Genomic DNA, 72,089 nt, shown 5'->3' with positions numbered 1-72,089 from the left:
GAGATGAAAATCATAAATGAAGAATAAGGGGAAAAAAGAACATGACTTTCAGAAGATAGGATTAGTGTCTAAAGTAGGCTATTAACTAAATAACTTGGGAAAATTTAAGGAGGAAGTGTATATCTGCTCTACTTACCAGAATAAGGTTTAGTTAATAGAAGTGCCTTTAATGAGACATTTCATCCCCGCCATCTAAACAAAATGCTCGGTCTCCACAACTTGGAATATTTAGTGAAACAGCCAAATAGACCTACTCAAGCAGCATGTATTATTTCCACGATTGATGTCATTATCACTAATTACTGCTAACCTGCAGCATAGATGCCTTAAATATAACCATCCTTCCAAATAATCTAAGTGGACATTGCTCAGTAACCTCAACATGGTCCTTCAAGGTCCCCACCTCCTCCCACACATCCTCACATATAGACCTGTTCAGGAATCCAAAAAAGCCATGCTTATTAGCCACTTAAACACTAAAGAGTGGTCCTCCATATACAACCTCACTTTAAACTACTTTCTCCTTTTACAAGACACACCTTTGAGTATTGTTACCAGTGTCCTGTGTTGTATCAGCTCCCATCAGGATCTGCTGCAGTTGATTCTGGCAAACTTGTTTCAGACTTTAATCTTCCCTGGATTACTTTATTTTCCTGTAATCACCATGTCCTATAGCAAAAGAACAATGGTTTACTTACATACTCCATACAGTCAAGAGGAATATTTGAAGCCTTGAGCACAAATGAAGATGCTCCAGCTCTCTCAAGAAACAGCTTAGATTATACAGTTGCTATGTCATTTATCAGTCGTAGATCTCTTTACTGAAGGCAGAGTTTCTGTCAAGTGGTCAGCTAATACTTGATAATTTTTTTAGCAGTAGTCAGTCTATGAAGCCCAGCCTGTCTTGTCACCTGAAAGACCATTTGTTCAGTAAGGTGAACTTGCCACTCAGTCATACACAGCTAAGCTGTCTTCCATTAGGCTGGTGATGCACCCTGTATGGTGCTGCTGTCTTTTAGCTTTAAAATATCTTTCATGTACTTGGTTATTCAAAATGAATTTCCTTCGTTTGGTATCATATTTGACTCACACTATATGCAGACTGGACATCTCTTGCTTCTAAAGGTTCATGACATGTCAGTTTTACAAGTCATGTCATGACGGTGGCAATTGACTGTATAACTACATCTCGTTTGTTTTCTGAGTAGTATTTTTCATTGTACTAATATCGAAATTATTTTTACTTAAGTTTAACTTTATAGGTTATTGACTGCTTTAATTGCATTACTTGTTTCTGTATTAGTTCTTATCTTAACCATGCCTGTCTAACGTGTTCGTGGCAGCAGAAACAGCAGAAGAAGTAGCTTGCAGGTGCAATACAACATTTACCCATGATCTTTACCTCCATGTTTTGTATCAGCAATAGCAGCAGTAGCAGTTGAAATTTCTTGTGGATCTCCTTATTAGCTTTATTTTTGTCAGCATTTCCCTGACTGCTTAAATGGTAGCAGGCCGGAAGTTGAACAGTTCACCAGCCCTAGACATATAGCAGCCTGGGTTAATAATTTACCTGGCTTTTCTCTTCTGCCCATAGACTGTGTTTTTTTTTTTTTTTTTAATTAAACTTGCTCATGACTTTTAGCACCTCTAATACTATTAACAGTAGCTGCTTGGATAAATTATTGCCGTTTCTTATTTTGATATTTCTATTGATATTGACAGTGTTAGTGTGAATTGAAATTGCAGCTTCCCTGTTTGCACAGCATTACTTGCTCCTGATTCACACACAATGCTGTTCTTGTTGGATTTCATCACTTTATCAGGGTGAACCTGAGATCTTCTCCATAGGGTTTTTTAAGTCTTTTCTCTCATCACAATCAGAATTAAAGGTTGAAGAAAAATGGGAAAAGGGTTTGTGGATGGATGGATGAATCTGAGTTAATGGATTCTTTGGGGGAATTAGCTCATGTTATGTTTCAGGTGATAAGAATCTTTTTATTCTGTCCTCAATGCAATTAATAGTATGTGTCAACCCTCCCTTTTCAAAAGCAACAAATTAACTAGACAGGCAGTGACAATCAGATTCCATACTGTAAACTCATTAACATGACTAGGGAACAGTTAATGTTGTTGTTTGTCTTTTTCTCTTTTCCCGGTTAGGGGTCACCACAGCAGAACTCCGGTCCGCTAGTAACTGGAAGTAGATTATTAAGGTGCCAAGTTGCCTCACCTCAAAAATAAGTCAATGTGAAAAATACAAAAAAAAAATATATATAGAAATACTGTGAAATTCATTTAATCAATTAGACACCAGCAGATATACAGGCCAAAGATCTGATAGAGAACATTCCAGACAAACTAACTCTGTGCCTGGGGCAGCATTCATCTTAGCAAAGAAGGCAGAGCATGTTAAGTGTTGAGCTGGCAAGTTAAAGGTACAGCTTAACTGCCACAATTTTACAGTATGATAAAGGAGAAGAGACAGTGTCTAATACACTGATGATTTTTTTTTAAGTAGCAGATAATGACACAGAACATAGGGTAACAAACAAGGGTGACTTGGAGCATAGCTGGTTAATATTAGCAATGTAGAAGGTGAGTGTGTACTAATCTGAAATACAGATACATGGGTCAGTGAAAGAAGGGGTTAGGCATGGAATGGTCAGGGTGAAGGTTATTTAGGAAGGGCAAATAAAAGAGAGGATATGGGTACTAGCAATCTACATAAAAGAGGGGTCAAATGTGAAGTAATAAAGGAAGAGAAATGCGGCCCCATGGAGGGAGTAGGCAGCATGCAGGAGGTGACATTGGGGGTTATGGTACAAGAAATATAGATCTGGTGGAATAATATAATGCATAATCTCCCAGATGCATTAAGGGATGAGAATGACAGACTGGAGGAGAGAATTAATGAGTGAAGTATGAAAAAAAATTTAATATTCATGTGGGATCTGATTTTGCCAGGAACCAATTGGAAGAGTCTGAGCACTAGGAAAGAGAAGGAGCTTCTGTTTATTTAGGTCTTGGGCCATGATGAGTTCAGCCAACTGATGCAGATTGTGCCAGAAATGAGAAAGTCTGGATGTGGTACTAACTAAGGCAGCAGTGGTGGTGCATATCCAGGTGAAGGTTTTGTTAATTAATAGTGATCATGCCACTCTGTGGTTTAGAATGGGGAAAGGTAAGACTACATAGACGGTTAAGGCAAAGATGATGAAGCTGGAGTCTTGAGGGTTGGATTATACTGAGCTATGGCAAGGGGTCAAAGATGAGTTAGCAGACTTAAAAAAAAACTGAAAGAGGAAACAAGCAATGCAAATAGGTCAGGGATGGAGGACTCAGGTTGTAGACAACAATAAAAGTGAAAGGCACAGAAAGGAGAAAGGGTGTAATACTAACAATTAGGATAAAAGATGGGGCTTCCAAGAGATGCGAACTGAGAACATGGCGAGGTGGAGGTGCCACAGTGCAATGAGGCTAATGTGTAAGGTGTAAGTTGACAGTGACACCGCAGGAGGTATTTGTAAGGGAATGTATTTTTAGTTATATATAGCAGAAAGAAGGGAGGGAAGGGCAGGTCTGGTCTGGCTGAGTAAAGATGGGACGAAGCTCATGAAGGAATTGAAAAAAATGGACATACTGAATAAATCCTTTGCTTCGATGTTTACAAACCCCATCATGGGAATGATAACAAGCCTGGAAGGCGGTATAACAGCATAATGAGTAGGCAGATTGTAGGACTTAGAAGGATGTAAAACACTGAGAAAATCTTTATGGAGTATAAAGCACAAGATGTGCTACCTCCTACAGATCTCAAGAATCAAAACATTACACTGGTAGTTTCCTTGATAAAGACCTTTAACAGATCAGTGACCATGGCAGAAATGACTGAGAGACAAGATGGCAACAATGACTGGATATGGTGGGTGCAGGAAATAAGTCTGCAAACCTTTTAGCTTAACAGCAATCTAATAAAATTCATATAACGAGTTTCAAGGAAAAGATGGTTGCTTCCTTAGAAGATAGCAAACTCCAGGTTAATAACTTTTATAGGTTTATTGGCAAGTTTTATGAGTGGACTTTGAGTGAACTTGAATTGCGGGGACTTGCAGATGTGGTATAATGGACTTCAGCAGGACCCTTGACTCAGTCCCACCCAGATGGCTTGGCAGAAAAAAAAATTAAGAGATTGGATAAGACCAGAATAGAGGAACTGTCTTGCTTCATCTTTAGAGAGAAGGACACGGAGGGTTATGGTGAGAGGTACAGGAGCAGGGTTAAGGAGCTGAACAAGTGTTGGACTACAAGTGTCATTTTGAGATCTAATAGTATGCAGCTTGTTGATTTTAGAATTGCATAGTGGAAGAGAGAACTGGATTGCTAATGACAACAGAGCAGAAAAGGATCCAGGGATGTTAGTCACACCTAGAATGGATTATTAACAGCAGAGTGAAAAGACAGTGTCCATGCCGACAGAATATTGAGGTGCATCCTCAGTGAAATTGACTCCAGAAGAAAAATGTAATGCTAATACCTTACTGGGTCCTTATCAGTTCTCATCTTAAAACTATGTATAGTTTAAGAAGTCATATAAATATCAGACCAATGGAAGAAATCCCGAAGAAAAGTACCAGGAAGGTGTATGGAATGGAGCAGAAGGATAGGACCAGAGGTTTGGTTTTGTAGCATTGAAGGATGAATACCTAACTACAACTTAGATGACCTTAGCTTGAGCTAAATGCTTAGGTACTACAAGAGATGGACAGGGGAAGGAGGGTGATAGTGAAAGGCTTGTGTAAGCTGAGGTTTAAGTGGAGGTTTTCATGGCAACAATGGCTACAGGAATGGGGGATGTAGGTTTGGCACTCCAAGCCCGTGATGGTAATCCTCAAAGGTGTGTGTGTATATGTGTGTGTGCGTGTGTGTGTGTGTGTGTGTGTGTGTGTGTGTGTGTGTGTGTGTGTGTGTGTGTGTGTGTGTGTGTGTGTGTGTGTGTGTGTGTGTGTGTGTGTGTGTGTGTGTGTGTCTGTGTGTGTTTGTGTGTATGTGCGTGCGTGCATGTCAGCATGAAGCATATCTGTGCATATTGACTGTGTTGTCCATGTGCTTGTGTACGTGTGTGTGCATGTGTGTGGACACATGTCAGTGAAATACATAAAATATTCTTATGGGATTGCAAGTGTTTATGTCAACCATGAGAGGCAACGGCTTCCTGTATGATGGCACCTGAAGAAGGGAGAGAGGGCTGGTGGCCATCAGGCAATGGGGAAAAATAGGATAAGTAAAGAAAAAGATATGTTACACTGGTAGTTTCCTCGAAAAAGATCTTTAACAGATCAGTGACCATGGCAGAAATGACTGAGAGACAAGATGGCAACAATGATTGGATATGGTGGGTGCAGGAAATAAGTCTGCAAACCTTTTAGCTTAACAGCAATGTATTAAGACAGACAGAGGTGGGTCTTTTCTCATAAGAGGCAAGAAGAAGTGAGCAGTATAATATGCATTCACAAGATCATGTCAGGGAGATGTGTGTGTGAGAGCTCAGGAGTGAGAGTGATCTTTAGTGACTGAATACATTATATGAAAGCAGGCGAGACTCTGTGGGAGACTCTGTGGGAGACTGAGAAAGAGAGTGAAACCAATCTTGTGTAAGTATTCGTGTATATAAAAGCAGAAGGGATTGTGCATTTGTGTACTGGAGAATATGTAAAATTGTTGCATTTTACTTACTTCTTATTTTTTAAGCACTATATTATTTTTATATATGTTTGATGTAAAATGCTTACTCCAACACCATTAACGTATACAACAGCAGGTTTGAAACATTAGGCAGAGGAACTATTTTACATTAAAAATATATAAAAAAAATATAGTACTTAAAAAAATAAATAAGGAAGTAAAGCACAACAATTTTACAGAGAGCCCATTCTCTGAGCGCAATAATGCCCTCCATGGTATGTGTTAATATGTAATTAACTCCCTTCCAAGGGTGTAGAGTCCCTCCACCTGCAGCACTAAGCATCATAACACCTCTGGGTGGGCAATAATTACAGGGTCTATATCAGATTATCGACATTTGAAAATGTCAAAGCACATTTATTCGACACGAAAATATCAGTTGGCTGTTCTGTCATATGTGCCCTTTCCCCAACTGTAGTGCAGTCTCAGAGTTAGAATATTTAGTTAGGGGGTGTGGAGGGCAAAGCCCCCCCAGTTAAATACATTAGTTTTTATGTTGTGTTGTTTTTTTTGGCCTGCATACAAGCAATAATGCCCTCCAGTGTTTTGGCCGTTTGACAAAGTCAGCGTTTGACATTTTCGTGTTGAATAAATGTGCTTCGAAATTTTGAAATGTCAGTATTCTCATATAGACCCTTAAATACACATTAACACACACCCTGGAGGGCATTATTGCTTGTATATAATATTTTAAAAGTAGGACTGTGCCTAGTTTCTTCATCATCATCATCCCTTTGTGCTTTAAAACTACTGTATTCTTCTTCTGAGTTGCTAAAGCTATTTGAGAATAGTCAGAAATTATTTAATGTAACATATCACTGCTATTAATGCCTAACTTCAGATTTGATAATGTCTTCAATTATCTTCTTTCATTTAAATGCAGTACATTAACTGGTCATACCTTCAATTACACTTACTTGTGAAGAGCCAATGTCTTTGTTAGTAGATATTAAAATATTTATTTATTCAGTGTAGCTGTTACTTAAGTGTTTTCTTCAGAATATTATTCGTAATTTTTAAATGTGAATAATGTCACGCATCCTTTCTTCTGCTACTTTTTTTGGAATGTCATGTAGTATTTTCTCAATTTATGTCACTGATTACATTGTTTTTTTTTTTTCACCTTCTGACTGTCTTTTTCTAATTGCTGTGTTTTTCTTCAGAGGTAGCAGTTTTGTATCAACTTTTCACTTTCAGCTTCATTAACAAATCAATTCATGCTATGTTTGGCTTACATGTTAATTGGAAATATTCCTATATATTCATGTATGTGCACTAACATTTGACCACTTTTCCTATTATAAAGGTATTCTTTTTTTGATCTATGAGATATTCATCTGTCTTTCTGAAACAAAGCTGATTGACAACCAAATGTTGTCAAATGTCTGGTTGCTTCTGCAACTGTTATTGTCATTAAATGCTTTCAAAATATTAGAGTTGCCAAATGGATTGGGAAGCAGTCTACAAAAGCCTACATTTCTAAAAATAAATTACAGAAGTTTTACCCAATGATTTGGATTCTATAATATCCTCAAATGCCTTCTCATGAAAATTTGGCATTTATTTGTTCTGAACAGTGCTAAGGGCATATTAAGATTAATCTGTATATCAGATCTGTTACTTTCCAGATAGCTTTCACTTACATTCATCTTTCCTGTTGTTGTCCAGAACAAGAGTTCAAGTATTCTTTAAAAATGACATAAATAACATGTCTATACTTTTCTGTGTATAGAGACAATTGCAGTTTTCATTTCAGAGAACTACATACAAAATTAAGTCTTAATCATGGCAAAAGTATGCTGCCCCAGAACGATAAGCAAAATATTTAACTGAACTGGAATTACAGTGAATTAAGCTTTGTCTGTTTTCAATAGTGAGATGAGGCAACTCTAATAACACAGCTGTCATAATAATGATGTGGTTTGACAAGGAGACAAGTAAAGATATTTAGTATTTTCCTGTATTCGCTGCATGCATATTAGTTCTGCTAATTTATGTGAATGACAACTGTCATAATCAGATACATTTCGGGAGGATGAAGAAATGGAGAAAGAAAGAAAAGAAATCAGTAGAGTATGAGGGAAACTTTAATCATTCTTGGTCCTCTATTCAATTTTGGCACATATATGATCTTTGAAAATATAGTAAAATGTATTAGATTGTGGACTGAAGTTTTAAATTAAATTTTGTGTTTTCCCCTAGCATTTGTGTTAAAGGTGATCTGCTCTGTTCTGATACAAACCCTACTGCAGGTAAGTTGACATACAGGATGTTAAAATTGAAACATATTACAATAAATGGCAAATTCATGAAAATAAACTGTTTGTTTTAATTACAGAACAATGTCCCAATGGTACTCACTATGTGAATTGCATTTCTTCTGAGTTAATTGTTGACAGAACATGCACAAACTGGAATTCAGCAGCACTGAAGGTATTTAAAATAATAGTACAATGTCTGTTTTGATTATGAAGACCTGATCATTATTGTAATATATCAAACAATATTGTCAAAAGTGCTGATTTTTATAGAAATTATGAAATGTAGAATATTGCATGATAAAGAATTCTAAATTTAAGTAAGGTTGATGAAAACTTAGTAAACACATGGGTAGCATAGAATTTGCTGAAAGTTTGTGCACACTTTGCACACTCATGGCTAAACTTTTCTTTAAAATAATTTCTTTGGTTTCTCTCTCCCATTACTATCATGCCCCATCCCCTATTAATCCATTTTTACTATGTTAATATGGATCCTTAGACACCAGGAGAGGCAGCTCCAATCTTAACTTTAACTTCTTGCTCAACTATGATGACTTGCGATCATTGGTATGATCATCATAAAATCGATCAACAGCTGACATAGTTCTTGCAATTTGAGGATGAAGGCTCCTTAAATTGTCCAGTGTTTTCTCATTCACACTAAACATTCAAGCTCTATTAGTGATATAGCCATCAGGGACTTGGCTTTGAATTCCACCTCTTGTCGATCCCTCACGGTTTGGCCCTGTCAGTCACAGTTTTATCAAAAAACCTTAACTCCTCCGGCAAGCTCAACCAGGAATCAGCACCTGCAGTGTTAAATACTGAAGATATACAAGCAGAGCAAAAAGCTGAATGAACTGTACAACACAGCTTTTACCATAAATTGAGCAAAGTTTATTCACAAGGTACAAAATCTTAGCACTTCCACCTTGCTAAAGAAGGCATCCTCAGAGATGAACTCCTCTGAGAGCATTTATGAGATTTTCCTGAATGCTGGTGAGAAAGTTTGATGTAACACTACATTCAATGGGACTTCTTCAGAGTGCATTTCTGAACTTCCATGCCCCAGCTAGAATGTATACATTTTTTGGTAGGCTGATACCCCTTCTTGTCTTCCCCCAAGTGGAGTTCTTACAGTGAAGCTTTGTTCACACCCTTTTTCAAATACGTGAGCAAGCATTAGCTACTCATTGCCAGCATTCTCCAACTAGCTTCTCTAGAATTCAGGCCTCTAATCAAAACCAGGTCATCTAGGACACTGATACAGCTAAAGCCTCAATACCAATGAAACAGCCTTTCATGGATATACTTGTAGCTTTTCTGCACATTCCCCATGTTGCACAGTACTGACAAACCCTATAAAGTACAAATCATCAAATATTGTTCCAGACCTTTTTTGTGTGAAAAATAAGACAAACAAAGCAGTGTCTCCAAACTATAGTACAGTGATTCATTTTCAATGGCATGCAATTCACAGGACATAAGATGTCTTTTGTAAGGATTACATCAAGATGTGCAGATTCTCTGTTTCTAAAATCATTGTGCAGCACTCCAAGTACAATTCATGCTACACCACTATAACAGAGTCAAAGTGCTGTCCCTTTGCTTTGTGAGCCATTCATATGCATAGATATCAGCAGCAACTCCGATCATATAGAGTCCATAAACCTCGTCTCCATCATACTAAACAGTCTTCCATTCTGTCATTGTGCAGCATGCAAACACATGACTGTGTCAGTAAAAGGCAAACGTTTAACATGCATTCATGCTCCATGCTTCCCATTTCTATTTTGTCAGGTTCTTACCTATTCCATTCATTTCCAATTGCTTCCATAATCTTCTAGTTCAATATATCTTATTGTAGCCTCCATCTTTTATCAGCTGCTCGATTTGTGAAGCAGAGCTTCCACAGTTACAGTATAAATCTGTCATAGCCAATCCTCCTCCCTGCCTTTTCCTGTACAATGTCTTATGTTCTGTACCATGTCTGTGTCTGCTCAGTATATGAACCTGTAAAACATCTCAACTTATTCAGTGTATGTTTATATCAATAGCTATACCTATACCTATGTCTATATATTTATATATATATATATATATATATATATATAGAGAGAGAGAGAGAGCTAGTTATGTGCCTGTGTGTGTGTGTGTGTGTGTGTGTGTGTGTGTGTGTGTGTGTGTGTGTGTGTGTGTGTGTGTGTGTGTGTGTGTGTGTGTGTGTCTATGTGTGTGTGTGTGTGTGTGTGTGTGTGTGTGTGTGTGTGTGTGTGTATATATATATATCTATCTATCTATATATATATATATATATATATATATATATATATATATATATGTATATAGATCTATATATATATGTATATACTTAGTGGGAATGTCGGAGTTTACAATGCCAAACATAACAACAGCGATGATCAACATTCAAACTTCCAAAATTCCAGTATTGAAAGTTTTTGTTTCTGTTTTGATATTTGCGGGGGGCAACCTCGGCTGCACCCCAACAGCCACGGCAAATCAAATATACTGACTCCAAGATCATACTATAGTGAGGAAAAGGGTACATTTCTGATCCACACTCTACAACAATCTCCATTCATAACGTCAACCTTATATCAGAAAATGGATATTCACGTTCACTGATGTAACATCAATCACTTTCAATTCGGCATTACAACAGTTTTTGCTAATATGCATTCGACCAACCAAGTTTCAGGTAAGTGTCATTCCACATTATGACAGTAAACCTGTATAAACATTACTACATATGAGAGAGATCCTGTATCATTTTGTGAAAGGTAGGTTGGACTAAAATAAATAGAGGAGGTGCAAATGATTGAAAATACATTGACTGAAAAGCCATTTTGTTAAAAACATTCACAACATATATACCACAAAAAAGTGTTTTTCTATTGGGGGAAGGTCCCTCCACCCTCACATTCTCCTTAATTATATATTCTAACTCCATGGTCACACACTCATAGAGAAAAAAGAAAAACATTGCACACGGTGAGCCAGTGCTGGTGAACAAACATAAACATAAACTCTATGATGTCTGTATTGCAGGCTGAATTTTCTCAAACTTCTGCATACCACGAGTCACTAAATCATTGTAGGTCACATATTAGCATTTAAATACATATGTCTCACATGCAAAATCCATTTTTAAAGTTTAAAATAATACAGACATACAATATATATATATATATATATATATATATATATATATATATATATATATATAGATAGATAGATAGCTATATATACTGTATATATATATATATATATATATATATATATATATATATATATATATATATATATATATATATATATATATATGTATATATAAAACACATACATACATATCTACATACCTTATGTTAACACTGATCACTCTTTGTGTTAAAACTGTACAGCATATATCATGGGCTATTTACATTGTCATCAAATCATGGGTGGCTTTCATTTCTGAGAAAACCATCAGCCTCCATGATTTTTGTTTTTCTTGAGCCTCTATTGTTAAGTATCTATCCTTACGAGCCTGCAGAGCAGCAGGACCTATGGAAATAAGGATGGTTAATGAGCTTGATCCAGTATGATGAAGTAAACACATTAACAGAAATCAGTAAAAAACTAATAATGAATAATTACGGTTGCCATTTATCCCATGGGCAGACAAAACCAGTGTCCTGTCAATAATTAAAAATTTTGAAGCAACAAACAAAAAAGCAAAACTCAACAAAGATTAAATCTTGGATCTTCCTAATTCAAACTTTAATGCAAACCACTAATGCCAATTCAAGGCGGTCTAAAATGTGAAAGTAGTTTATTTTATATATGTATGTATGTATGTATATATATATATATATATATATATATATATATATATATATATATATATATTCATTTTTTATAGTTAGAATAGCTAATATATCCTTATTTGAATGGGCACTTGGTATAATGAAAACTCCTTAGCCTCCATGTGGTTGTGAAAAGCTGACCACCGAAGTGAAGCAGAAAATTTCAGGCTGGTTTATTTAAAATCACTTCAGCACCACCCCCAGGGATTCACTTGCAAGACAAATAAGCTTGCCGGCAAGCCCCTGTTATAAACTAATTTGTTCTACTCTAAATATATGTATCATATTGTTATAGCCTTCTATTATGTGTATACAAAAATTCATACACTAGTCAAATACCCACTTAATTCAGTACAACAAACAGTTTCAACAGCTTACTGCATGTATATTGTTTTACCAATCACTATATGCCGGCTGAAAATGTATCCTTCCTCATATTATAGGTCAGTAAGCACCCTTATACTTTTTAATTATGGTTACCACCCTACACAAAAACTCCTCATCTTGTTTGTTACTATACTGACTTAACTGAGCTATACACCAATAAAAGTTGTTCACCACGTGCATAAAAGTAATACCTTAACCATTATGCCAGCCTCCATTTCACATCATATCTGCTCTGAGTTACAGCACAATGGCACTAAATATACAGAACCAACTGATATTGCCAACATCCTGGTAGATAGGTTCAGTGCTAACTTTACCCCCCTCTCATCCCCTAAAGAGCCCATCTCTATACCAGAAGAATGCAAAGTTCCTGTAATCATGGCTGCACAGTCAAAATACACACTCTCCAAAGCCAAGAACACAGCATCCATGGGACCTGACAACATCCCAGGCTGCATTCTACATGAACTACAGAACGAACTGGCACCCCACCTAAGTACCATGTTCAATCATTGCCTCACCTCAGGCTATGTGCCCGCTGAATGGCACACATGCCCGCTGAATGGCACACAGCAACGGTTATCCCACTCCACAAAGGGGGAGCCACCACAGACCCAAGAAACTGCCCCCCCCATTAGCCTGATGAGCCTGGTCTGCAAGGCTATGGAATGTACCATCATGGAACTTATAAACGATGACATTGGTAATCTCCAAACTCTGGAGCCCACCCAGTTCGGGTTTGTAAAAGGCAGATCATGTCTCCTAAACCTGCTACTTCTTTGAAGCGGTTGCCAAAGTGTGGATGGGGGTAAGGTGGTTCACACAGCCTATCTAGATCTCGCCAAGGCTTTCAACACCATCCCCTACTCTGGAATTATAGATAAACTCTCTAAACTAGGTATAAATCCCTATGTCACGAGATGGGTTGCCAACTGGCTCACTGACAGAATCCACATTGAGAAAGTAGCAGACTCCAAATCCAACTTCAGACCAGTGACAAGTGGGAGTACCACAGGTTTCAGTCCTGGGTCCTATCCTGTTTGGTATCTAATTCTCTGAAGTACAGGCTAACACAGAAGTTCTTTGCCTAATGAAGTTCACAGATGACTGCAAACTAGGAGCCTTAATCAAAACAACAAAAGATGTGGACATCCTACAAAAGGGCCTCGATGAGACAGATGCCTGGTGTCAAAGCCGTGGCTTCAAGCTCAATGCCAAAAAGTGCATTGTCATCCTTTTTGCTAAAAACTCTGTACCCATGAACTATCACATAGGTGGTAGTCTACTTAACACCAAAAGTGTGATAAGAGACCTTGGGACACAGGTGGACATAGTCTCTCCTTTGATAATCACATCACCACAGTAGTCAGGAAGTCTTTCTACATGGCGCACCTCATCACAAAAGGTTTCTCATCCAAGAAAAAAGAGGTAATTGTTCCCCTCTACTCGTCACTCATTAGATCCATTATAGAGAACATCCCCCCTTTTTGTATGTACCTCACAAGACATCTACAACAACTAGAAAGGCTGCAGAAATACCTCACAAAGCGGATTACTGGCATCAAACAGAAGCCCTACACAGACTATCTAAAAAAACTGCAGCTTTACCCCATCGCATATCACCTACTCAGAGGCGATCTCTGCCTAACATCAAAGCTATGTTAAATCCAGAGCTTTTGAATATGCTCCTCTTAAAGAAATTCCAATCCCTCCGAGCTGCATGTTCTAGGGACCTAAACCTTATCACCACAATAAACAGAACATGCTGGAGGGATAGATTCCTATCTCAGAGACTTCCCATACTCTGGAACAAACTACTTATCTATATCAAACAAAGCTCCTCATTAGCTCTCTTCAAGAAAAATCTTGATGATTGGATGGGAGATAGGAAATTCACCCCGGGTATCACTTCTGTGGCTCTGCTAGACAGTGGCACAGGAAAATAATTTTCTTGGGTGGCGAAAGCCAGGGTACCTTTTGGCTATGCTTATATAGGCCCTAGGTCCAATAGCCTAGTACCGACCTATGAAACTATGAACCTATTTAAAAACTCAAAACCACAGCTACAGACATGCACTTACTCTAATAATATGTAGAATAATGAGTGATGAAATTCATCTAAACCCATATCCTACACAGCCTAGCATGCAAAAAGTAAGCTACCATAATGATCTAACTCATACCTGTATGAACATCTGCAGTAATAACAAGAAATGGGTTCACGTTGAAGCCAGGTTTACTCAGTACAACCCAACAATTTTGAGTATGAATGAATCTTGGTTAAGACATTTCTCATATATGTTACTTTAGCTTAACAGCTCATACGTTACATGTATAGACAACAGACCTGATAACCTTATTTTTGAAGGTATTCTTACATTCTTAAACAAAGCAGCTCAAAATACCCTTCCTTATACTAGTGGCCAAAAACAAATCCTACCCCTAATACTGCTCCAAACTGATTAATTATTCAAATTAACTTAGGAGGGCATGCAACAATAAACCTTGCCATAGCACATATCCCCCTCCCTTCAGTATGGCTTGTACAAGAAAGCATTCTGTGCATCCTAAACTGATTATTTTAACAGATATAAATCTAGATTGGAGAGATCTCTACAAAAATTAGTTTACAAGATCTCATTAATAATATTAATGATACAAAAGAGTACCCAACATAATCCAGTCACATGTAAAAGCACAGCGTTAGATGTACTCATAACAAACATACCCAATCAGCTGAAAAGCTTATGATAACACTCATTTTATTCCTTTCTGGTCTCCAGTGTCAGTAATAACACCAGGGAAGATGTTAGTAACAAGATCCGTATCTGAAACCTCAGAATACACTTCTAAATGAGCTGCAGTATTTTGATTGGTCTGCTATTTGCCTGCGCTGACCATTTTTATTCACTTTTCACCTTTAATAACATTATGGCCTCCATACATGACAAGCTTTTTCCACTTAAGAAAAGAAAACTTTTGGTGAACAGGACCCAGTGGCTGACAACCAAGCTCAGAATATAATTTAACAAAAGAGATCAAACATGATCAAGATCGAAAAACACTCTAAAAACAAACAAGAGAGATGTATTCTTAACCCTTAAACAAGAAGGTAGGATAAAGACATCTATTATAGAAATTTGCAGGCTCAATTACTGGCGATATTAAATCCAACACGCTAGACATTCATACACTAAATAACAAAAATGTTACTTCCTACCCACCTATAATTGCAACAACGCTGTTTAGGAAAATAAAAACTATCCCTACATACTTCAGTAAAAGTTACGTCTTTCCATTTAAAAGCCATCAACAGTAAATTAGTAGTGTAACTGCTATACAAAATAGACTTCAACTACAATACTTTAGACATTTGCTATATCAAAACTTCTTGCAAATAAGATTAGTAGTCACCAAGCCACAAACACATAGTGCTGATTTAGCACTTACTACTAAAGCAATCCTTCTTTGCTTTAACCATGCCAGCACCATACCTCTTTTGAAGGTTCATACAAGCTTATGTTCAACAGAATACAAGCCATTAACAAATATGTACTCAGTTGTCAAGGTACTATAAAAATTTTATATGACCAGACTCCTGAATATATACAAAAATATGACATACTAATAGGCAAACATCATGGTTTGTGTTCCAGATATAAACCAATTACTGCCATATACTACCATATCAATGAGATCCTAAAAAATATGGACAAAGATGTTTACAGATACAGTACTCCTGGACCTCAAATGTGCCTTTGAAACAATAGTTCAGTCTATTTTTTCTGCAAAAACTAGCCAGTTAGCTTTTCAGAAGATGAAGTTTCATGGTTCATCAACAGATGCTTCATTGCGTTAAAGATCAGGTTCAAAGGGCCAAAATGGAATCACACGGAGAACTTCCATTAAAACTTTTTTTTGATGCAAATGCAAGTCACATAGCATACATCATTGCACATAATATTGTTTTCTTTAGAATACATTTTGAAGAACTTCTTAGTTCACCTGTGATGCATTCACATTGCCTTGAGCATGTCTCTGCAGCTCACATTCATGTGTAGAACTGGCAGTGCTTATTAAGTAGTCGATCAGTGTCTTAGGAGCACTAATAGACTATGGTTTTCTGTGAGCAATAATGTGTGGGAAAAACTTTTTTGTTTTTATTCAAATACTGAATCACTCGAAATATGACGAAAATATGAAAATTCACTATATGCATGGTCAACATATACAGAATTTCTGTGATACAACTGGTTTACCACTGCTACATTTTTACTTGAATTTACTGTATGGTTTACTATGATGGTGGTCACTCCATTAAAAGCAAATCATCAGAAGAGTCTAACTTTATTAATATTGTTCCATTTCTTGGTTATTTGGTGGTTTCTCCCTGCCTCACTTCCTGTACCCAAATCAGAATTATCAAACTGCAATATATATCTCTAATTTGTGCGTTAAGAGAAAAATAAAAATTATTTCAGTAGAAAAAACTTTGATATACGCAGGCACTCATCTGGAGAATTCTAATAATATGCATGTGCCTGACATGTTTATTGCACTATTTTAATTTTTTTTAAATGACAATTTGTCCTGTGAATTTATTACTGTATATCAAAAAATATTTGTTATAGTGGACAAGCACACATGTACTTTAATATCTGGATGAGATAAAATGATCCATTTAACTCAATTTTTAATTGCTACTTCACACACAGATGTGCACCATTACAATTAGTGTGCTACACTAAGGCCTGTGTTATACCCATTCCTCTGTTTACTTTTCATTAATAGACTCAGTTTGGATTTTCTACACATTTCCTTTATGTGCGAATTATGTTGGTATTACAAGAACCTATAAAAGAAATACAACATTAATTAATGAATTACAAGAAGGTTTTGTACCTCTTTGGAAATGGCATGTCAAAAATCAAGTAGACTAATTAACCCATAAAAAATCTAATATCATCTTATTTGGTGCAAACAAAAAAAAGGAAGAAATAACAGTAATAATTAACATTTGCTATTATTGGACCCTTTTGATAATTTTCACATCATCATCATGTGTCATACACAAAAAGTAATTGACATAAAATTAGACCAACATCTTTTCTTCAAGCTACACATTGAACTCCAATGAAAGTGTTAAACTAAACCAAAATCTCCTATAAAGCAGTACTTATCTCACAGCTGAAGAAAGAAATGCTATTGCAATAAACATTCCATTACCCAGACTACAGTATGCACTGGCTATTATAACTCCTGTTTCTCCATAGAATACTAATTTACTACAAACCATGAAACTAGAATAATCAGATGTATTACTTTATCTGACCTCACTGAACGTCACTCTTAAGATTAAATAAAAAATAAGGGGTTACCTATCACATGCAGAACTATCATTTTGCTCAACATGTTAACCTTTAAATTATGTAGTAAACAGGACAACTCCCTGGTTAAAAAAAATCCTCTTGTTTTATAACACAAACTATTACCTAAGAAGTCATGATGTCACATAATTAGAAAGCCCTAACTTTTCCTTGGCCTATACTGAAAGAGCCTTCAGTAAAATACAACCTGCTTCATGAAAAAAATACATAACAATCTTAGAACTCTCAGTAACTTCATACTATTCAAAAATAAATCTTTTTTAACACACCCTTATTGAATTGTCACTTGTGACATAGGCAATTTTATATTTATACAAAAATAATCAAACTGTATTAACAAATGAACATTAACAAACATTATATTTCACATATATTGCTATGTATCATATAACCTAAGCAACATTGCATAAATTATTCAATTCCTGCCCATTTTTTTTAACAAGAAACATCTTTATTAAGTCATCACTTATGACATAAGCAATCATACATTTATATAAATGAAAACAAACCACAGCGACACAATCTTAGTTGCAAGTATTTTACATCACAAACCATACTGACATACTCCCAGTTGCAGAAATTATACATCACTTATAATCTACACAATCATTTACATTCAAACATTACATAGCTCATTTAAGTCCTGCCTTTTCTTAAACATCATTCCTCCCCTGTATGTAGTACAAGACTTCAGTCTTAATAAACCCTGCAAATAATATTCTCACGAGTTATGTTAATCATCTAAATCAATAGTCCTATTATTTATATCAATACAATCCAAAACTAAAACAATAAAGCTCTTTCTAAAAACAAATTCCTATTAGTATGTCCCATTTAAAAAAACATTGCATGACAAACAAGCTACATCAATCAGTCTTTTTGACTGACAATTAAACTGATGTTTCATAAGATCTTTCTGTATTCGCACAAAAAAAGGATGACAAACTAGAAATCATCCTACATCAACTATATTTGTTACAAGAAAAGGGCTCCCCTGAAATTTTTTTCTGGATATTTCATATGGTTGCCTTTCTAAAATATTAAAATGTTTCTTATTAATAAAAATGGGTTTTGTCGTAATATATATATATATATATATATATATATATATATATATATATATATATATATATATATATTTATATATATTTATATATATATATATATATATATATATATTTTTTTTTTTTTGTTTTGGTCTACTTGATATGGCTGACATTGCAGAATGTCGAAAACCATATGGCTGAGACCATATGACTGACATTGGAAATGTTTACCATGCAAAAAATAAATAAATAAATAAAACACAACAAAATATTACCTTCACACTGCAAGCAGGGGGGATCCCCGTGGAGGGCTCTGCCACCACACCCCCCAGAACTTAAATATGCCACGTCTGAGATCACACTACAGTGCAGAAGATGGAAATCTTTCCATTCTGCACTGTTTGCAGGTGGCAGTTCTGCATGGTCGACATTTCGAATGTCGATCATATGGTCTCGGCCATATAGTCTTCGACATTCTGAAATGTCGACCATGTGATGGGGACCCATATTTTTTCATTAGCCAGTAACATTTTCAGTTATCCTTACAATATTATGTATTTCTGGTGTATTTCTGGTGTATCTAAACTGTGGCTGCCTACAAAGCCTAGATCTTAATATATGGGACTAATAACCATCTGTTCTAAACTGTTGCCTTATCTTCCAACAAGGAAGTGCCAAATGTTGCATCTACCAGTTATCACTTCATTCACATATTGATCAATAATTTGGACTGAGCAACTATCTCTCTGTGTTTTTGCTTTTAATAAATTCAGTTCACTCTCATTGTCATCTACTGTCAATCTACTAACAAGGCTCATTTGTTTGGAAACCAGGAGTGAACTGCAAATTTAGAAAGGAACAGGTCATCATTTTAAATGTCTACTGTACACCAACTATGCAAAAAAAAAAAAAAAAAAAAAAAAGAGATATAACCATTCCAGTTATAAAATTGAAGTGATGGTAACATATACAATTTTGATTAATTTATCTAGCCCTTTTAAAGTGTTTGATACTGGGTGTATGAAAACCTTCCTATACCCACAGGACACAGCTCAGTTTCTCAAGAAAGGAACTTCCTAGTCCCCCCTGACATTAAGCACTAAGACTATGTCACAAGATGTAAGGAATATTTGTGGTATGCAAAATCTTCCCTTCAGGGAAAGACCAGAGGTAAATAAAAGGATATTTATGATATTTTCTAGATTACTTGGCACCTCAAACAAAGACTAATCAACAGCTAAGGCCAGTATGGCTATTTGTTTAATCTGTATGCTTATGTATTAGAATAGATAGTTTTGACACCAAGAAAATGTCAGTTGTATAGTCTAAACTATGTATGCAATCCAGTGATTTGTCACATAAAGCGGGAAGAAAAGTATAAGCAATTATTTCTACTTTTTCTTATTTTAGCTTTTCAACTAGTTACAGAAGTCAATGAAACAGAAATTCTGTAGTCACAGCATACAGTGTCTGAACCCATCAGTAAGTGCAAGAATTTAACAGAATAAGTACAGCCACAAGGACTGGACTGGGTAGTAGTGCAATATGTTTGAAATCTATTTTGAGGCATTCTATCAGGGTAACATTACTATTCCTACCCAGAAAATAAAATGGAAGATAAATGGCAGGGAATATCCATCTATTTGTATACTTACTTGCGCATATGGAGTTGTCTTTGGCTGGTGAATCTGGTTATTTCGGCTGTTATTGATGTGTGATAGGCTAATAGGTTCATAGGTGTATAATAGGCTAATGACCACTAGAGGCCTAATAAGAATAGTCATGCAACCCCAATGTGAACCACAAATTTGATTTGTATAGGTGGTGATTTACTGACTGCCTCTGTCCATCAGGGACATATGAGCCAGACCAGGGTGAATTTCCTATTACCCATCCATTAGTCAAACTTGCACTTAAATAGCAATAGGGAGAAAGTCTGCTTCACATGGATGGGAAGCCTGTTCCAGAGAATAAGAATTCTCTGAGAAACATATCTGTCTCTTCAACATGTCCTATTTATGTCACAAGCAAAATTTATGTCTTTTAATCAAGTAGTTCAAATGCTGTTTGTTTTGAAGATGTACAAAAGGTTTATCAAAACAGGGTCCAGGGATGTTTTGTACACCAGGCAAAGATCACTTCTCAGAAGACTGTATGGAACTGAATAAAGAGAGGGCTTTGAGCCAATCAGTGTACAACACTGTGTTTTGTTTTTACTCCCTGCATTTTTGTAAGAGCCTTTTTGGATATTCCAGTTCCTGCATGTGTCTGGTGAGGTACATACCAAAGTGGGCATTATGCTCTATGATGGGTCTGATGAGGGCCAAGTACAGTGGTATGATGACCTCTTTGAACCTAGATGTCATGCTCTTGCTTATAAGTTCAGCAACATAGAAGGACTTTCTTACTACCTTGGATACGTTGGTCGAAGGCTAGGTTACTATCTACATGACTTCCCAGAACACTGACTAGTGATTCAACTTTTAAGGTTGCTATATTAATGACGTAGTTACCCAGTGTGGTAGACTTCCAAAAAGGTACTATAATACATTCCTTGGTATTGTGTTTTAAGCCATGGCTTTTGCACCAAACATTTGTCTGTATTAGACCTTCACGAAGAATGTTCTCATCTTGGGGGGATTCCATGACTGCTCCCAGTTTGCCAATCATCTGAGAACTTGGTCAGACAAAGGCCTTTGACATTGGCATTGACATCTGAGAAGTGGGCCTAGCACAGAGCCCTGGGGGGCTCTACTGGTGACCAGTCTCTTTGTAGAGGTGGCCTCAAAGATTCTAACCACTTGGATCCTATCAGTGATCCAGCTCACTATCCAGAGTGTTATAACGGGATTTATACCTAGTATCATACGTTTCTTGACAATGCCCAAGTGTGGTATTGTATCAGATGCTTTAGCCAGATCTAGGTAGGCATTATGCACACTTTCCCCTCATACAGTGCCGTACTGACTTTTACAAGGAAGTCCACCAGATTGAGTAAGCATAACCTTCTGTTGACAAAACCAAACTGGGATGAATCCAGTGTCTAGAGGATCTCCTATGTCCTTGTTGATAATTTCCATGTTAATTCTTTCCAAAGCTTTGCAAATGAAACTAGTCAGATTAATGGGTCAGTAGATTCCATGATAGGATGAATGTTGCAGTCCTCCATTCACATGGCCAAAGCCTGTTTGAAGAATATAGTTAAATAATGACTCCAGAGGCCCTGATAAGTCATATTTTAGACTATTCAGGGGACATCCTGGGAAGTTATCGGGCCCCATTGAGGTTGTGCTCTTGCCTTTAATGAGTGCAGCCAGTACAGGCTCCCTAGTTACAGCTGGAGGGGTTATATTTGAAGGTATTTTTACGGGGATGGCTAGAGGTGTGGGGGGGGGTAATGTTGAAACTGAATTTGTCCACTAACAGGTTCACTGTATTGCCAGGGTCAGTGAAATGTGGCAGCACTAACCACCAGGTCAGCACATTGTAGTGTGCTGTCTTTTACCTGGGAGTCTATATTAACATCAGATCTGGATTTGCTTGACCTAATTAGCCCTCCTTGCCTATTTACTTTGATGAGAGAGATTCTGTTTTTATAAGAGTTATCCATCCTGATTTTTGCCATATTTTTTTTTCTTTTGTTGTAAATCCTGCATAATTTGGGATGTCACCAGGGTAGTTTGTTTCTAGGGCTAGTCCTGGGCTTACTTCTGGTAGGTACAGCAACCTCTATGCAACCATTGACATAGTTGTACACAGTTTCTTAGAGCAATTTAGCACAGGCTGCTGTGTTCTCTGGGTTTCGAGAGGCATGACATTTTGACAATCCATCACTTTGTAAAAGGTAATTTTCCTTTGAATAGTTCTTAACTGTTAGTGGTTTTCATGGGACTATGACGTTGATTTGGATTTTGATTTTGAAATGTAAGCAGATCTTGCATGGTTCCTGAAAAATAAACATTCTTCAGTGCAAGTACACTTAGCATATAGGTGATTTCCTTTCCTGAATAAAGTTAATAAATATGTAAAATATGTGTTTTTTTTTCAAGTTAATTGTGCAAGCTCTACTAAAGTTGACTTAGGTGATTATGCAGAAAGAGAGGGAGATACAGCTTAGTAAACAAACTTGAAAAAGAGGTGAAACTCAGGAAAAATATCCTGGGCAACATTGAATAAACCGCTGATTGAACAGCCATATGGATTTTTTTATTAGACATGGAGAGTATAAGAATTATATGTTGGAATGTGAATGAGTTACCAAATATGGACAAAAAGGTTATTCCAATATATAAATACAGCTATCACAGAGCCAATTGGAGGCCACAGAACATGAAGCTCTGCTAAAAGAGAGATGGATGTCCTTTTAAAGTTCAGGATGACCTGTTAGATATGGAAACGCAGCATGTACCTGTCAAAGGCAGTCACTTAGGGCTAAAACTAACCATTTACTCAATTTGTTTTTCCACAGGTTTAAAACTACTGAATTTAAATAATTGTCCAATTGCTACAGTCTCATTAGAGTGCATTGATTTGTCTAGAAAACTGGAATGAGACAATGGCAACTAATGATGTTATCAAAGGTCCTAAGAAAATGTTATTACAAGAGTTGGCAAATATATGAATAGTTATCTATGAGATCGGAACGACAAGCTGCAACGAGTATAAAAAAAATATTTCCAAAATGTACTTTCATTTCAGACAATATTGACACAACAGCAAAATTAGATAAAGGGTGTATTTTGCTGGAATATGCATGTCTGGTAGAAAAGACCGTCTCAAGGCCCTATCCCTGTATTCTGTCTTCTACAGGTTGTTGAGGGGAGATCTATGCCCAGCATACAAGGCATTATCACACCCCACTCTGATGGTTCTCCTGCATATCTACAAAACAAAAAGCACTAGAATTACCCATTCTAAAGACTTAAATCTTGCCTGAGATATAAATAGGCCCTGCTGGAGAGACAGGTATGCATCCCAGAGGCTACCCTTTCTATGGAACAGGCTCCCCATCCATGTGATGCAGAATTCCTCCCTAACTCAATTCAAGTGCAGCTTGGGCAATTGAATGGGGAAACAGGAAATATATCCCTGCTTTGGCACATATGTCTCTAATGGACAGAGGCATCCTATAAATGGTTCATCTCTCAGGCCCCTACTTCTTAATGTTTCACCTCCTAAGCCCCTGCTTACACTTATTAAGGGTAACAGAACTTGTCAGAGATTTGGAATGCACAGCTGGGCTTAAAAAGCACTCGTGATCTTTAGCCTAATAAAAACCCATGAAGCTACGTCTGAAAGTATAGCGACAGTGTTGTCTGATCATGCTCTAATATTACTAATTATTTATTTATTTATTGGCAATTGATTACCAAGAAAATCAGACTGGATAGGTGTCCATATTCAGGGCAGGACCAGGGAGAAAAGCTTCAGAGTATTACAAAAACATTTTAAGAATGATAATTTTACAAGCTTCAAAAATAATACAAAAACATGTACAGTTTAAACAATTATACCAACTTAGACAGAATGTAAAAAACTTTAAATTTAGATACAACTTATATGAAGATGATTTAACATTTAAAGAATGTTTAGCCAGTTTATAGAGAAATTAAAGGTAACAGTAAAATACAAACAGGAATTGCAATACAAAGTGAGAAAAAAAGGTTATGGCTTATCAGAAAGAGAGCCGGGGAGAGAAATTGATTGAAGTAAGGAAGTGAATGATGAAGGGAGAATAAGGATGTATAAGGTATGAATGCATACTTGTTCATAGGTTCATAGGTCTATATTAGGCTAACAACCACCAGGGCCTTTATAAGTCAAGCCATGCAATCCAGCCTAATTGTGTCCTGATGTATCATGGCCATTTATTAGGAGGGGTATGTTAGTTAGGAAGTTTCTAGAGGTTATGTGGTGGGTATGCTAGTTTGGGCATTACTGTCTGCCTCCATCTATCAGAGACATGGGCCAAACCCAGGGTGAATTTCCAATTTCCCATCCATTGGTCAAGATTATGCTTAAATAGGGCTATGGATGGGCTCTGCTTCACATGGATGGAGAGCCTGTTTTAAAGCATGGGAATCCTCTGAGATACATATCTGTCTTACCAACATGTTTTACTTATGTCACAAGCAAAATTTAAATCCTTGGATCCAGTGATTCTGATGCAGTTCGTTATGTGGATGGGCCAAAGGTCCATCAGAGCTGGAATCAAGGATGCCTTGTATGCCAGGCATAGATCACCTCTCAGTAACCCATAGCAGACGACAGTATAGACATAGGGCTTTACAATGACACATGTAGGACATTGTGTTTATACCCTGGAGTCTCCTGGTAAGGGGCCTTTGTGGGTATTTCAACTATTGCATATGGCCCACCAGATACATGCCAAAGGGGGCATTATACTCAATAAGATTCAGATTTGTAAAGTAATACTTACTTTTTTCTCTTGTCTTGGTTGGCTCTGCCCTGCTCCGTTCACCCTTGCTAATGCTCAGACTCTCTCCACTCTCCTGCCCTGCCCCCTATTCCCTCCTGCCCCCACTACCTTTACATTTATAGTAATTAAAGCCACACCCACAGCTCACCCTCACATCACCTCCATCAATCACAGCTCCTCAAGTCATATCACATTATACCACACCAACTTGCTCCACACAAAATACTCCCAATCACTCTCATTCCCACTAGGCATTTTTTACATCAGCCACACTACTTCCCCATCCACATATAGTGCAACCCTATAATTCTTATTCAGACCCTCCACCTAGAAACAACTTAAACTTTATAACCATGACTATCACACAACTAAGTCTAGTCTGTCTTCTCATAATTCTTTACAACACCACAAGTTATCACTCTAGCAATATCCCTAAACTTAGTAGCACAACACTACATTATGCACTCTTGTATGCAGACACCACGCATTATAATAATATCTGGCCACAGTTATTCAAGAACTACATAACAGACCAATTCAGAACTAAACACATATGCTCTCATTCCTACTTCAAAAAAACACAATACTTTCTCACAATCCTCACCAAACTCCAACATCTGTATAACCATTTTAACTCCAGGCTCACCATAAGTGGGGATATCCACCCCAACCCAGGCCCAAACCATCCTGTCCAACACAAACTGCTCCAACACAAATGTCAGAGCATAACACCCCCACTGTCTTCATCCCTGGGCAAATCAACAACAGCAACAAAACCAACCATCTTTTAATGCTAAATATTAATATTAGAAGTATCAAAAATAAAATACCTGAACTCCAAGCTACAATAGCACACAATTCCCCAGACATAGTTGCTTTAACAGAAACCTGGCTAAATAAAAACATAGCTAACTCAGAAGTTCTCCCTACCGGCTACAATATCATTAGACAAGACAGACCACTTCGTAAAGGGGGTGGAACTGCCTTACTGTACAAGTCCAACTTAACTGTCTGTCAATTACCAAACTCCTACCCCTCCCCCAATAATTGGGACATACGTATCTCACAACTTCAACTTCACCCTAAAAAGGTCATCACCACAATTGTGATCTATATTCCACCTGGTAATCCACCTGTTATCCTTGAAGACTTCTTATCCTGGTGTTCTTCCACATACTCACAAGAAACCCTTATTCTGGGGGACTTCAACCTAGATTGGTTCACTTATATATCAGAACCACCAAGTAATCGAATAAATCTCCATGGCTACCAGCAGCTAGTCCAAATTCCAACTAGATGTGATAAAAAATCTAAAAGGGAATCCATCCTTGAATGGGTCAACCCCACATTGTACCCTCACACAGGCAGTCTCCCAGACACCTTAAGTGACCACAACATAATATACTTTATACATAGTAGAACGAGCATATGCAAAACCACTAACTATATATCCACTAGAAACACAAAAAAAATATCTGTCCCTCCATTGTGCAAAATCAAGGTTAGAACCTCTACAAACCCCTGGCTCAGTAAAGAAACCAAACAAATCCTCAAGTTCAGAGACATTGCCTGGCTTTACTATCAAAAAAACAAAGAAACACAAAGCCTAACTAAGTACTAAGAACTGTGCAACCTTGCAAAAAAATGCATTAGGCTGGACAAAAAATCCTACTACACAACATTACAAACTAAATACCAACACAACCCGGAAAAATTTTGAAAAAATGTAAACCAGCTACTAAAATCCACCCAAAAGGCTACCCCCAAACCAACTACCCCTGACACTAAAGTTCCCATCGAAACACAATTCTACTCCCACTTTGTGAACTCAGTTCTATCCTTAGTATCACAGGACAGTTCCTTCCTCACCACCCCCCCAACACAAGTAACACTAATACAAGCTTTACCCTCAAAACAGTTTCCACCACTTCAATCAAAAGCATGCTCTCCAAACTAAAAATCTCATCAACAGCAGCCGACCTACTCCCCAGCTATTTCTTGAAACTTACAGCAGATGCTATTGCTATTCCAGTCTCCACTCTCATAAACAGATCAATTGCTGAAAACTATGTGCCCAAACTCTGGAAAATATCCTATGTTGCACCCATACATAAAGGCGGGACCTCCACTGAACTTAATAACTACAGACCCATTGCTTTACAATTGCTTTACAAAGTCTACATTGCCAGACCCTGGCCAAAATCCTAGAAAAATGCATCCATACCCAGATGCTAAACTATATCATAGACAGCAACATCCCATCACCTACTCAGCATGGTTTCAGACCTGCCCATTGTACCACTACAGCCCTCCTCAGCTTCACAGATACAGTAAACAGTCACAAAAATGAAGGCTTACAAGTGTCAACTCTTTTTTTGGATATGTCCAAAGCATTTGACACAGTCTCACACCAAATCCTCCTAAACAAACTAAACCAATATCATCTATCAAATTCCACTCTTACCTGGTTCCAAAGTTACTTAACTGACAGGCACCAAGCTGTGAAATGGGAAAATTCTCTCTCTCCTCAGCTGCCCATAACTATAGGAGTCCCACAGGGTTCTAACTTAGGACCACTACTATTCACAGTCTTCACAAATGACCTCCATACCTCCACACAGCATGCATCTATAATTCAGAATGCAGATTACACTACCTTAATCTGTGCTGCACAAAACATTCATACCCTCCTGCAAACAACTCAACTAGCATTCTCTGATGTTGAAAACTACCTTACCAAAGCCCAACGTATCCTCAATCCAAAGAAAACTCAGCTTATGATTATAACTAGTTCTAACAAAAACACTAACAGTCAATTCACTATCTACTCCACAAATGCTACTCCAATTGCTCCAGTGCACAGGCTAAGCTATTGGGAATAACCATAGACTCCCACCTAAAAGTTGATAGTAATCTCAACTTAACTATTAAAAAAGTACATGCCAAATTGGGGTCACTCTACCGTATCAAACCATTTCTTACCAACAACACAAGAGCATCCATTGCTCGCTCCCAACTTCTATCTACCCTACTCTATGCATCTCCCATTCTGACTAATCTCAACAAAACTGAACTAAGCAAAATGGAAGCCTGCTATAACAGAATCGCCTGCTTTGCTGCAAATTGCTTTTATAGAACACATCACTGTACTGCTTTGACACAGCTCCACTGGCTTGAACTGCCCAACCTCCTAACCTACAATCAGCTCTGCCTCTGTCATTCTATCTATTACCTCCCCAATAAGTGTCCTGCCCTCAAAAACCTAGTACAACATCACTCAGCCAAAAGGCCTCTTAGATCATCAAGCAAACTACTACTAGAAGTCACCAACAGCTACAGTAGCTTTGGAGATGCACTATATAGTAGTTCAGTGGCTAAAAAATTGAACTCTGTCCCTATTAGCATTCAAAACACATCATCCAAAGCCTCCTTTAAAGACCTCATCAGGCAACATCTCAAGCAAAGTTGGCAGTGCCATGATTGCTACCCAGGCTAGTGAAAGCAGATAACATATACATACTAAATCTAGAGCACTTGATAATAGTTTTCAAACTTACTCACAAACACTATCTAATCTACAGTTTATGTACTGTACCTGTGTACTATGTACGTATTCTGTCTATGTTCCAAATTTCAGCTGTATACCACAAATCTATTATCTTTATTTTTAAAATTAAATTTTTTTGTTTGTTCTCTCCACTGTAACTGTTTATGTGCTGCATACCACTGAAAAACATCTCTTGTAATTTGTGTGTATACTGATCATGTCTAAATAACTAAATGTGTCTATAATTTTTCTTTGTGGAGCTTTTTTCCATGGGCCTCTGCTGAAAAAGGGCCTTTTTGGCTCAGTTGGATACCCCCGGTTAACAAACGTAAAATAAAATAAAAAAATAAATAATAGGTATGATAGGGGCCAAATAAAGTAACACTTTAACTTCATTGAACCTGCATGCCATGCCCTTACTTATAAGTTGGGTGACATACAATGATTTTCTTACTACCTTGGCTACAAGTTGGTTAACAGACAGATTACTATTTACATATATTCCCAGATCCCTGACAACCAGGTCAACTTTTAGGGGTATCTTATTGAAGTATTAATTAGCCTTGGTGGCAATTTTCACAAAAAACACTATAATACATTTCTTGGCACTGAGTTTTAATCTGTGACTTTGACACCAGTCATTTGTCTCTGTTAGACACTTTTGGAAGATGCTTGTGTCATGAGAGAATCTATGATAGCTCTTAATTTGCAGTCATCAAACTTGGTCAGCCAAAGACCATTGATATTAGCCTTTAACTCCAAGAAGTAGATGCCAAATAGGGGCAGTCCCAGCATGGAGCTCTGAGGTACCCTGCTGGTGACCAGTCTCTTAGTGGAGGTGATATCACTAATCCTAACTTCCTGGGTCCAGTCTGTGAGCCAGCTGACAATTCAGTGAGCTATGTAGGGGTTTATGCCCAGTTAGTTTGTCAACTATACCCATGTCGGGTATTGTATTGAACTCCATAGTGAGGTCTAGTTAAGTGGTATGCACCATTTCCTCCTCATCCATTGCCTTGTTGATCTTCTCAAAGAAGTCCACCAGGTTTAGTAGGCATGATCATCCCTTGACAAAGCCAAACTGGGTTGTGTCCAGTGTCTGTGGGTTGCCTATGTCTTTGTTGATTATATAAATGATAATTATTTTCATGGCTTTGCATATTAGATTAGTCAAGGTACTAGGTCTGTAGTTTTCAAGGCCAATTGATGTTCCACCCATGTGAAGTGGGATAACCATTGCACTCCTCCATTCTCATGGCACAAAGCCTGTTCTGAGGCTATAGTTGGACAGTGACCCAAGTGGTCCTGATAGGTCATGTTTCAGGCTAGCTAGGAGGTATCCCGGGGTATTGTTCGGACCCAGTGAGGTTGTGTCTTTGGTCTTAGCTAGCCATGCCAGGACCTACTCCCTGTTAATAGTTGGAGTGGTTATGCTAGTAGGTATTTCTTGGGGGGGGGGTGAAGTTTGAGCTAAATATGTCAGCCAGCAAATTTGTTATGTTGCTGTGCTCAGTGAATGTGGCACCATTGTCCATCAGTTCTGATGTGGGCTGCCTTTGAGATTTTGGACATAACTGTAGAAGGCTTTGTGGTTGTTTTTAACCTGTAAGGCTGTATTAACCTTGTAATTGGCCTTATTGGAGAGGGTGAAGTGACATTTTACTGACTGATACCTATTGGTTAGGTAGCTTTTGAACCATAGAAGGGTGGATTGTGATAGAGCTAGTGAAGACATTTGAAGTAGACATTTCCTGTGACAAACTGTGTTGAAGGCTTTAGACAAGTCTAGAAATAAGGAAGAGACTAGTTTGCAAGGCTACAAGTTCAGTGTTAGTACTATGGAAGAGACAGAAGCCATGTTGTATGGGAGATAGTTTTTCCTGTAGGAGATAGTTTAACAATTGTAAGTAATTTGCAGAGATAAGATTGCTATAGGTCTAAAGTTAGTAATGTCTGTTGAAATTTTTCCTTTCTGTAGAAGGATAATGTGTGAATTTTTTTCAGAGAGGAAATGTGGGATTTCTAGATTAACCTTTTTAAAAGGAATGAGATAGGACAGGCAATGTTATCAGCTGCTATTTAAAGGTACTCACCTGGAAGGCCATCAACTGAAATAGAGCTTGTTTATAGTTTGTTTAAGAGCAGTTTTATATAAGATGTGGGCAGAGATTTGAAGGAGAAGATGGATGGGGTGATATGTGGCTGTTGGCCAAGGATGGGATTAGATGTTGAAGGAACCTTGGTTATGGATGCTATACTATGTATGAAAAAAGAGTTGAACTGTTTTTGCAGTTTTGAGTGGTGAATTATTGGGATAGAGGTCAGGGCAGAATTTTTGGTCTGGATGCAAGATTTCTTTAATGGTTAACCATACTTTTCTAGGATTGTGTTTAGTATTTTTCTGAATTTGTTTTTGTCTTCATTTATTTGCTTTTTAGTACAGTTGCCGAGCATTCTGAAGTACTCAAGATTCCGTGAGGTTTTATATTTTTGCCATTTGTTCCATGCTTTTTCTATCCTACATTAGCATTCTACTAATTTGGGATAGCCAAACTGCATTACTTGTTTTTAGTCTCTTACTTCTAGGAGGTGCCTAAGGCTGTTTAGGAAACTTGTACTGAATTAATTTACAGCATCATCTCAAGGGAGGATTTTTTAGATGTTCCAGTTAATCGATGATAGGGTAGCCATGAGCATTTCTGATTAAACTTTGGACAGGTTGCTTGTTTTTTTATAAATATTCTGTTTCAGTGGATGTGTGAGATGTCTGGTTGTATAGACTGGGAGATGGTCTCTGAGAGAGTCTGACATTGTATCTGTGGTAGTAAATCTACTAGGGTCTGATACTATATCCAGTCTAATAAGGTATTTGATGTTTTGCTATAGTGTGTGGCGCTATTAATTAGTTGTGTGAAACTGTATAGGTTCATGCTAGATGTAGGGGAATTTTTTTCCCAACCAATTGATATTGACAACACTTATTAGCATTTTTTTTCTTCTGGAATTGTCATGGATGTCCAATGTAGGATATCTTCCAATGTAGCTGTACTGCCGCCAGGGTGGATGTAAAGGACAGTAACAAATATTTGTTTACATATGTCTATTTTCAGGAAACTAATAAGAAGCTATGCTGAAATTATTTTTCTTTTATTTTATTTATTTATTTTAGTTCAATATAGACCATTTGTAGGCACAGCCTGGGTGAATAGATTCACAAAAAAGAAAATAGAACAAATACATAAACACAGAATTTCTATTGGTTTCTTGTAGGGGGGATGTGGTACTTGTTTGGAAATATTAAAACAATGCCACCACCTTTCCTTTTTATATGGTCATTACTTATGATATAATAACCTGGGGTGTAATTTTGGAGTCATTTTTATTGGGTTTAAGTCACGTTTCAGTTACAGTAAAAATATCAGGCTTGGGTTGGGTAACCCAGGCATGTAGTTCAGTAGTTCTATTTTTATGCATGCTGCATTTATGACAAAGTTAGATTACTGAGGTTGAAGGTTGATCATTGTGGGGTAACAGTAGTGTCTGTGGAAGAGAATTGTCTTGGTGTTGGTTGCAATAGCTGTGGCCAGGATTATGGTGAATGTCTCCTATTAGGTGGATTTTAGTATATTGGGAAATGATTTATTCTTGTTTACTTGTGCACTACACTTAAATAACCCCGGTGCCTCTCATCCAGATAAACACTGTGAATTCACATGTGACTATCTAAAGCAAATAATATTTAAGAATTGGGTTCAGCATGTTTTGAAAGATTAACTCTGTATGGTTATAGGATGGTTAAATATTTTATGGCAAGTTGCGACTAGCTAAAGCATAGGGTTGTTACACAGGTTAAAAGCTAGACAAAAGAGGACAGGAAATAAGTAAAAATAAAGTTAGTTGACTAACTGGCAGAGATTAAATGACATGAGAACCTAAAAAAATGGTGAATGGATATGGATGGCTCAACACTGCTTAAGTTAAAACATCCATTTACGGAGCTAATTGACAAAAACAAGGGTAATAAGTCTCTAGCATCAAGGAGAGTTTTTCTGAAAGCTTCACTAGGGTATTGGCATATTCTGGCAGCAGAAATCAGGTAACAGAAGGTCAAACAGCCAGTAGACTTTTTATACACTAAGAATCAGATTGATAAAACATATGACCATGACAATATATTTGAGTACTATAAAAAGTAATTTGCCTCTTTACATAGGATGCAAAATAATGCACACCTTAAGTAAATAGAAATGGAGGACTCCTTGAATAGTTTAAACCTTCCAAGGCTGATTTAAGAGCAAGCAGATGAATTAATAATGTCAGTTACTACTGATGAATCAAAGAGAGTGCTATATAGGAAGCCACATGGTAGGACTCCCACATTGGGTGAGCTCCCAGTGAAGCTATGGAAAGAAGTATGAAATGTGTTACCACAAACTCTAGTCGTGTTGTATAACGCAATATTGACAAATGACAGGTCACCGACTTTTGGAAAAAAACAGTTATTGCAATGGTTCATAGGTTCATAGGTTCATAGGTTCATACTAGGCTATCTGCCCTAGGGCATTTATAAGCCTAGCCAGAGTGTGTTTGGCTTTCCCCACCCATTTTAAATTAATTTTGCTATGCCTTTTTTTGAGGTTAGTATACTGTGCCTCTGTCTAACAGTGATACAGAAGTGATAGCCAGGGTAAACCTACGATCTCCCATCCACTCATCAAGATTCCTCTTGAAGAGAGTCAATGTGGGACTCTGCCTAACCTGGACTGGGATTTTATTCCAGAGTGAAGGGAGCCTCTGGGTTATGAATCTGTTCCTCCAGCATGTCCTATTTATTTCAGTGCTGAGGTTCAAGTCTCTCGAGCGCGTAGCTCGATGGGATTTTGATTTTCTGAGGTGCAGCATGTCCATTAATTCCGGGTTTGACATGGCTTTATACGTCAGGCACAGATCGCCTCTGAGCAGGCGGTATGCCACTGAGTAGAGCTGGAGTTTCTTTAACCGGGCAGCATATGGCATCTGTTTGAGCCCTTTGATCCTCTTGGTGAGGTACTTTTGGGGTCTTTCCAGTTGCTGCAGGTGTCTGGTAAGGTACATCCCAAAAGCGTATTGTACTCAATTATGGGCCTGATGAGAGATGAGTAAAGAGGCACAATGACCTCCCTGATCTAGATGTGAATCCCTTCATGATTAGGTGGGCTATATAAAATGTTTTTCTAACCACTTTGGCCACGTGGTTGTCAAATGAGAGATTGCTATCAACTTGGGTCCCCAGGTCCCTAATGACTTCTTCTGTACTTAATGGATTACCACCTATGTGGTAATTTGTGGGCACTTTGTTTTTGCCAAAGGCGATGACTATACACTTTCTGGCATTTAGCTTGAGGCCATGGCTCTGGTACCAGTTGTCTGTTTCTATGAGGCCCTTTTGGAGGATGCTTGTGTCAGCTGGAGAGTTGATTATGGCGCCCAGTTTGCAGTCATCTGCGAACTTGGTCAGCCACAGTCCTTCCATGTTGGCCTGTACCGCTGAGAAATATATACCGAACAAGAGAGGTCCCAGGACTGAGCCTTGTGGGATGCCACTTGTAACTGGTTTGGAGTCTGACATGGCTCCAGCAATTCTAACCATGTGGGTTCTGTCCTTGAGCCAGTTTGCAACCCATCTAGTGACATAGGGGTTTATATTTAAGCTGGTGAGCTTATCTCTAATGCCCGAGTGGGGTAATGTATCCAAGGCTTTTGCGAGGTCCAGGTAGGCTGTGTGGACCACCTTCCCCTCGTCAATGGCCTTGGTGACTGTTTCAAAGAAATCGACCAGGTTTAAGAGGCAGGATCTGCCCTTAACAAAGCCAAACTGGGTAGGATCCAGTGTCTGTAGGTCCCCAATTTCTTTATTTATGAGGTCCATGATGATCCTTTCCATAGCTTTGCAGACCAAGCTAGTCAGGCTTATGGGGCGATAGTTTGCAGGATCCGTTGAGACACCACCTTTGTGGAGAGGGACCACTGTTGCTGTACGCCACTCTTTGGGTACATATCCTGTAGTAAGGCTAAGACTGAACAGTAGTTTTATGTTTGGGTTTAGCTCTTCTTGGAGTTCATGTAGGACGCAGCCCGGGACACCATCTGGTCCCATTGATGCTGTGTTTTTTGCTTTGGAGTGGGTGGCTCTTACCTGAGCATCTGAGATGTCAGGGGGGGAGCACTCTGTTGGGATAGATATTTGCCCTTTTGGTGGGGAGGGAGGGGGAGAAGTTTGCACTAAACCTGTCAGCTAGGATGTTGGCAATGTCTGTAGGCTCGGTGTATCTTTTGTCATTTTGGACTAATTCTGAGCATATCTGGGAATTCCCACCCAGCAACTAAACTAAAGAAAGCCTTGTGATTATCCTTAGTGTCCTGTGCAAGTTTTCTCTCGAAGCTGGCCTTAGACGATTTTATGAGTGCCCGTAGTTTTTTGCTAATACTGATCAGAGATGCCTTCCCTTTTTGGGATTTTGCTCTATCATGTAGTAGCTTCCTCCTTCTATTGTATAGTTTGTTTATGGCTGGGGTCCACCAGACAGGACGTCTGCCTTTGGAGGATTGGGTCTTGGTTTTATTTGGGATTGCATGATCCATGCATTCCTGAAGGTGTTCATAGAATGCGTTTATAAAGGATTTTGCGGTCTGGGCCGTATTTTCCACAGGCCCGGGGGCTTTGAAGGATTCCGCCTCGGTTTTGAGGCATGTGAAATTTGCTTTAGAGAAGTTTTTCACTGTGGTTTTCTGGGCAGGGGGTGGGGTCGGGATGTGAATATCCAGTGAGATTAGTTTATGGTCTGATCTTACCAGTGAGGGATACACTTCTGGTCTGGAGCATAGTGTCCCCATGTTGGTGATGATCAGGTCCAGTATGTTTTCCCTCTTGTGGGAGTGGTAACAAGTTGTTCCATAGCATTTGAGTTTATAAATTCTAGGAACCTTTGGACTAGGGTGTTGGATCTAGAGTAATGCTCCCAGTCTATGTTTGGGTAGTTGAAATCGCCCAATATAATGGTGTTTGGAGAGACCTTCATATTTTCCAGTATTCTCAGGAAGGCCGAGTGGGGTTCCTGTGTTTGGGAGGGTGGTCTGTAGCAGGCTATAAACTGGAAGGCAGTTTTACCCACTGTTAGTTGCACATGGATAGTCTCTGATGCTTCGTGCTGTGCCACCAACCTGGAGGTGTGGGTATCTTTGACGAATATTGATACTCCCCCTCCTTTTGTGGTTCGGTCCAAGTTTTGGGGCCGAAAAGCATGGTATGAGGTATAACCTGGTAGTGCTGGGGTGCTCTCGGGAGCTTTGAACCAGGTTTCTGTTACTGCACAGATATTGATGTTCTCCATGCTAAGGAGAGTTTCGAGTGCGTGCATCTTGAGGTTTAGACTTCTGGCGTTGAGTAGCATTACTCTTAGTGTCTTATCCCTTGTGATACCTATGGAGGTGGGTTTGTCTTTTGAGCCTTGCCTAAAAAAGGCACTATGGGGGTAGCAAGAGCCTTTGCCAATATACAAAAGCCCAGGCGTGACAGGTGCATCGTGGCTTGTGGAGCATGTCATCCCAGGCTGACAGGCATTGGATCCCCTTTGAATGACACCAATACTTAAGCCAATTGTTGAAATTGATCATCTTGTCTTCATATTGTGGCATCATTCTTGGTGAGGGTAAGATGCTACTCAAGGTCAGGGTCATACCGGCCTGGGCTACATGCTCAGAGAGCTCCTCTATGTCTCTTTTCATGTAGTCCAGGGAGGTATGTCTCAGGTCATTCACACCAGCAAGGACAATGACTGAGTCATATTTGTACTTGCCTTGGAGTGACCTGAATGCTTGTGTTATGTGGCAGATCCTAGCGCCCGACAGGCAGCTCACCGTGACCTTCTCCTTGTTCAGCCTGGTGAGCAGGACGTCAGTGTGCCTGATGATAGAGTCACCTATTACAAGTGTATCAGGTGTGTTGTTTAGCCTTAAGGGCTGTGACTGTTCGGCACACTGGCTTTGTGAGCTATGTGTTGCACGTGTTTTGTTTTGGTATAGCGGTTGCTTGGGTGTCTGCTTTGGAGGTCTCTGCTGCTTAGGCAGATTTTTATTTAGAGCCTCCAAGAATGTTTTTGTGTGTTTATGTGTTTGGTTTGTTGTCATGGTAGGTCTATGTGAGACTGGAATTGTAGTGAGTGTGGTTTCCTTCTTCTCCTGACTGGTTATGCCAGTACTGAGTTGAGAGAGCTTAGCCTCCAGTTTGGCTATATGGTTGCATTTCTCACATGTGTTGGAATTTGTTGGGAGGAGGAGAGGGTTGTCTGTGTACATGAGGCAGTTGTAACGTTGCCTCAAGATTCCCAGATTCACCAGCTGAACCGGAGAGGAGATTGACAACTGACCTTTGGACATGCTAGAATAGTATTGGGAATTCCTTTATAATTGAAAAAAAGGGCCAGTGCGGAACAAGGTACTCAAGGGGAGCTTGTGAGGGTGTAGTGCTTTTAATTTTTTAGAGCTGAATTATATAATTGCTTTAGTGAGCAAGTGCCAGGTAACTTAAATGCAATGTGTTACAGGTAACTTAAATGCAAAAATGACAAACAGTAACTTTCTTTCAAGTGAAACAAGGAAATAAGTACAGTAAGCAATGCAGATATCACTAGGGATCTACAGAAGTGCTAAAAGGCCGCGTTTTAGGTGGAATTAGCATTTCAGGGAAATAAACAAACAACAAGCATACAAACAAAGCTAGATTCAGCAGGCCTGGATCTAGTCTATGCTACAGCAAACAAGGTGTACCAATTTCAGTAAGAAACAGTTAGAATATGCAGGCACTATAAGCCTTTAACCAGAAATTCCCAGTTCAGAAGGGCAGAGTCCAGCCTCTCCTCCCACATGAGTGCAGACTGCGATCCTTCTTAATGTAAAATAACTGGCCTGAAGCCCAAGTGCTTAAACCAGAACTAATACACTTTTAGAATAACAGACACTGAGCCCTCAATCAGCAGTTCCCAACTTAGAAGGATGTAAGCTACCTGTCCTGTCACCACAGTGCAGGCCACAAACCTTCCTAATGTAAAACAACTGGTCTGAAGCCCAAGTGCTTAATCCAAAAGACTTAGAAATGATAGCTACACTTTAATCAAGTGGTATTTAATTTATTTTTATCCATCCAAAGTTGTATACAAGTGGGAAAAGAGCTATCCTGCCTCATATAGGCTGATATCAAATTTAAATCATGTTTATAAACTATTTATGCTGCTAACAGCAAATATCTTAATCCCCTTGTTAATGTCCAGGATCAAACAAGGTTTTTTATGGGTAGGCAATCTTTTGATGATATACTGGGGACAGCCTTAATTATTGAACCTGCCCACATCTTAGTTTCATTGCTGAGAATGCATTCGTCAGAGTTAAATGGGCATACATACAGAAAGTATTATAAATGTTTGGAATATGTACTAGAGTTAAAACCAAATTTTCTCAATCTACCATAACTCAGTTGTGATAAATAAGACACATGCATGGGTTGTCTTACCCCTTTAAGATAACTAGGGGCATGAGGCAAGTGTGTCCCATGTTACCAATTTTATTTGCATGGCACCTCTAACCATTTACTCAAGACGCAAGGTACCTAACTATTACTATGTATGTACTTGGACTTTCTGTGCACAGTCTGACTGCATGTGCAAATGATTTTTAGTACTTTTGGAGAATCTGCATAATGATCTTGAGAAGTTATTTGAAATTGTACATTTTCAAGTTATAAGGTAAATATTGAAAAGACCAAGGCAATTAAGGTTAATAACATGTTCACTCTTAAATTAAAGATGCAATATCCAGGATTTTGGATGGATAAAAATAAATTAAATACCACAGGATTTGGTTATGCTCCACACTCCTAGGCTCAGCATTTAAAAGATGTAACTATTATCTTGAGAATATGAAACATGAACTAGGAAATTTGAAAATCCTCTACCTAAAACTGGATCAGTAAAGTCAGATCATCATTTGTTTTTCCCTCAGTAGTTATACACTTTTCAAGCATTATCTTGGTGTCCCCATGAAATATTTTTTTAAGGCAGTAAATATTTATTAATCTATTTTATTTGGGATGGTAAGAAACCAAGAATTTCTCAGGATAAATTAAGAATGATTAAAGCACGGGGAGACTCAAGACTCCTGGATCCACAAAAATATTATTAGCCAATATAGGTAAAGATTTCTACTCCATTGAAACTGGAGAAATGTCAGAGATCTGTGCACTCATGAAGATAGGGATACAAAATATGCCATTTTACCAGGCATCACAAAATTGCCCATACTTAATGACTACACACCTTACAAGTAAAAGAATAAAAAAATATTGAAACTGTATAAAAACACTTTTCCACAAGTTCTAACACAGATATATGCTTGGTGCTAAAGCCATGGCTTAAAACTCAATGCCAAGAAATACCTTATAGTACCTTTTGGGAAGTCAGCTAGCCAGGTCACTATGTCATCAGTAAAAATCCCCTAAACGTTGATTTACTAGTCAGGGATTTAGGAACTCATGTAGATAGTAACCTAACCTTCGGCCAACATGTGTCCAAGATAGTAAGGAAAGCATTCTATGTTGCTCATATTATAAGTATGGGCCTGGCATCTAGGTCTAGAGAGGTCATTGTATCACTGTACTCAGCCCTCATCAGACCCATTCTAGAGTATAATGCCCCCTTCAGTATGTACCTTACCAGACTCATGCAGCATTTGAAAAGTCCACAAAGGTTCCTTACAAAAAATAATACAGGAAATAAACACAATACCCTATGCTGATCACCTCATAGGCCTGTCTCTTTACTCTGTATCATACAGACTATTGAGAGGTGATCTTTACTTGGTGTATAAGGCATCCTTGGACCCTATTTTAATATACCTTTTGCACATCCACAAAACGAAGAGCATCAGAATTAGTAAACATTTTTGTTGATTAGTTTTAGGGGTGTAGGTAAGTATTTCTTTTGATAGCATAACATATATATATATATATATATATATATATATATATATATATATATATATATATATATATATATATATATAGATGTATATGTATATACACACACACACATATATATATATATATATATATATATATGTGTGTGTGTGTGTGTGTGTGTGTGTGTGTGTGTGTGTGTGTGTGTGTGTGTGTGTGTGTTAGTGTTAGTTTTAGGGGTGTAGGTAAGTATTTCTTTTGATAGCATAACACACATTATATATACATATATATATATATATATATATATATATATTTATTTATTTATATATATATATATATATATATATATATATATATATATACACACACACACATATATATATGTGTGTGTGTGTGTGTGTGTGTGTGTGTGTGTGTGTGTATACATATACGTGCATATTTATACATATATATATATATATATATATATATATATATATATATGTATATATATATATATATGTATACTAATAAAATGTGTATACAACTAAATTGAATGAACACTGGAAAAGTATCCATAACTGTGAGTGGTGCATCTGAGAGTGTGTGTATGTTTGTTTTGTATGTGTGTGTGTGTGTGTGTGTGTGTGTGTGTGTGTGTGTGTGTGTGTGTGTGTGTGTGCGCGTGTGTGCGTGTGTGATTCTGTGATGTATGATGAATTGACTGTTTTACTTGAGCAGGTTTAGAGATGCTGATGATTATGATGAGATATAATGACAAAATTAGTGACTTACTCTCAACATAAATTCAAATACATAATGAGTCTGTTTACCAGGGCCTTTTATTTGACTCTAAGTTAGTTGATTACAGTCATGTTATTATAACAGTTAGTAAGCATTATGAGAATATAAAAGATTGGAAAATGAAGAAGCCTGCAAGAAACAAAAAGCTATACAATGAAATCAAAGTATAACTGAAACAACCAGTGGCTAATAATAATGTGGTTAGAGGTAATTTGAGTAAGGAGTTCCAGAAGCAATGATAATGTTTTGGAATTCCCACCCCAAAGGTGATCACAAAGAGTAGTCAACCACTAGAAACAACAACAGAGTATTAATCAGATGGAACAGAACTCAATAAGATGCAGTTACATACGGCAGAGAGTGACGAAGAGCCAGATGCGGGTAATGGGGTTAAATGGATTGTGGCAACTCATCCTTCCATGTTGGAGGGGAGGTGATTCTCAGCTGACCAAAAGTATTCTAATGTAAGTAGATACTTGTGTAATACAAAGTTATGACAAGTAGGATTTGGACTTGGTGTTCCTTACTCAGTGATGATTGCTTTTATGAGTATGTGTGGAGCAAACTTTATGCATGGATAGAAGGACATAGGAATTCCTTACACTAATGCAGATTCTCCCTTCAGTCATGGGGAAGATAGGGCCTACACAAATGCCTTTAATTGCTAGGGCACAGATGATGGTATATGTTCTCACATTCATACTGTACCAGCAGTTAGCCATGCCTTTCTTCGCCTGGCATAGCTGGCAATACCGCACATCATCACACTGGCATTCAGAAATTAATGCCAATATTGCATTTCCAGTCATAAATGAAGTCTTGTTTTGCTTGGTGTGATGCACAAACTGTAGCAGCTGCTTGCTACAACTATAACAAAAATAGCTTGTTACACTATAAAAATAGATCTGGTTATAAGGTTAATATGTTTTTGTAATTGTGTCATCCTGCCAATCTAGCAGAATGTGCAGGTCAGAGCTACTACAGTAAACTTTATAAAGTTCGCACCATGGTCACTTGTATTACTTGAGCAAAATGTAGAGTAACAGAAATATTGAATTTTCCCCAGTGGTGTTTAAAGAGCTGGGCTCCTGTTTGTCCACTGTCAAGATAGGGTGGGACACAAAAATATTTTTTTCACAATGTAGGGCTTTACTCAGCAGTGTGTACTCTATGCATCTTACTACCAAACCAAAGTAGAAAAGAAATGCCTACTTGTTCCTATGTCTCATATAGCACTGTGTTAGTGCAGAAATTGTAAACTGTGTGATACAACGAACAACAATTCTACTCAGCACTGCAAATACAGTGCTTCATTCATTGTGCCTTTGATTTGCATACTATGAGGTTTTCATGGTATGATGCATGCGACACACCATATTAACATGCAAAAATACTGTACAAAAAAGCACGGAGAAGAGGGAATCATGAACAGAGAAAGACTCGAAGGCTTGGCTGCCACCCCCTCCCCCTGGCCAACCATAACTGTATAACTGCAAGGAACTATTACCTGGAGAAGAACTGTTCATTCACTATCTATCCAAAATAATGTTGTAGTGTACAGCTAACCCAGTGCCATGAAGCTATTACATTAAAAATGATATGTAAAGGTAATTTAGTGCAGGAGACTGCTGATTGCATTCTGCTATGCTTTAACCTTCTGTACAACACAAATCTAGCATCTTACACCAAGCTGTAGTACTGCTAATAGTGTGACACTAATGAACTATTTTGATAATTTACTTGCAGAATTGCATGGCTCAGATTAGCAAAACCAGTGGTATCATGTAAAATATTCAAGAATCCTACCTATAAATTTTTTTCGAAAAATTGCAAAGGGAGCATGTGCTTTAAAATATAATAATATATATATAAATAATTGTTGGACAATAACTTTACTGCTAAAGTTATTGCTGCATAACTGAGTTGCATCATCAGGCATTGCTAAATTTTAAAAAATCACTAATCTGTGTAGAATTTTATAGTTTACAATGAAACTTCATATTAAAGCATCTGAGCTGACTGTCAGCACTAGTGACTATGATTACTTCATGCATTTTTCTTGTTTTGTCTGAGTTAGTGATTCTGTTTGAAGTAGAACTATGCACTACATGGATTCACACATAAAATTAGATAATGCAGCATTTACGATGAACACTAGACCTGCTATAAGTTAGGATGCGTCAATGTTTACAAAATAATGAAATGTTCTGTATGAAACGGACACAGTACTCCAGATGACGTTGCCCTAATGTGGTTCCTTTTATAAAAATTTGAAATATGGATTATTCCACATGGTTTTAAATTCATATAGCTATTTTTTATTACTATTAAAATGGGTGGTCATTGTCAGATGAACACATTTAATAATGAGTTGTAAATAAACATTTGACTTTTACATCATATCTATAATACCTGAAATCGCTATAATTGTTTTCCTTATTTTTGTAAAGATCTGCACACCCGGATGCTATTGTCAACAGGATTTGGTTAGATACAAGGATACTTGCATTCGTCCTGAAGACTGTCCCTGCAGTTACGGTGGAGATGTCTATATGACAGGAAGTCAAATTAAAAGTGACTGTAACACATGGTGAGCAGCTCCATATTTTCTTTCGGTAAATTTGTTATGCAGATAGTTATGTTTGCTAAACTACATATATTATTTATGCAAATGAACTGCTTTATGTCTGATAAACAGGCAATGTCTGCACTAACTGATCTAATCCACAGTTATTCTAAATGATGTGTCTTATTCTGAGTCCTTCAGAGTGCATTACGGAAATTCACCCAGAACTCAAAGTCTGATTGTAGTTAATAAATTGTATTTTAATTTAACATAAAAGATTCAGAGTGATTATAGTGATTCAGACAATGTTTCCAATACATTTATGTGAAGTATATATGTATCCCATATCTCTCAACTGTCTATATTTTCACAGAATATCCAGATTTGTTTCCACATATTTCATAACATTTGTGGTTTACTGGAAAATCACTGACAACTGAAGTAACTAAATGATGTACATTTGAGTTTCAGACTTCATATCCTTCAGAAAATGCATGATAACACAAATCTTATTATTCTAGCACCTTTTTAAATATGTAAAAATATGTCCCTATTTTTGGGCCTTTGCCCCACCCCCCCATTTATTTTAGGCTTTATCTAGATTTCTTATGCTAAGAGGTTGTGAGGTATGATGTATCCATAACACAGTAATATTGCTAGTATGTAAACATGGCAAAATTTTTCCAGAAGTGCACATATAATTATGTCCCTTTATGAAGGACTCTTTCTGGTTCATAGAGCCACCTTTTAAATTTCCTGTTCTGCAGCAGTACACAGACAGAAGATATATGTGTAAGGTAATGTGAAGTGGGGACTATGTCCTGATCAATGTCTGTTTTTTATACTGCATTTAAGTTGAAATTGTACAATACAGTGCAGTTAAAATTTATTAAAAAACTTTGAAAATGAAGCTTGCAGGGAAAAAGTCAAATACTTTATAATGAACACTAAAACATAGTTCCATAAAGATGGCCTATTTATAAATATTAAGATTTATTAGTTTAAAACAGTAAAACTGGCAGTAAAATCACAGAGGCTTGAATACAGTTGTTCATATCACTTATACTTACAGTTTTCGAAATGTAGATTATATCTGGTATGCTGAACATGCTGTGCAATTCTCATGTGATTTCAAGGTTTCTACTGTGATACAGTTTAGGAACAGCTTACTTGGGAAAATAATTGTCATAACAGATGAGTTAACTGGCATGTTACTAAATATATACAGAAGAGGAGAAATCACAAAGAAATGTTCTATCATAAAAATTTGCAAGCTGTACTTTGCTTTAACTAACAACATATGCAAATTACCCGTTAAGGACATCAGGTGTTTCAACTAAACGGCAATTCTAAACATCCATGAATTTTTTTCTTTTAAGTCTATTTACGGACAATTTCAGGTCAATAAAACCAAACCCCACTAACTGTGATCATGCCTATTTCTGCCTTCTTAGAGCATCATCAGCACAGCTTTAACTGGAAAGTTTAGCTAACATCTAAACACAGGGCCATTGTACACAGATGATATCCATAAACATTAGGGTGTCTGCAAAAGCAAGGCTACACTTCCCATTGTGTGATTCCTTAAACCTCTTATATTAGAGGCGACATGGGATATATGCAAATTATCATTTAAGGATATCAGGTGTTTCAGCCAAATGGCAGTTCTAAATGTCCATGACTTTTTTCTTTTAAGTCTATTTATGGATAATTTCAGGCCAATAAAGCCAAACCCCACAAGCTGTGGACATACATGTTTCTGCTTTCTTATGCACACCATAAGTGGAATGTTAGGCTAACATGGAAACACAGGGTTGTTGTACCCAGCTGATTTGTGTTAGAATGGCATACCTCTTAACCTCTTAGTGCAAGAAATATGGGAAAAGTCTAAGGTTTTAAATATTGTTCTTATAAAGTGTACACATAGAAAGTTGCTAGAATAAAAGGGTTTGTATTAGTAGCATTTGCTGATGGAAATGTATGTCACTATTGAATGAATTCAATCTACACTGATTTGATAGAAAATACATTTTATGAGGTGAAAATCTGGTCATTTTGCAAAAATCTGGACAGTTGAGAGGTATGGCAAGGGGCAGAGCTAAGTATTCAGCATATGTTGCTTAATATTCTGAAGTCCATTTTGTTGCCTTGGAGAAAAAGGAGAAAAAATAAATTATAAATGGATTGTCCAGTTTTCTTAATAGGCTTCTTGAGGTCTTCATTAACATACCTTGAAATAATCATTATTACTACAGATTTGTAGACTTACAAGTTGTGCTGCCCAAAATATTATACTGTATCCCTGAGCCAGATATTGGTGTAGGGCTTTGGAAAACTTTTTCTTCCTTTGGTGTTTAAGCAACTAAAGAGTATTACAAAATAGGATAGGTGTATGAACACAGTATACAAATAATTATTTGATTTGATATTTAAATTTATCACTGGGCTTTTATAAAATGTGTGTTATAATTAAAATAAAGCTAATTTTAGCTCATCTGCTTCCTTTATTGATGTCTAGCATGAAAATTGGATATATAACTGTCATTGTTGGTTTTATGCAGTAATAATGGAGTTTGTGTGTGTGTGTGTGTGTGTGTGTGTGTGTGTGTGTGTGTGTGTGTGTGTGTGTGTGTGTGTGTGTGCGTGTGTGTGTGTGTGTGTGTGTGTGTGTGTGTGCGTGTGTGTGTGTATGTGTGTTTGTGTATGTGTAAGCTAGGTTATCTGCCCTTGTGGGTCATTTTAAGCCTAGCCAAATTTCACATCCCATAAGTAAGAACCAAACCCTGTACATTATGTGTATAAGCTAAACCCAGTATAACTCATACTGTTAGAAGCAATTTAATCCAAGGGACTATTTTTTTATTTCTTCTGTTTTCTTGCTTACACTTTGCATTTAGCTTTATTTATTATGCTTGGAAGTTATTTTATAACTGAAATAAGATATCTCAGAGGTTTAGCCTATATTGCTCCTACCAAAGTGCAGAATAAAACAGTCTTAATGTAAAACAAATTGGTTTTGAGCTCAAGTGCAATAACAAATGTTATACAACAAAAGGCGGTACTCCTGCAGTATCAGAAGTCCTTGAAAACACACAAGGGTCATCCAATCTAGGTACCTACACTTTGACTCAAACAAACCATGCTGGAGAGACAGATATGTGTCTCAGAGATTACTCCTTCTTTGGACGAGGCTTCCTACTCACATTAAGCACAGCCCTTTTCTGGTCCTCTTCAAATGCAATTTTCAGTGGATGAGGAATCACAAATGCACATCTATGTCCCTTATGGACAGGGGCAATCTGTAAGACACTCAATGCATAGGCACAAATCCATGCCATACTCTTGCCCCAAGGGGCCATATATTGGGTAAAATCAGGATATACTGGCTAGGCTTATAAGACCCCTTAAGCCATAAGCCTAGCAATCTTTTATGAACCTATGAACCTATGAAATAAGTTCACAAACCCTGAGAAATATTCTCAGGTATGGACAACTGTCGTCAAACATTAGAAAACTACTATAAACACAGAAAAACTTTGAAAAACTTTGAAATGTTTTGACAGACTCAGGATAACTTTGGCAAACTCAGGACAGCTTTTGAAGTAGATATACTGCTGATTATGGCAGATGAAAATGTTTCAGTTTTATTGTACTGGGTATGCAAATAATGACATTATACTGTACTAGTTATTTTGCCAGAATAGTATTATGACTTATCTATCGCCTTCTGCCACCCTCATAGGCATTTCCTTAAGTTTAGTACATTGAAAACAACATCATCCTGACTTCATGGCATAGGTGGATAATGCCATGACTCTATCTCACTCAGCCTGTCTTCATTTAGCAACAAAGGTGCTGTAGTGGCAATGTAGGAGAGGGTGAGAGAGTGTGTGTGGGTGGTAGGTAGGTGACAGCTTGGCTATCCTGAAAGGAGGCTTCTGGCTCAGCTCACTGCACTGGTAACACCAGCAGTAGTGCAGGTGTATCCCTTGCAAGAAAGATCCTGTTGAGCTCATGCTGCAGTGATGGCACCAGTTACTTGGGGGAGGGCATGTCTGGTGTCATACACAAGCACACGGCAATCAGTAATAGTGGAGCTCCCAAGCACTATGAGGAGGGCCTATGTAGGGAGAAATCCATTCCTTGACACAAGGATGTAATCTCCCACTCCTAGTTTGCTTGACTCTTGCCCCAGAGAAATGAATAGACTGTGAAGCTCTTACTTCAAGGGAATGAGTACATCTATTGTCTGTTTGGAAGGGTATGGCATGATGCTGAGGAGGTGATCAGGAAAAAAAAACAGAGCAACATTAGTGATAAAGTATGATGACAAATGATGGTAAGTATTCATGTCTGTCACAAAATTAAACACTGCACTCAAAGACATGCAGTGCTAATATTAAAACCTAAAAATAATTCTACAGTGCATAGCTGGCTTTTATAGTGCCTGGGGACATTCTCTAAACTAGCCGTCCATCTCCCATCCCCAGCTCTTCATGTTGAAGACGACAAATTAATGGATAAAAGGGTTCACTCTGTGCTCCATTCTACTGGTACTCTATGACAGTTACATGCACCCTCCTTGCCCCAGCTCTTCATTGGAGAAGCATAAATAAAAAAGCTTGCTCCCTGCTTTACTGCGATAGGTCCTTCCCAATTCAGATGCATACCCATCCCTGCCCCAGCTATTCAGTGGCAGAGCAAAGCAAAAATAAGTTGCAGCAATCAGCTTTCTTCAGCTTACCCCGAAAAATGCACTGATGTGTTAAAGCCCCCTTCTGTACAGGCAAAACTAAAGTGAAGAATGCAGGAACTGCACTTCTGGGTCACTCCTCTAACACCCTGCACCTGGGGCAGCTGCCCCTTTTGCTCCACCCTTGCTGTGCTACTGCTTATAGTGTCAATTCCACTTAATTTGTTGCAGCTAGGTGCAGTGCTTTCCTACATCATACAATGTATGTAGCAAACTATGGGAAAAAAGAGATGTGACTAGCATGTGTTATCCTCTCAATTCATCTTTGAGATGATTTTATATATCAGGCATATAACTTTCTACAATGGCATTATCTTTTCTCCATTATCTGTTATGACTTATAAGTGAAGCTGAGTAACAATGAGGAACTGTCCCTTTACAAAACAAAATACAAAAATTTTAGTTAGTTGTTTACTGTTTATTCACTCATTTATACGAGGATTATTGAGGGAGGTGGCAAGAGTTCTGAATTAAAATTCCAAATACTCCGAAGCAGTAAACTTACAAGCAGATGAGCAAAGCTACATTACTTAATGTGTTCCTATGCTGGTTAAGAAATACTCACATTTCCGTTTAAAGAGTTCATTATCAGAGAACTCTTTTTCTCATAAGCCTGAGCCAGTACATGTTTTCAGTACAAAAGCGAAGAGGATAACTTCATAACTGTTGAATATTCATTTCACTAGGTTGTAATATATTGTCTTCAGAAACATTGTGTGAAGTAACAAAACAGGAACAAAACATGCTGTAGGGATAGGTTCCTGACCCAGACACTCCCCAGACTCTGGAAGAGACTAGCCATACATGTCAAGCAGAGCAGCTCCTTGGCCATCTTCAAAACCTTGATGATGGGATGTGAGATAGGAAATTCAGGGATCATGTCAGTCACCCTACTAGACAGGGGTCCAGGGAAGTAAATATTGTTGAAAGAAATATCCAGGGAACTGTTATGGCTAGGCTTGTATAGGCCCTAGGGCCGATAGCTTAGTGCCAACATATGAACCTATGAACATACAAAGACTACAATACTCAAACTGTAGAAAAGAGCAAATATTTTAATGCAATTAGATTATTTCACTAGTGTAAGGCAAATTCAGGACGGCGCAGTGGTGCAGTGGTAGCATTGTCACCTCACAGCAAGAGGTTCTGCACTTCGATTCTTGGCTGGGGTGCCTTCTGTGCGGAGTCTGCATGTCCTCCCTGCATTCATGTGGGTTTCCTCCGGGTGCTCCAGTTTCCTCTCACATTACAAAGACATGCATCTAGAGCCTTTCTTTCCAGGCCTCTGCTGAAACTTGGCTTTGTTCTAAGTTGGACTTTCCCGGTTAACAAATTATAAATAAAAAAAAAAATAGTATTTCTATTAACCACATGCAAGATGGCTTAAAGAAATGCAGTCAGACAACATAACATTATATACATTACAGTACAAGACATCGCTATGGTATTACTTTGTAATAATATAGTGACCACTGGTCAAAGAAGGAGAAAGGCTAAATATTCACCTGGGAAATCACAAGCAGATAATAGCCCACACCAATTTGATTATTCTGCATTTTTAACATCTATAATAGTCTAGTGACTAGATGCCTGTGTTGGCTTTGAAGTTCCCTGCCCTTATTAATTGATACTAAAGAAATCAGCGCTATAGAAATAAACATCAAGAAGGCTGTAGTCTAGACAGTTTAACACTATGGTTTCCTAGTGTCTACCTAGGGATTATATCGATAGACTCCAGTCAGTCTTCTGTTGTCACATGTTATAATGCAATGAAAATCAATCTGATATAACTACTCCAATGATGATTTGTTTTGTTTTTATTCGTTACTATACATATGCACATGTATTAGCTGTATATATATTATAACTCTGCTATGCCTGCCTTTAGTAACATTCTGTGCATGTTTTACTATAGCACTTGCTCTAGCGGAAGTTGGAATTGTACACAAAATCAATGCCCAGCTACCTGTCAAGTATTTGGAGGTGGAACCTACACTACATTTGACAAAAAACAATTCAGCTTTGAAGGCAAATGTGAATACACACTAGTTGAGGTAATACTGCTTTAATTGAAAGAAACCCTTATAGAGTTTTTCATATAATTTGAATTGTCTGTTAGTCATTAAACTCAGTATTGTTGACTGTATTCTTCTTGGTGTTGCATTACTATATTAAACCATTTGTATTACAGAAAAATGTTGTTATATAGGAATGATCGACTGCCCGAACCTTCGTAATTTAAACATCCTGATGACTTATAACAGTACACAATCTTAGAGTACAGTTGTATAAATCATACTAAGCTGTTTGACATAACATACAAATAGTTGATATAAATGCTAACCATTCACATTTGTCCATCTATGCATCTCTCTATGTGTGTAAGTATGTATCAATGTATGAATGCATTCATGTATGTTTCTATTTACTCGTCTGTATTCCTGTCTATCTGTCTGTCTTTGTCTATCTAATATAAATATAAATATTCACCTGAAAAAGTAATTGATGAATGTTAATACAAGAAGATACAAACAGGAAAAAAGTTGAATTGATTGGATGCTATGAATAATGACTTTAACCCAGACTAACTGGAGTAGAGTGATCCTGAGATAATGAGGACAGATTCCCAAAATCACAAGTGTTACTTCTTAGACATCAGATACTTTCATACTGCAGGCTTTTCTTTTGCAAGGCGTTATTTGAGAACAAAGGATGGTCTTCACCTTTCGCAGATCAAGAAGGGATTTCTTGCTCAGTATTTCCAAAAGAAACAACTCAGATTATTATTTTTATTTTAATGAATCCCTGTTTAGACAATTACAGCAGAGTCCTATTGAACCTTCAGAAGTCTTAGTAACTGCTAAATGCTTCATTAGCTAGAGCTAATGCTAAAAAGAAATTCTAATGGGTCTGAAAGTATAGCATGATGCAGGAACTGTGAGTAGCATGACCATTTTGCATAAATACTTATTCTGGCAATAGAACTATTTGTACTGCAAGGGGTGATTATGGGTTTACAAGGTTACTAAATCAACAGACTTGTAGATCATAATACATTGTATGGCCTCAACTGACAATATTTAGAGTATACCTGTAACCTGGCTATTCATCTACACATTTTTGTTTTTGTATATACTTGACATTAAAATATTAAACCTTCTCCCTCACACATGGGAGCAAGAGAAACAATTTTTGCCCTTTACAAAGGACATTTACAACTGACTTATTTGAAGAAGACCTTAGACAAATTCCTTGCTATAGTACAACATATCAGGCATAATTTCGGTAAACCTAGGTATTTTTTTTTTATTAAGAAAGTCTACTCCCATTGTGATTTAACAAACATAATGTCATTTGTTTCTGACATTATTTTGGTGCAGTACATCTCTTTGAATCACTAAAAGAGATAGAATATGTATAAAAAAGCTACTAAGTAAAATGTTAAAGAAGGGAGTCATTTAAAATCATGAGACTAGAAAAGAGATGTGGCTTGTATATCTATCTATTTATGCTTGTGAGATTATAAAAATAACATAAGTGAATTTAAAATTAATACTCCAATCTTATCTGGATAATGGTGTTGCTGTGTGTAGGTTATCTCAAAGTACAAAAAGAGACATTACTATGAAAAATAGGACATATAAACTCTGGATGGGAGCTTGCTCAAAAAAAGTGTATAACCATTTAAAAAAATGCATTGGGTTCCTCATTGCCAGATGTGTTAAGAATGTTGTATATGCATTTGACTGTAAGGAAATTAAAGGCTAATAAAAGAAAATTTAAACATGCAAGACTTGCCAAAGGAAAAAAAGTGGTGAACCAGTTTTATGCGATAAAAATGTCAATATCTCTAAAGTTCAGTTTATTGTTATTTGTGTCCTGATAACTAACCGTAAAAGACTTTTTATAATGTATCAGCTAAGACCAAGAATACACGTATGTGTAACTCAAATAAGAATTATATGCCAGGAAGAAAACTGCAATATAGCTGTTAGCAACTCTTCATACTGTTAAGTCCCAGGTAATGATTTCTTATGCAAAAGACTTAAAGTAATTAAGAAAAGAGTTTGTAGGACATTCAGCTGCTTTGCTTAATACATCATTTTATAGGTCACCATTACCATCTGAATGAAAATGAGCTATTATCAAACCTGTACAAAAGAATAAAAGGAATCCAGTAGTTACCAAAAACTATAAACCTATCAGTCTAGCACCTGTGAGAGCTAGGAGAGGATACGTTTCACAGAACTGCAAAATGAACTTCATCAGATAAGTTATAACACAATTATCTGATATGAGGAGGTCCATCCTTATCAACAACAGGACTAAAATCAGAGGCTTTAAACCAGTTTTACATCTGAACCTTTTCAAGAGCACTATCCCCCTCCCTTATTGGACTATAGAGTAGTTTCAGCTACCTTCCTCTAAAGGTCTCTTTTGACTGACATTGTGCCAGCATCACATGAATGGTCTCAGATTATGCTTTATTACTTGTTCAAGGTATAGATAGAAAATGTTACTCAGTTCTTGCATAAGCATAATTTATAGTTGGCTTGTTGATTTCCTCCTGTGTTTTGACCTACTTATCTGGTCATGCCACTTCTTGTATTAGTCTTTTTAACCAGTTTTCCAATCCTTCCCAAATACCTCACTAAGCTGTGGGAATTTTATTACCCCAATCTTGCTGTTGTGGTACACTTTCTGTTTTTATTTTAGTTCTATACTATAGCTTTCTTAACTGTATTTGTCAAATTTCAGTGTTTTTATACGGAGAGCAGAGCTTTTAAAAAAGTGTAAATGCAGGTATAACATCCCACCCCAGTACATACATACTTTATGTATATTTTGTTAAGGAGAGCATGTTTCTTTTGATTGTGATATCTGTGCATTTTTCACTCCACCTATTCATAAGGGCAGGAAACAGGATCTTATCTAGATTCAAAGATAACTCCATATCTGCAACAACAGGTATTCAACTGTGAGTGCAGTTTGTAGATTACCACATCAAGCTTTATGTCCCAGCCCATACTTTCCAAAGGCAATTCAGACATGTGTAAAACTACAGGAAGAGATAGAAGAAAAAGAAAGAAGCATAGTGCTTTAAACCTGATTAGTTTCTGAAAACTAATAAAGGCAAAGATACCTGTGTAGGTTATGCTGCTAAGAAGCCAAAAACTGAAGTAACTTCTCCTTCCATTATTAGTCATTGTAGTCTGAAGTACTCAGGCTCTTTGAACTTCTTCTGTAAGATTCTTCAGAAGTCATTCCATTCCACCAACTGGTGTTAACTAAGAAAACAATGATGGAGTCCTCTATAATGATGCAAAAGAATGTTTCTTGCTTTGTCTTCCTCTGGTACCAGGATAGATAGAGGTACTTCTTCATTGCCTAGGTTTTTTGTTGAGGCATTTCAGTTTTATTCACTGTTCCTCATGCAGGCATCAGTCTTATTACAGCCAAGTATAAACCAATACGTACTGATGTCAATGTCAGAAGATGTGCCAGCATCACCCGTGCTACCATGATCATGGTCATGATCTTCTGTCAGCTTGGCCACTGGTGTCAACAGCGTTTACAATTATGCTGGCAGTGTCAGGAGTTTCTCTAGGCACTAGGGCTCTGGGACAGCCCGTCACAGTTAGTTTAAGAGCCAGTGTTATTGAGGCCATTGCCTTCTGGGTCAGCATTCCTGGTGTTAGGCCTAAAGCTGACAAGTATCTCTGTCTAATTGTAGAAAACAAGTTTGGGGTTAAGCTCAATGTGAATAGTTTACTATTAGAGTTAGTCTCAACTATGTCCTTGCGCAGCACTGGCTATGCCCATCAGACTCAAATGTAGCATCAGCATTAGCCTCTACACTCATGATGCAAACTGTCCTCCATTTATTGCTCTTGGAATCTAATTCAGCAACAGCTTTGGCTTCTGACAGATGACACCCCTTTTCCTATATGTTAGCCATTTACCAAGAGATCTGAGATCTCTTCAGGATTAGTCTGGGGTATCTGGTTCTCTACAGTCTTCTTCATTATTCAAAGCTGAATTACCACCGAGGCCCAATAGAAATTACAAGTGCAAAATGAGTCACTCAGACTTCTCTAGGAGACGTCCACATCAGATATTAATAATGAAGAAGATGCTGATTCCCCACCATTCCCCTAGATGATCCCAAGTTTGGATCATTCTTTGTGATGATAATGCCGCAGAGATGGTGTGGCCCTAAAACCTCATGCCCTGTCAGGAAAGAATCCTATGAGAGGCTTCCAGTCCCCTCAGCCTTCTTCTCGGATGCTCCTTCTCTCCTTCCTGTCTCCAAGATGATAGATGTATCAGTCAAGAATGCAGGGAGAAATCGTGATATTGTGGCATGCCTCTTATGGAGGCAAGACAAAATCCTGTAACCTCCTGAAGTCTGCCCCTGCCAAACACAGACTCCAAAGATGAATTCCCTTATAAAGACTGCCGCTCCACAGATTGCTGCAGTAAATACCTTCTTTTAACATGGCAGTCTGTCTTATTTGCTAAGTTTCCAGAGTTCATGAAAGGAGGCAATCACAGTATGGGTTGCCTGATGGAGATCTAAAACTCAAACTGCAACGCCAGTTAGCAACAATGTATCTACTGACAAGCTCAAGATTCATTTATCTGACAGTCCTGCTGGTGATGCAGCTAGGCCAGCAGGCATTAACATAGCCCCTTACCATCATGCCTTTATTGCACCTTATATATTTTGAAAAGGACATCATAGCAACCTTATATTATGACCACTTTGATGAATCTTCTGTTCTAAACCCATTGGTTAATAATCACCTAGAGAACATGGACAAATAATGTAAGACCATTACGGATTTTTTGTAGTATTCCAAAAATTGCAATGCATCTTCTCAAGGATGCAACATAGCCCATTTCAGCTTTAATTTTGACATAAACAACAACAGCAGAATAATCAAAGATCTGGAAAGAACCAACATAATCACAGTAACTTTCAAAAATCTGTGCCAACCCAGAGGCAGGAGATGCCATCAGCCAAATGGGTAAGGTAGTTCTCCTTTAGGAAGAGAGCAGTCTGTCACATGCTAAAGGCTGTTAGGAGTTATCTGTTCCTCCACTTGAATGAATGGATGGCCATAATGCAGGACAGCTGCATCAATGCAAATATATTTAGATGTTCGTCATTTCTATCCAATACCCTTCCACATCTTACTCTCTTCCATTGCCAGAAATCCCATGATGTCAAAAGAGTGTGGCAAGAAGAGGTGCCATCCAAGAGTTCATACTAGCCCACTACAGGTCAGACATTACTGCAGGTTTTTATTAGTGTGTAAAATGGCAAATGACCTCAGTAATATAGTTTGTCTGAGCAGCTAAAAATGGCATTGTACATCCTTCCTAGTTTGTCAGAAGGAGACAGGATGTTCTGCTTTGATCTCCAGGGCATAACCGTCCACATAAAGATTGCTAGGGAGTCTAGGGCATTGTTGTACTTTTGGAAAGAAGCCAGCCAATGTCAAATTCAATAATTTCTATTCAGTCTCACCTTAGTCCTAGGTGTTCATCATATGCATGTGAATTGTTTTTGTTTGCAGCAAAGCAGAGGTTACAGAAGGGTAAATGTGTTTCCTTATATAGACAAACAGCATGGAATAGACTAATTTATGTTAGGAATTAATTTCTGAGTCTCCTCCATTGTGTATGACTCACAGTAAACACTGCAAAGTCCCAGATGGTGGACTTTCAAATGCTCGCACTCATTAGATGCATATTGGACATTTTATCTTGCAGATAATTTCTTCTCTTGGACAGAATTCCTCCTTCACAAATCCTGAAACTTCAAATTTTTCAGATCAGTTAACCACTGCTTTACTGTGTTTGATAATATATGATCTCACGACAACTGTTTACACTGTTCCCCATACCACATTGTACATGTCAGTCCCTAAGTGAACTTTCAAAATTCAGTGTTCAAGAATGTGTGGGGAAATCCTGATTTTTTTTCAACCAAGTTTATTATATATAATGTACACAAGCAAGAGCAGAAACCCCCCATATATATGTAAACATATGACAATCGAGCAGAACCCCCCATATATATGTAAACACATGACAATGGAGCAGAACCCCCCATATATATGTAAACATATGACAATCATTTTGTGTGCAAATACAAAACATTACCAATATAAAATAAATCCTCAAATTGAGATATTCAAAAAAATCCTTAAACTGAGCCTCATCCTTTTGTTTAGGTATACAACACCACAACCTGTGTTTATATATACCAAACAGAGAACAGATAGCAGGGTCTGTTTCCCAAATGTACAAATACAATAGCCAGTGTCAAACCATCTGGAGTCAATAGCAGAAATAATCCTGATATTATGGCATCTCTCCTGAGAAGGACATACAACCGCTGTTAAAGTTTTCCCCTGCTAGACAGAAACTTCTAAGACAGTTTTGCACAAAAAAGCTTCCCACTCCAAAGATTCCTGCTATCCTTCCAATATATTGCTTGGTAGGTGAACACTCACGTATGGGTCCTCCTCTTGTAAAATCACCCATTCCTTTGACGAATTCTGATGTTGGATGGCTGTGGACTATCCCCTCCCTCCATTCCTGTCTCAAGCTGGGCTTGCCTTTCCTCCCCTGCAAACTAGCCTCCAGGCAGCCTCAGCAGTTGTTTGTCCCCCCACTGGTGCCTCATCACTTAGACCATATTTTTTAGGTCTAACCCAACCACTTTGCCATGGGGCCAACAGTGTTCACCCTGATGAAGGTGCTTGCTTTCATGTACTTGCAATGGAATTTGCTGCCAAAGCAGTTTGATAACTGCACACTCACCCTTGTCTGCCACTTGCAGTACCACCCATTATTAGAGAGACTGTGGTGCTGGATGGCCCCAGATATCCCCTCCATCTCTTAAGATAGGTATGCCCTCCCTGCACTACTTGCTCCATCAATTGCCCAAGCCACTAATCAATCATATGTTACCTGGGCCATAGTTAGGGCTTTCTCCTAAAGACCAGGCTTAAGTTAAATTAAAAGTAATGAATGCTTTTATAGCTAACCTTATCTATCCACTGTAAATTATTCCTAGAGAATGCCACTTGCAAACTTTCAACTACTATATAATTGGCAAATTGCTATATTTCTACATTTTAAGCAGCTAATACTTCCTGAGCAGCATAATTATTTTTGAGTCTAGACGTTATATGGCATTATATTCCATCCAATCAATCTGCTTAACCTGAATAATTACAATACTTTTATTACTGCTTAGAATAAACCCAGTAATGACCAGAATATATTTTCTTAAGCATATTTACATCCCTTTCAGTCAAGTTAAGATATACAAAGTTATCACAGTGAGGATATTAAGAGCAGGTAATGCATTCTATTGTACATCATGGAAATCATGTGTCTACAGGACACTCCGTGCACTAGCTTTCTGCGTCTCAGTCAACACTATATGCCAGACTTGTATTCTATACCTAAGAGAATGAGTAAAATTTAATTGGATGCCAGTATGCCACATGTCTTACGTTTACATGTAGAATAGGAAGTTTCTGCTCTTTAAGATACGCATGCAGTTTCTTTATGACTTAGTACAACTATAAAACTGATTATACTTTCTTTCTGGATTAATTGCCTTTGTAGGTATACCACAAAGTGACACCAACATATCCCTTTAACCCCGAATGTCAGTTCCTCCCTTCATTAGTAATTGATGTTATAGGTTGAAACTCTGCCAAGATGCAGCTTTTACTGTCCACTATAACACTTTAAACTGGAGTTTGTACATGAAGTCTGTAACCTATACAAGATGAATAGTTCTGCTCCCTTGTCTCCTTTGGAGCAGATTTCATTGAAAATTAAGCTAATTGTGTTCTGAATACCTTGATCCAGAATATAAGTGGGATAGTTATGAAATGTGATGACTTTCCTGCAACTATAGTACATTATTCTACTTTGAAAAGATAAGGATTTTGTTTCTGAAACTCCTGTGAAACGATCCGTGCCTTAAAAGCTGTTGACTATAGAATACAATGTATTGTAATTGTGCAGTGCAAGGTAAGCTCATCTTTTCTTTCCTGTTGTCCTGAAAAATCTAATGGTTGTGACATTTACTTAATACAGTTGGTAAAAACTATGGCTACTGTTAATTAAGGTTACACCAACACTGTTGTATAAATCTATATTATAGACATGTTTTTTTCATGAAAATTGTATATTTTGATGTTATAGTTAGACTTATTTTCACTTGCTGTTATACATTGTTCTAAAATTAGGCAACATGTACAATCAGGGAAGAAGGAAAGAGATATATGAGTCTATGTCAAGCACTCAAAGTATAAAACCTTTGAACGTGATGACACAGACCCAAACAGATTGAATCGAAGAGATCTAAAAGCACAACATCTCAAATCACAAACAATAAAGCAAAAACAGAAACTGTTTTTACAGAGGAGCAAATCTACCTACATCCCCCAAACCCCTTCTACCTAAGTATACCAACTTCAACATCCCAATAAATGGAGAAAGGTCAAATTCCCTGATCCCCACTGCACCATGATTTTGTACATGTAAACACTGGCAACATTTGAAAAGTTCATTTTGAGCTCTGCAGATGATATTTCAAGACCTTAAACTCTTGATACTTTGAGCACTTGAAGGAAACTAATATATATATATATATATATATATATATATATATATATATATATATATATATATAGAGAGAGAGAGAGAGGGACACTTTATAATCCCGAAATTCTGAAATATCGAATTTCAGAATCCTCAGATTATAAAGCCGAAAGCTCAAAACTCCAAAACCCCAGAAGTGCAAATTTCAAAATCTCTAAGTAAAGAGATGTTGAAGTATTGCTTCTGGTGTTGCGCTGTGTGAATGGATAGCTGGAAGTTCAGGTAAGTATTTATGTCTAAGGGTTTTGGTTAGGGGCTTTCGTGTGTGTTAGTGTGTTTTGTTACTGTGGTGTGTATGTGCGAGGGGAATGTAGCTTGTAGGGTGACATTTTCACGCGTGTAGTGCGACCTTGGAGTTAGAATATTTAAGTAGGGGGGTGTGAGGGTGCAGCCCCCAACATGAGGGTGCAGGGGGGCTTGCCCCCTGCTTGTATGTTGTGTAGGTTTGTGTGTTTGTTTGTGAGGGGAAGGTGTGTGTATGTGTGTGGTGTATGGTTAGTGTAGGAGTCACGATTCTGAAATTCGCACTTCTGGGGTTTCGGCATTTTAAGTTTTCGGCTTTATGATCTCGAGATTCTGAAATTCAATATTTCTGGATTTTGGGATTATAAAATCAACCCATATTTTTATATATATATATATATATATATATATTTGAAAGATATATAGATATGTGTGTGTGTGTGTGTGTGTGTGTGTGTATGTGTCTATGCATCAAATGGTGCTGTATTTTAGAAATAGGAAAAAAATTATTGAGTGTACAAATAACATGCTCATTCAAGATGCATACGGTAGTGAAAATGCATACTGCATCAACAATTGTAATATATCGAAATAATAAATATCTTCACAGTTTCCTGTAAATCCTGACAGATGCTGCAAATGTTGCACAGTATAAAATGGCCATGCTTATATTTTTATTAGTTGCTGATGATTTTGTGATATAGGAATTTGATTCAAATGTCAAAGTTCATTTTTTCAAGCTAAAGCCACCAAAGTATATATTTATTGCAAAGGAGCAATGGTTCAAATGTAACCACTGAGCATTCTCTTACTACAAAGTAATTTAGCAGAATAATAGAAGACATAGATCAAGAAATTTTAATTATTCCTCATTACAAACAAAATAACCACAAAGCCCCAAAATGTACAGTGTAGCCCATTTCTACGTGTTGTAGTAAAGAAGCTTGACTACATTTAATATTTTTGCATTTCAAGAAGCTAAAAACAAAAATAAGGGACACGGGGTAGAAATAAAGAATTTATTATGTACATAAGATATTCTGTTTACTCTTTATTAGTAATTTATAAGAAAGCAGGGCTTGTTGGAAACCACAGCTGCTTATGTCACTATGCTATAGAATAGAATCAATGACTGTGAATATATTGAGGAGTGTGACTTGCTGACAAAAGACAGAATGCTTTGTGGTTTAAGAAATGATCATACAAGGAACTGGCTTTTAGTAGAAACAGACCTGACCTTATAAAAACTGTGGCTATATGCAGAATATGTGCTATTACAAGCATACTGCAGAAGTGGGCTTGAGTAAGACAAGTGCACAAAGTGAAATGCAAGATTGCAGTAATGGTGATGAGATAAGGAGCCATGAAATGCAGAAGAAGTAGGACGCAATTGTAATTCAAACATAGTTTACCATTTGAAAAAGTGGGTGGTGACTCATCAGTTTATTGGAAATCATGGTATGATGAATCATTTCACAACTATGTGTCAAAATAAGCATGTTAGTAGTTAACATGTTACTGACTCATCACATGAACAGGAGCTGTCCATGTTAACCATTAAAGCAGGAAGAGTCAATTCTGTGAAATCAGAATATAAAAGAACAGCACAGTGAAGCACCTCTATTGATAAAAGGGACTCAGAATAAATAAATACATGAAACATTAAATTTAAACTAAATACAAATGCAGAGATTAATATGTTGGAAAATACTTTTAAACAATTTGTGCTTAAAGTCCCTAAAATAAAGCATGATACTCATTAGTGATATGATACTTATTTGGGACATGATCACGATACCAAGTGACATGATACTTTTTAGTGACATGATCGGGACTCCAAGTGACATGATACTCATTAATGACATAATCGGGACACCAAGTGACATGATACTCATTAGTGACAGGATCACAACACCAAGTTACATGATGCTCATTAATGACATGATCATGACACCAAGTGACATGATACCCATTAGTAACAATATCACAACACCAAGTGACATGATACTCATTAGTGACATGATCATGACACCAAGTGACATGATACTCAGTGACATGATTATGACACCAAGTGACATGATACTCATTAGTGACATGATCACGACACCAAGTGACATGATACTCATTAGTGACATGATCACGACACTAAGTGACATGATACTCAGTGACATGATCATGACACCAAGTGACATGATACTTATTTATGACATGATCGGTTCACCAGGTGACATGATACTCAGTGACATGATCAGGACACCAAGTGACATGATACTCATTAGTGACAGGATCATGACACCAAGTTACATAATAATCATTAATGACATGATCATGACACCAAGTGACATGATACTCATTAGTGACATGATCACGACACCAAGTGACATGATACTCAGTGACATGATCATGACACCAAGTAACATGATACTCATTAGTGATATCATCATGACACCAAGTGGCATGATATTCATTAGTGACATCATCACGACACCAAGTGACATGATACTCATTAGTGACATGATCACGACACCAAGTGACATGATACTCAGTGACATGATCACAACACCAGTTGACATGATACTCATTAGTGACATGATTACAACACCAAGTGACATGATACTCATTAGTGACATGATCACAACACCAAGTGACATGATACTCAGTGACATGATCACAACACCAAGTGACATGATACTCATTAGTGACATGATCACGACACCAAGTGATATGATACTCATTAGTGATTTAACATTTCCTCTGGATTCTTTTATATTTGCACCAACCATTTATTCAATTAAAGGCTTCACAAAACATTTAAATTTGCCAACTTTGTAAAGGGGAATAAAGTCATCACTGAAGGAATACCATAGCAGAAGTTCTCTACAATAGACTTTTAATGCTTCTCCCTCTCCCTTCAGTTTATCCTAGTTCCCTACTTACGATTATCTTTTGAAGTCAGTTCATAATCATGTAATACTTTCTGAATTCTGTGGGAGCTAATATTTATAATAGTATTTCACAAATGATTTATTTTTGCTGTTTCTTATGATGAGATTTTATATCTGCTACACATAAAATTATTTGTGAGAATGTAATTTTTTTAACTGCTTGCTAAAGTATTAAAATCTGTTAATGACTATTCTGGTTCCAAGCAAGAATAATTTATTTTTCAAACCCACTTAATCTTTGCTCAAGTAAGCTAAAAACATAACTATATAATCAGGTGATTTGCTGATCCATAGCCATGGTTATCTGAAAACACTAATACACGTGTCTCTCATTTATAGTAATGTAACCTTTATCATATTCCATGTCAATTGTAAACTGTATATGTTAACAGCAGGTTATTAATTCACATAGCATATTGTAATAAGCAATATTTCAACAGTTACAAGATGATATATTGATCTTGCATTTTGGGTTAGAGCAAATTGATGTACTTTTTACAATCTTTATTCTGGGGTAGCCTTCTGGCCATAAATTATCAAACTAAAATAATATAGAAGCCATCAGCATTAAGGGAATAAAATAATTAGGAGACATTGTCATGAAGTCCTCCCCTTCAGTGTGGAAACAAATTATTTAACAACAGACAAAGGTAACTTTTTAATGAGTGCAATCAGAACTATTCTGAGTTTGAAGAAAAAGGCATTAAACAAGCTGGATATTAACTCAAATATTAACAATGCTATTTTTACATTGTTTCAGGATTCCTGTGGTCAAGAAAATGGCACGTTCAGTGTTATGATAGAAAGTGTACCATGCTGTGACACTAATACTGTGTGCTCAAGAAACATCAGAATATTCTATAAGGTAAGAAAATATTAATGAGTTGAATGTTATTGTGTTAACTATAAAGACAGTATATTGTAACTTTGCTAAAGTAAGTACATTTTCTATTATAGAACAAGATAATCACTTTACAAGGAGACTATCTAAAGGTGGAGTTTATTAATAAAACATGCAGTGATGCACATCCAGATTATCACATCAATCAAATTGGATTCTTTCGTACTATTTGGCTGGATAATGGTGTTCTGATACTCATTAATGAAAACTATGTATCAGTTGTGTTGTTGCCAAACTGGAAAGTAAGTTTATATAAGCTGTTACAATTTTTTTTGGTATGTTCTTGGTATGAATTTGTGTTTGTGTTCCAGTCATGAATTAAGCAGCAGCCTGTATATTTAATGGGATTTTTATTATTTATCTTTTGTATTTACTTATTATTTTTTAACCAGGATAACAGACTAGTAAAAAAAAATGACCCTGTCCATCCTCTGTGTAGGCTAAAGACAGCATATGACTATGAAGTTGCACATGACAAACATAATAGCTATATCCAGAACATTAATGAAGTAGCAGTGAAAGTTTGTATAGGTCTTACATAGAGTAAGCAAGGTATTCTAACTGTAAATAGTACAGACCAGCAAACTAGTATTAGAGATACTTTTCTAAGTAAGTGAATGTGTGAATTATAGATGACAATGGAATAAAATTAGCAGAAGAAAGAAGTGGGTTATAGGCCTGACTACTGTTAGACACCATTTTGTATTAGTGACATATGTAAAACTAAGAGTGATAACCATACTTTGATCTAGATTATGATGCAGATAATTAATCTTAAAGTGAGAATGATATATACATGAATTAACATAAATCCCAAATTATCAGCAGAGGAGTGAATTTAGACAAACAGTTTGGCAGTTTCAAAGGCAGAAATAGTGAACATCAGATTTCAAGTATGGATGGAGTTTTATTTTTCAGTATATGTCATTTACCAGCATACAATATATGTGCAAGTGATTTTTTATACATATCAAGATATGGTATTAAAAACAGATGGCCGCTAGTATGTTAGCTATTTGATTGTTAGTCAACAAAATATTCGAGTTAGCTGTGGAACATTTTGCATAATAGTTACATTTGGAGTTAAATGCTGGGCTAACAAGCAGGCTGTTGCAGAAACAAAAGAAGATACGTAAGTTTTGGTTTATAGACTGCGAACCAGCCTATGCAGTGTAGGACAGTAATGTTCCCATTTTAGAGCAAGATGCATGGATTAACATACTTTATCTTAAACAATTGATGTAATTTTGTAGGTTGGTGAAGCAAAGCACAATAAATGGTTCCAATGCTACTAATATGACTTAGTCTAATTGCAGTACCAAAAATCATAGATTTTTTTATCCTGTAAGAGAACCAGGTCTCTAGGATATATCACATTTATTTGACTAATAAAATATTCATTGTTGATGCCTGTATGAGTTGCACAAGTCAGATCTTCACGACCATTTCTTCAGACAACTAGGCAGAGAAATGTGGTTATATTCCTTGACTAAAACTTCTACCTCTGACTGCAATGATGCAGATCACAGAAAATGACCTACTCTTGAAACCTTCTGAAGTGGTTCATGTAATATGCTATTATTACTCCACTTGGGGTGGCAGAGTTATCCTTTTCATTATTCCTCTCAGTTTCCAATTTAGTGCTACTCTAGTATACCTCTGCAAGGTAACAGATGCTACTGAACAGTGCTGCCTTGTTTTTGTCTTTGCTGATGCAGTGCCTTTGGTTTCCATCTAGACCATAGCATTTTCCATTTCTGACCATGACAACTGTCTTAAGGTTTATTCCACTACCAGCACTAGCCATTTTTCATCCACCTTAATGCTAATCTTGTCAGCAGTGCTCCACTGTTCTTTCTATTTAGTAAAAATAAAGATTATAAAGAGCAAGAAAACATTTTACCCTGCGTGATCTTCTGTTTCATATATTCACAGGTTAATAGGAAATTACTAGACTAATGGCTGAAGAGCTCTTACAAGCCTAGCCATCATTATCTCAGTTTTGCATGATTTTCAATCCCTAAGGGCTAGAAGATGGCTTAGGTTTATACCTCTACCTTTGAGCATTTTACAAACTCCCCCCTATCCAAAAGCAACATGGGCGCCACCTCAGGAATAAATTTATGATTCCCCACCTGTTGATCCAAATGGCATTTTAAGAGGGTCAGGGAAGCGCTCTGCTTTATGTGAAAAGAAAGCCTGTTCCAGAGAAGCGGTAATCTCTGAGACACGTCTGTATCTCTAGCAAGTTTTGTTAATGTCACAGACCAGGATTAGATCCCTAGATTGGGTGGTCCTTGTGCAGTTTGTCTTGTGAATGTGTAATAGTTCTGTCATAGCTGGATTTCATGAGTCCCTTGTAAGTTAGGCATAGATCAAACCCTTAACAGTCGGTAACAGACAGACTACAAGGATAGTTTTTCTTTTTTTTTTTTTTTTTTTTTTTGTTGTGAGGAACCTTTGAGTCTGCTCCAGCTATTGCAAGTGCCTGGCTAAGTAGATGCTAGAAGGTACATTATACTCAATTATTGGTCTGATGAGTGGTGAGTACAGTGGGACTATAACTTCTTTGGATCTGTATGCCATGCCTTTATTTATAAGGTGTACCACACAGAAGAATTTTCTCACTACCGTGGAGACGGTGGTCAAATTTCAGCTTACTATCTATCTATCTAATTATCTATCTATCTATCTATCTATCTATCTATCTATCTATCTATCTATCTGTGTACTTAGATCTCTCACCCCTGAATCCACTCTTAGGGGTGTGCTATTAATGTTGTAATTTGCAGAGGTATTTCACTTCCCAAAAGGTATGAGTATGCATTTTTTTACATTTACTTTTAGACCATGGCTCTGGCATCAATCATTTGTCTGAGTCAGACCCTACTGAAACATATCTACATCACTGGGAGATTCTTTGATCTCCCCCAACTTGAAGTTGTCAGCAAACTTAGTCAGCCAAATGTCTTCTGCATTAGCCTTGACTTCAGAGAAGTATATACTAAATAGGAGAGGTTCTAGCAGTGAGAACTGTGGCATACCACTAATAACTGGCCTCTTACTGTATTTGGAGTCACACTCAAACAACATGTGTCCTTGCATGAGCCATTTGCCTATCCATTCGGTGACGTATGGATTTATACCCAGTTTTGGAAGTTTATCTATAATACCTTACTGGGGAGTGTCAAATCCCTTTTCCAGATCAAGGTAGGCAGTATGTACTGTTTTACCTCATCGATGGTCCTATCGACTTTCTCAAAGAAGCCTGCCAAATTGAGCAGAAATGACCTGTCCTTGACAAAGCCAAAGTGGGTTGGGTCCAGTGTTTGGAGGTTTCATTTGACATTAGTTATTAGATTCATGATTATTCTTTCCATGGGGTCTATATTACATGAACGATGAATCAAAATGTCGAGTACAACATACGCAGTATAGTTTGATCGAATGTTCATGTAATCGGAGACTCCAAATGTTGAAATTTGGAGTTCCGAAATGTTTTGGTTGGCCTTTCTAATGAGTGTAGCATGTGATGTAAGCATGCTACACTGTTTGGAATGGCTACATAAGAGGCTGCTTTCTTTAATATACCATCTCTGAGATCGCTGTACATTGGAGAAAGGGCAATTTCCCAGTAATCGCTTGTGTAAGAATTCGCTTTGCGATTACCAGGAGACTGCCCTTTCTCCAATGTACAACAATCTCAGAGTTGGTATATTTAGTTAGGGGGGGGGTGGGGGGCACAGCCCCCACATCAGGGGGTGTATGGGGCAAAGCCCCCACTTTATTTTAAAAGTATGTATGTTTATATAGGTGTTTAAGTGTTTGAGTGATGTGAGTATGTAGGGATTTGTATGCATTGGTTCTATGTATGTGTGTTGCATGATAGTATAGGGAAGGAGTGGGACAAGCAAATTCTTTTGATTTTGTATTTTTAGGTTTTGATTACATGAGCAAGCAATCAAAGTGTGTTGTGTATGTTGTACTCGACATTTTGATCGTTCATTCATGTAATATAGACCCTTTCCATGGCCTTGCATACAAGACTAACCAAACTTATGGGTCTGTAATTTTTTGATTCTATTGATGGTCTCCCTTTATTCAGAGGGTGGACTGTTGCTGTCCTCCACTATACAGGGACAAAGTCAGCCTGGAGGCTGTGAGTAACAGGTCTAGGATATGTGTACCCCAGTTGGAGAGCAGACTAGCTGCTCCAGGGCATTTGTACTGACAAAGTCTAGAAACCTTCAAGTCTGCATGTTAGTGGTCATGTATGATTCCTAGTTCATGGTAGTTGAAATGAGCCATGAGTACGGTATTGAGCTGAATGGTAAGTGATTCTAGTAAATTCAGGTATGATATATGGGTTTCCTAGTTCATGGTGGGGGAACTGTAGCTAGCAAGGATATAATAATGGATTTTTGCTCTGGCTAGTTGGAAATGGAGTAGCTCTTTTCCTTTATGTATATGACTACTCTTCCACCTTTTGCCCTTTCATGTGCAGTGTGTGATTGGAATGTATGAAAGGCATTATAGCCTTGCACGGCCACGGTGCTTTCTGTGGCTTTGAACCATGTTTCAGTTACTGCACAAACACCAGTGTTCTCCAGGGTGATCAGTGCTTCCAGAGAATGTAGTTTCTTGTTAAGACTCCTAGCACTGAGCAGTACTACTCGTAGCTAATCCTGAGTAGATTTTGCTATGTTGGAAGATTTGTCTGTTTGGCAGTCTCTAAAAAGGGCACTGTAGGGGTGGATAATATTTTCATCAATATCTAAAAAACCTAGTAGTGACAGGTGAAAACCATCCCTTGCAAAGTAGCCTGACCTTTCAGTCATGTTCTCCCAGGCTAAAAATATTGGGTCACTTTGGAAAGACACCAGTAGCTAAGCCAATTATTAATGTCAATCATTTTCTGTTGGTATTGTGGCATCATCCTTGGAGACAGTAGAATGCTGCCTAATGCTAGGCTCATACCTGCCTGGGACACTTATTCTGAGAGTTCAATTGTGTCTCTTCATATAGTCCATTTAGGTACATCTCAAGCTAGTTTTGCCCGTATGAACTATGACTGAGTCATACTGGTGCTTGTGGTTTAGTGACCTGAGTGTTTGTGTGATCTAGTCAATCCTGGTCCCTGTCAGGCAACTAACTGTAACATTCTCTTTATCCAGCATGGTGAGAGGGACATCAGTGTGTTTTACAATGGTGTGCCCTATGGCCAAAATATTGGGTTGCGTGGTGTTACATCTTATGAGCTTGGTCGTTGAGACACAATGACAGATGGTTTTATGTGCTGTGGTGAGAGTTGCCTTGTTTGTGTGAATGCAGAGTTTCTGAGGATTGTGTCTGACAGGCCTCTGAAGTTTGTGTAAGTTATATGTCAGCACCTCTGTATATGTGGGTCTATGTGTCTTATCCTTTGTAAGTGTGGTGAGTGTTGTGTGTTTGTGTTTGTGTGTGTGTGTTTGTGTTTGTGTGTGTGTGTGTGTGTGTGTGTGTGTGTGTGTGTGTGTGTGTGTGTGTGTGTGTGTGTGTGTGTGTGTGTGTGTGTGTATGTCACTGACAACCTGTTTGGCATTTTTGTATCTGTATATGAGAGTCTTGGCTCCAGTGACATTGTATAAATACATCTCTCTCATACTGTATTTGTCAGTTTCAGAATTAAGTTGGTGTCAGTGTACAAAAAGCAATTTCTACACTGCCTAAAGATGCCTATGTCTATCAAGCTAGATGCAGAGATAGCAGGAAAGTGCCTTTCCATGTTGGCAAGTCCTTAATATGTGCTTAAAAGGGAATATAATGGGGGTGTTTGCAAGTGGACGAGAGATGGGTGCTTAGTGTAAAATATAGCTAACCTATCCAGCGATGTTGCCCAACATGCAAGCCAGTTGCTCAGTTGTTATTTGAGTTCTGACTGCTGTAATAATGCAGTCTAGAGCTAACTTAAATTTGGCACTGCTGCTCAGTTTGCAAACTAGTTGATTCTTGGGTAGTGCAGGACTGTGGAAAAGTACAACTTCTAATGATTGTGTATATACAAGGAACCACTAACTGCTGCTGTATGACGAGCAGAGTCACGTAAATGCAAGGCTTGTATGCAAGCAGAAAAATCAAGTTTTAAATTATGTATGCCCACAGGCTAATCGGTTAACCACACAACATGCTTTCCACCAGTAACTCCCAGCTCAGATAGGTGAAATCAGACCTCTCCTGACATAATTTTTATTTTTCCTTGCCAAGGATGACTTCACATGCTAGCAAAATCTTTCAAACTCTCTAGTGTTGTTGCCAACTGATAAGCAGCTATGAATAACTGATCCAAGACTCACAGAAATGGAGGCTTATATACAAGCAGAAAAAAGCAAGATTTAAACTAAGTATGCCCATGGGCCAATCAAGTAAGCACACCATAAGCTTTTCACCAGCAATGCCCAGCCTAGATAGGTGAAAACAGGCCTCTTCTGCCACAAGGAGTGCAGACTTTGACCCTATTGATGTAAAATAAGGGATTTGGAGCCCAGGTGCTAGGGAACCACTAAAATAGATGAATAAAATGCAACTTAAAACTCTAAGCAAGTACAGGAAAAACAATAAACAGCACAGAAATCTTTGAGATTGCAATGAAAACAAGCAATAAAGGTACAAAATAATACATAACTTCATTTATATTCCAAAGGATGGCTTCAGATGCAAGCAAAATCTTTCAGACCCTCTGGAATTATCACCAAATGATGAGCAACTCTGTATAACCGCACTACTGGCAAATCATTGCAAAACAAGTTTACGCAATTCCATTTAAGCATACTTGTTTGTCATTCTATTTAGCTATATTTAACTGGCAATCCATTGGATAAGTACTCACGCAGAGAGCATTTGGCAAGGAGAAAAACATATTCTGTTCTGCTTTTGCTACCATGTCAGTTTAGCACTCCCTGTTCTGTTTTTAGTCCTCTTTTCCATTTTTCTATCTTTTATGTTTAAAGGTTTTTTTATATTGCAAGCTCTGGATATGATGTCTTTTCAGTGGAGTTGTTAGACTAAGCATGTGTAACTATCAAACCAGTGGTGGAACAAATGATATCTTTGTAACAGATTTATTAAGGATGAAAAATAAGGTATATGAGGAGCAACACTAGTACTAATAAACTGTTCCACAAAAATAATTTGGTAGTCCTGCATAACCTGAACTTCAAACTATTGTAAACAAGTCACACCAATGCTGCTAAACTACAGAGTCTGACTTCGCTGGTTATGTTTTTGAACACTCTCATTCTTCTTCAGACAGTAAAATTACTTATTTCTCTTCATTTGCATTTAAACGTTTTATTAGATATTTTTTTAAAAATGATAACATAACTGTTAAGCCAGCCAATAAAATAAGCCGTTTTGTAGTTATTAATTTTAGTTATTATAATAAAGCTATGTATATTATGTTGTCTAACTTGAACATACATAAAAGGACAGAAAATGACCGAGTGAAATATATGAAATAAAAATATAATAAATTATTGGTGGCCCTGATGCTAGAGGGATAATGTTCAAGGAATATTATGATTATTTGTCATGTAAAACATTCAAAATGCCATACATATACAGAGTCCCCAGAGCTGATAATGTTTGAAGCCAACAATGAGACTAGTACTGGCAATTATGAAGTACATAACTGAGACCATGTCAGTCTCCATTGATTATATTTTAAAGCCAATGAGTATGTGAAAGATACTGTTGATTGTTTATTGTAACTAAAGGCTGTGAGGATGGAAGAGCATGAAACATGTATAATGTATAACATTAGATATTAGACTCTATTACAAGTATCATTTAGGAGAATTAATTGGCAAGCATTCAGAGGATGCTACAGAAATGTTCCAGATATGAGTTTCATAATCCTATGTGTGATTTTATATGAATTTATTTAAAAAAATGATATGCTTGAGTATGAGAGATTTGTATGTTTACAGAAGACAGGCAATGTTATAGACACTCCTATGGCTCCAGTATACACCAGTGGATATTTAGCATATAAGGAAGCTAAGATGCTAAAGATATGCAGGCAACTCAAAGAGGGTATTAAGGTTCTTTTTTTTTATAACGGATTTGTTAGCATTGACACAAGACACGATTAATTAATGAATGGCTACAGATTTTAAATGCTTCCTATAGACTCCTCAAATATATTTACAGTTAACTGAGAATCATACTTTTCAACCTTTTAGTACAAGAAATCTGGACAACACCAAAAATAATGGAGAGACAAAGGTCCAAAAGTAGGCACATATTTGATATATTGCTCTTACAAATGTAGAAAGTTGATCGAATAACAGGTTTTGAATTAGCATGAGTTTATGAATTTTTCTGAAGGGAATGAAGTCTAAAACTCAAATGTCTGCCATGATTTTCTGACTTCAATCCTAAATGATCCGCCAGTGATTTGTCAGAAAAATTAAATTTTATGAGGAACAGACAAAAAATATGAGGCAAAGACGTGGACATTCTGAGAAAATCTGGACAGTTTAGAGGTATGCTGAGAATAATATATTTTTGGATGTTAACATTTGTGAGGATGAAAATAATTATATGAAGAATTATTCATACTGAAAACCTGTTAAAGTGAATAACTTGTCATTATTTAATAGCTATCAATAATTTAAAGAGTTACTTGGAATACCACTGGCAGTAAACAAATAAAGCGGAATATCAGGAAGCACTATGATAGGATGTTGCAGAGAGGTTTCCCCATAAATTACTATCAAATGATTTAAATAAAATAAATAAAATAAAATAGATTTAGGAATAGAAAAGTTATTTTTTATTAGGGGATGATGTTTTTGAGAGCTAGGATGCCTACAAAAAAATAGAGGATGAGATCTAAGAATGATTAGTATGTGCATATCTTTAATTCAAGAAGTTGAAGGGATTACTAAACTAACTAGGGGATGCTCTGGTTAGCAATGGGAGGATTATGGGTATAGTTGATGAATTTCCTCAATTTGAAAATATATGAGGAAAGATTGAATTTGAAAGACTGGATGAAATTAAAATTATCCTCAGGGGAAAAAAAACACTAAACAAAAATAATACTTAAGCCTACACATACAGCCATACCTAGTGGACCCTCAACTAAAAAGTCCATAAGGCAAGCCAATACACAGGACTCACTCACCAGGCTGTACAAAGAGCAAACAATGGCAAGTTGCTTATCATCTTCCAGAATCTACCAAGTTACAGACACTCTCAAGTTATTGCACCACACAAACCAGTATGATTCACTTATAATCCATATGGGTGTAAATAACTTGAGACATATCTCTGTACACCATATGAAGTGAGACATTAGAGAGTTTGTGGACTATGTGTCACAAGCTGGTACGCGCCAAGCCCTGAGCAGCATTCTACCTTCCTAAGGATGATGCCACAGTATAAACAAAAGATGATTGACTTTAATAATTGGCTTAGTTTCGGGTGTCATTCTAAGGGGATAATTATTTGTCAACATGGGAGAATATGGTTAACCAAATATATTGCTTTGCCAAGC

The sequence above is a fragment of the Protopterus annectens genome, chromosome 11.part0 (genome assembly GCF_019279795.1).
Source record: "Protopterus annectens isolate FY-2018-M chromosome 11.part0, PAN1.0, whole genome shotgun sequence".
Taxonomy (NCBI): domain Eukaryota; kingdom Metazoa; phylum Chordata; order Ceratodontiformes; family Protopteridae; genus Protopterus; species Protopterus annectens.
The sequence above is the reverse complement of the archived record's forward strand: the minus strand, read 5'-3'. Positions refer to the sequence as shown.